Here is a 72,089-nt window from a genome sequence, read left to right as displayed (position 1 = left end):
AAGACAATTTGCAGAGCTTTGTTTCACAGAGCTTCACCGACGGAGGAGCAATTATGCTTAGCAAAACCGTCGGCCTTGTAGGCTGAGTAACATATTCAGACCGGTAACGCTACACGCACAATTATAGATTTTGCAGTGCCCTATTGTTTACATTGTATGTAATATTGTGTATGGTCTGTGTCGTGATTGTTAGATCAGCTGGTTACACGTTTTTTTCGCCTAGTTATGTGCCCATCGTCTGTCGTCGTTCGATTTTGACAATTACGCTGCATGGATCTTTGTGAAACGGATGCCAAATATCACTGTGTTGTGTTCCATTACTTACAGAGTGACATTACTTAGTAAATTCCGAAACGTGACTAATAACTAAACAGTAAGTGATGGTGTCATCTTTCTATTTAGAAATTAAATGTTCGTAATGTCGTTGCTTACGATTTCAGATGACTCTCAATTTTAAGTCTTTGGTGATTGTATACATCCTCTTTAACTTCTCAGATGGGATAGGAGTCACGAGAAATTTGAAAAATGTTATCGGAACACAAGATACGTAGTTTCGAATACCCTGGTAACGAAAGTTACACTTAAACTATTTAGACTATGTGAAGAAGAGCACACTTCCCTAATTTGGCGGTGGTAACGGACATTTCACTCTTTATGTTTTTAAATATTTTCTATGTTTTGAGATATTCTAAGCCCCAAATAATGACAAGTACCATTAATGTAAATTGTATTCATTCAAAGTGAATGGGTAAGATTATGCTTTGTTCTACACATGTACATGTCAGGATGAAAATTAGTTACGGACATTTCCTCAAAACATTTCCTCCAAATTCATTTATTTGAAAAGAATGCATTGTCTTAACAATTTGCAGAAAATGAAACTTTTGACCAATATCAATATCCTAATGTACTAATATCCAGGTATTTGTATACCAAACTGCATTAAGTTTAAATGCAAAATAAGGTTTTGTTACAGGCGACAGTAACGGACATTTCAAATTGACCGATGCTTTTGGGGTTATTGGACTGTTTATGCATGATGGATGTTGGCCAGATTGATATCATTATCCAACCATACTGTTAACAACATTTGCTAATTACGTTTAAGAGAAGCATGGCGACGACAGCATTTGCATCCCGTTATTGAGAATGAGTGATATATACGATTTTGCTTTGCACTATCTTCAATGTGGCGTTTTGTACAACTGTGTACCAGCCTGTAAGATGTTCCATCTGAATGTACATAATGATACACACTTGATAGTGAGTGAGTGAGTTAAGATTTAAAGTCACATCGGAAATATTTCAGCCATACCGTGACTAAAACGTTTTTCAAATTCATAAACCCTGTCAACGAAAGATAGTAAAACCACTAGATTATCACAGAATGAGTTAAAACTAGCTAGCATATATCTTTAAAAGTAGAAAATTATTTTTGGACACTACAATGTACAAACTGGCTACAGATCACCAACAACTGAAGATAGATCACCATACTAGGGATCATGGGGACTAACAGTGCCTTTGCTACCTGCATGGACGCTAGCTGGATTTACACCGTCCCCTCAGCCACTGTCGATTGTAGGAATATTTAGCAGAAAATCAAAAGAATAAAAATGCTGCGTTTAAAAAAATTGGTATGTTTAAATTTTACTTTGAAAGTTTTGGGTCTTATGTACCCTCTCAGGAAGACAATAATTTTACGCTACTTCAACCCCCTTTGAGGATACAGCCACTAACAAGTTAATAATCTGAACTACCAATTATAAAACTTTAGCTATTTACAAAACGTATATCAAAATTCATTTAACAAATCTATCTCTGTTAAAAAAACAATGATTAAATGATAATTAACTCTATTAAAAAGGTCCTTTACTGTTTTGATATTGAAGTATTTATCCCTTATGATGGAGAATTCACGCACAGTCAAGCAGGATATGCTTGACACTGACTCTCTCATCACAAGGGATACAAAACGGAGGATCCTCACCTTTCAATAGGTATGCATGAGTATATCTTGTGTGGCCAATACGACAATGTCGTATGATGACCTCTTCAAATCTGGACTGACAACCCAAGTAAGTGTAACCGATATAGGGTTTTATTTCATGTAATTTATTGATACCTACTTTGGTGTCCCACTTCTTCTGCATCAGATCACGGATTTAAGTTCTAATGCAAGATTTGTAGCACGATCAGCCATTGTGTTCCCAGAAATGCCAACATAGCTGGGTAACCAAAAAGACGATGTCGCATTAGCCAGTAGTAAGATCATTATACAATTCAAGAATTTCTATTAAAAGTGGATGTTTATAAGTAAGGTTTTTAATGGCCTGAAGGCACGAAAGAGAATCGGAAAAGATTATGTATTGTTTATATTTACGGTGTTTAATAATGTTTCTAAGAGCTGTTAATATGGCGTTAGCTTCTGCTGTGAAAATAGAGCTGTTATTTGGTAATCGGGAAAATATTGTTCTGGATCCAATGACAGTGGCACAAGCAGCCGCGCCACCATCCTTGGACCTATCTGTAAATAAGGATTTATATGTATCATATTTACTTTTTAATTGATTACATTCTTGTTTATATGGTAAGTCATTCGTTTCTGATTTGTTATAATTAGTGAGTGTAATGTCGACTTGTGGCCTAACCAATTGCCAAGGAGGCGAAGAAAGAAGACGGGAAGGAGATATATTTTCCAGCTCAATGCCGGCAGCAGTAATGAATGGCTTAATCCTGAGCCCAAGAGGCGGAACAAGAGAAGATTTCTTTTAGTACAAATGCTCATAAAGAGGATTAAAGATACAATGAAATGCAGGATTAGACGCGTTAGAATATAGTTTGGTAATATATTGTAATGATAATTTTATACGGTGTTGGGTAAGAGAAGGCTCATCTGCCTCGACGTAGAGTCTTGACAACTGGATTAGTTCTGAAAGACCCATGACAAAGTCTCAGACCTTGGTGATGGACAGAATCTAGTAGTTTTAGGTTGCTTTTAGGTTTGCAGGTTGCAGGCTCCTCCATATACGATGGAGCCATAATCATGTTTTGAACGGACCAATTGATCCCCTCCCCACTAAGAATTTGAAACAAGTTTCAACAAGTCAAGTGCCTTCAGGCATTTAGTTTTAAGGGATTTAATATGCGACAGAAACGTTAAATGAGAGTCAAAAATTAAACCCAAGAACTTGGCCTCTGTAACGACTTTGATGGGAGTGCCATTTAGAAACAGTTCAGGGTCTTTGTGCGGTTTATATTTTATACAAATATGTATACAATTAGTTTTGGATTTAGAAAATTTAACGCCGTTTTCAAGACACCATTTATTTATTTTGTTTAAACATAACTGCAGTTGCCGTTCAATAGTACCATTTTTACTACGACAAGAAATATTAAAATCATCTACAAAAAGTGATCCATCAATTGAATCATTTAAAACCTTGGATAAACTGTTGATCTTAATACTAAATAAAGTGACAGACAAATACTACGTTGTGTGACACCCTGATCCTGATTATAATGGTCAGACAGGGTTGAACCCACTCGGACTTGAAATTGCATGTCTGTAAAGAACTGTGAGATAAAAAGAGGTACACGACGCCTTAAACCAAATCATGTAAATCCTTCAAAATGCCATGCTTCCAGGTAGTATCGTATGCTTTCACGAGATCAATAAATATCGACACAGCATGTTGTTTATTTACTATTGCATTGTTAACAAAGGATTCTAAGCGTACCAAATGATCAATGGTACTGCGATTTTTCCTGAAACCACATTAAATATTGGTTATAAGGTTATTGGTTTCAAGATACCATGTTAATCTATTGTTTACCATTCGTTCCATGGTTTTACAGACACAACTCGTTAGAGAGATTGGTCTATGATTTGACGGATTAGTATGATCGCGACCAGGTTTTGGAATACGGACTACAATGGCACTACGCCACGAAGTTGGGAAATTCCCTGAAGTCCATATTGTATCAAAAAGAGTTCGAAGTGTTTCCAGACATGCTTCTGGTAAATGCTCCAAGAGCCTTTAGGGTATATTATCAGCTCCTGTTGCTGTGTCATGAGCTTGCTCAAGGGCAGTGTGGAGCTCATGTAATGAAAATAATTCATTATAATGAGTTAAAATGTATTCTTTTCTTCTCCTGTTGTGTCTGGTATTGTTGAAATTCAGGGACGTAATTTGACGAAGAAGAATGTTTGGCGAGTGTTTCACCAAGCTTATTGCCAATGTCAGACTTACCAGTTAATATATTGTCATTTGGATTTGGAACCTCTGCCCTTAATTCTTTGGTTCATGTTCCATACCTTCGAAATTGGTGTACGGGAATTTATCTTGGAAACATACTTCCTCCAAGACTGACGCTTATTCTGCTTAAATGCGCGTCGAGCCTTGGCATTTAAAATTTTAACTTTATCTAAATTATGGACTGTAGGATGTCGGCGAAAATATTTTTCTGCTTTCTTCCTACTCTTTCTGGCCTGTTTACAGTCATTATTAAACCGTGGTTTACGAATATGTAGAATTGCAGAGGACTTGGGTATACTTTAATCAGCAATGTCATTTATTATATCGGAAAACAACTGTATAGGATCTTCGCTGTTCGCAAAAACATCATGTTTTAAGTGATCATTACATAGTGTTTTATGTAATGACCAATCAGCCCTGGCAAAGTTCCTTCTGGATAAAGGTGGATCATCTCCAGGGCTTATTGTTTTTAGAATGGTGGAGAATTGATCACTCCCACATAGGTCAAATGGAGTCCGTATTTGGACGAAGAAGAATGTTTGGCGAGAGTTTCACCAAGCTTATTGGCAATATCAGCCTTATCCGTCTATAAATTGTCACCATCCTTCAAATGGTTGACAGTACATTTTGAGCCTTTGCCCTTTATTCGTTGAATCATGTTCCACACCTTTGACATCGGTGTGCGGGAATTAATTTTGGAAACATAGTTTCTGCCTTCTTTCTACTCTTTCTGGCCTGTTTACAGTCATTATTAAACCGTGGTTTACGAATATGTAGAATTGCAGAGGACTTAGGTATAGTTTTATCAGCAACATTCTCCAGTGTATCAGAGGATAACTGAATTGGATCTAGAGCATTGTAAAAGAATTCAGATTTCAAGTTGTTAGTACACAGTGTTTGAAATAATGGCCAGTTGGCCTTACTAAAATTCCACCTTGTTGCAGGTGGATCAACATTCGGGTTTATAGCTGAAAGTATTGTGTGGAAATGGTCACTTCCACACAGGTCATCATGGACTGACCATTCAAAATCGTTATAAATATTGGGATCTGTAAGAGACAGATCAAGTGCAGAATAAGTTAGTATCGGTACTTCCCCACAAAGGGTTGTGTCTGTTAAGATTACGCATGATAATACAGGGTTTGGAAAGCTGATCGAAGAGATCCTGAAGATCGGACTGCTGAAAAGCTGAAGATGGAGAAATGTATAGTGAACAAAGCGTGAATGTTATTTGTAAAGAAAGGCGGACAGCAACAGCCTGAAGATTGCTTTTAAGAGGGACAGGGTTATGAATCACACCCTGCCTCACCAAAATTGAAGTGCCACTGGCTTTCTCACCTGGAGGTGAGAACGAATGAAATGAATTGTACTGACGAAAATCAAATTTATCTGTACTTTTCAGGTATGTCTCCTGAAAACTAAAGGCTGATGGTTTAAAATCTTGTGATAATAATTGTAGATCATTCAAATTGGTTTTAAGGCCTCTGCAATTCCATTGTATTAGATTAGGATTCTGTCTCATGGTGATGCTATTGGTGATCTCTCACGAGAACGTGAGGAAGAACTCCTATTTTTGTTTTCTGAAGGTTGAGTCCAAAGGAGTTGTGAACCTCTATTGTTACAGGCGTCTCTACAGTAGAGAGAGTTTTAGATGTTTGTTTCTGATTGAAGCGTTTCCGGTGATTTTTGAACACTTCAACATTTTCCTCAACATTAACAGTTGTCTGAGCAATCGTTTGCTCTGATTGGCTGACAGTCTCAGAGGCTGATGCCACAGTGGTCTGGCTATTATAAGTAGTTTGCACGGAGATAGGTTGTTTGGATTTAGTCAAAGTCAAATCGGTTTGGCATGAAACCGACACTGATGTGGTTTTTCTGGAGACAGCAGCTGAATAACTAACTGTCAAAGATGGCTTCGACTGCATTTGATGTACTTGCTTTTTGGCCTCAAAAAAGGAAACATTATTTTCATATTTCAACTTCAGGATTTGTGATTGGATCTGCCATTCAGGGCAGGATTTTGAAGATGAAACATGATCACTGCCACAGTTACACATTTAGGATCTTTGCTGCAGTCAGCATCTTCATGATCTTCACTGCAACGATGACAACGATGAATATTTTGGCTGGATTTTGAGCCATGTCCAAACTTCTGACATGCATAACATCGGAGTTGAGTGGGGATATACACCTCCACTCCGATATTGAAAAAAACAGCTTTTATTGATTTAGGGACTATGCTCAATGAAAAAGTAACAGATAAATGTTGCTTGGAACAGTTCTTCCATCTTGTTTCTTGACTGTGAGGCACCCGTGAAGAGCCACCTCCTCGTGGTGGGTGCTGGGTAACGCAAAGCGCTCTTCGGCCCCCCGTTGTAGACCCGGGGGCATGTTTGGTCCACCAACCTGTTGGCCGTGGGTTGCGCCCCTGTGTCGGTGGAGGACGGGATTCTGGTGGTTGAGGGCACTGGTTCCAGGAACAGTGTTCCTTTGCCCAACACACCACTTCGGCCCTTACTTCACCTGGACGGGTGGTTGAATGGGCCCGGTTCAACCAATCGGCTGGTCACGCCAAGCCCTGAGCACACATTATGTAATGTTGCACAAAATTTTGAATATTGTAACTTCTATTTTTAAGTCTTGGCGAATTTTTAGAGCTTTGGAATTTCAACTACACAATTTCATATGTGTTTTTGCCTAGAGTCGTATGCCCAGAAGGCGGTGGCTCATGGGCCAATCAGGTGGAATATTTACTTTTGTATTATTCTGCTTGCGTATATCATCCGGGTATCCTTGGTGCTGCAGGCTGGAACCCCGCCTGTTTTAGCATTGTCCTTGTGATACTCCGTGGAGGGTGGGGAGCTCGGATGATGAACCATTCAACAATAACTATGGCTTACGAAACCCCCATTACAAAAAAGAAACGTCCACTTGACACTGATCCTGATGTTAACGACCAAAGACTGCCCGCATCCATTGACTACTGGCCACGTTTCATTGTGATTTAGACCGTTGACAAAACACCTTTAAAGCTGAACCCTTTTGCTGTATCAAAAGGCATACAAGGCATTGCAGGAGATGTTAAAAACATTAAACGTTTGCGGACAGGTGCACTTCTAGTTGAATGTAGTAGAAAACCACAGGCTACCAACCTCCTGTCAACTGACTCATTTGTCAGCATTCCTGTATCAGTCTCTGCCCACCGAACGCTTAACACCAGCAAGGGCATAGTAAGAGACCGGGATAGACTTTTTACTGACATGCTGGAAATAGATATTGTCTCCGAGATGAACGAACAAGGTGTTATATATGTTAAACGCTTCACAACCCGGAAAAATAATGAAACCCATCTAACCAACAGGTATCTGTTCTCTTTCTCGACTCCGACTGCTCCAAAGTCAATAAAGGCTGGTTACTGTCACATCAAAGTGGATACATACATACCAAATCCACTGAGATGCTTCAAGTGCCAGAAGTATGGTCATGGTGTCAATACCTGCACATTGTCAGTTGTGTGTGCTCACTGTGGTGAGAAAACACACACAGCAGAAGATTGTGACAGTACTTACAAAAAGTGCACCAATTGTTCAGGAGACCATCCCTCTTTCTCTAAAGAGTGTCCGATTTGGAGACATCAGATGGAAATAAACAGAATCAAATTTACTCAGAATATTAGTTTTGCCGAAGCGAAACAACTTGTACAAAGATGCTACCAACAAGAGACATATGCTTCAAAAACCAGAAAACCATCTGAGGCAACTCCTAAAATACCTAAATCATCTTCCAGCTGCCAAACAAATTTGACTTGGGTAAAAACCGATTCTCCTTAGATTTTTTCAAGTGCAATATCGACTCAAACAGCGGAGCCACTTTCTGGCATGTCTCAAACTCAATCAGAGCAAGTTCCTGATCCTGACGCATCCTCTCAGTCAACCACAAAGTCTCAATCGCTATCTAATGTCCATCAAATTGCTAAAGGCAAGACTAAACCTAAGCCTGATTATTAAAAAAAACAAAGTGGCAGAGCCCCAAAAGGGTCTGAAAATAAAATTAAACTTTACAACAAATATGGATCACTTGAGGACATGGACGTGTCCGAAAACGTCCAATATAGGGCACACAGCTTGTCGCCCTCCAAAACAGTGCGGGGTAGATCCCCAATAAATCCACCGAAAGATAGTTTATTCCAATAATGTTGTACAGTGGAATTGCAGAGGACTAAGGCATAATTATAATGAATTACTGTTATTAGTCCAGGATTGTATGCCGTCAGCATTTTGTCTGCAGGAGACTTATTTAAAGCAGACAGATCCTTTTGACCTACGTCATTTCAATGCTTATCATTATTTCTCACCTCCGGGTGACAGGGCCACTGGAGGTTCTTCAATCCTAGTCAAACAGAATGTTATCCATAGCCCTATTACACTTACTTCTAATCTTCAAGCAGTTGCAGTGCGACTCACTTTACACGTTGCATTTACATTATGCTCTTTGTATATCTCACCGTCTTCAACTCTTCGGAAGACTGACCTTCAAAATTTATATGACCAACTCCCAAAACCTTGTATCATTATGGGAGATTTAAATGGCCACAACCCGCTCTGGGGTGGTACCACTACTAATGCTAAAGGTAAACTATTAGAAGACTTTTGTTCAGATAATGATGTATGCATATATAATGACGGTTCTAGCACATATTTACATCCTGGCACAGGAACTTATTCAGCCCTTGATTTATCAATTACAGACTCAGACTTATTGAATGAATTTGAGTGGTCAGTCCACGACGACCTGTGTGGAAGTGACCATTTCCCAACAATTCTCAAACCCGTGAATCCATCTGATGTTCCTCCATCATCAAGATGGAACTTTAAGAAGGCTAACTGGCCTTTATATGAAACTTTCTGTGCTGACAAACTCAAACCTGAACTTTTTCATGATCTTCCTGATGCCATCAAATGTTTTTCAGATGAGCTCAGACACATAGCTGACAAGTGTATCCCCAAATCCTCTGCAGTTCCTCATGTACGTAAACCATGGTTTAACGCTGAATGCAAACAAGCTCGCAAGGCACGGAAGAAAGCTGAACATTATTTCCGTCGCCATCCTATGGTCCACAATTTAAACAAATTTAGAATTTTAAACGCCAAAGCACGGCGTACTTTCAAACAAAATAAACGCCAATCTTGGCGAAACTATGTCTCAAACATCAATTCGCGCACGCCAATATCAAAGGTGTGGAACATGATTCAGAAAATAAAAGGTAAGGGCTCTAAATCTAGCATTAAGCATCTAAAAAATGGAGATGAATTATTAACTGATAAATCTGACATAGCAAATAAACTTGGAGAAACTTTGGCGAAACATTCTTCCTCATCAAACTATGTACCTGAATTCCAGAAATATCAAAGACAGCAGGAAAAGAAATCTATTAATTTCAATTCAGACAATGGGGAAGACTACAATGAAACCTTTTCGATACATGAGCTTCATACTGCTCTTGACCAAGCTCACGATACTGCTTCAGGAGCTGATGGTATACATTATCAACTCCTGAAACACTTACCTGAATCATGTTTAGAGACGCTCTTATCTATTTTGATGTCATTTGGACATCTGGACAATTTCCTTCGTCGTGGCGCGATGCTATAATTGTGCCCATCCCTAAACCTGGACGTGATCATACTGATCCTTCCAATTATAGGCCAATTTCATTAACTAGCTGTGTTTGCAAGACCATGGAACGCATGATAAATAATCGACTTGTTTGGTACTTGGAAACCAATAACCTTATAACTAATATACAATGTGGTTTCCGTAAAAACCGTAGTACCATCGATCATTTAGTGCGCTTAGAATCTTTTGTGAAAAATGCCATAATTAATAAACAGCATGCAGTGTCGATCTTTTTCGATTTAGAAAAAGCATACGACACAACATGGAAACATGGGATTTTAAAAGATTTACATGACTTTGGATTACGAGGCCGTTTGCCTCACTTTATATCCAACTTTTTAAATGACAGGCAATTTCAAGTCCGAGTGGGTTCAACCCTGTCTGACCATTACATTCAGGATCAGGGAGTCCCACAAGGCAGTATTTTGTCTGTAACATTGTTTAGTATCAAGATTAACAGTTTATCACAGGTTTTAACTGATTCAATTGATGGATCACTTTTTGTGGATGATTTTAATATTTCTTGTCGCGGTAAGAATATGCATACTATTGAACGGCAAATGCAGCTGTGTTTAAATAAAATACATAAATGGTGTCTTGAAAACGGCTTTAAATTTTCTAAATCCAAAACTAATTGTATACATGTTTGTAGAAAATATAAACCGCATAAAGACCCGGAACTGTTCCTCAATGGCACTCCCATCAAAATTGTGAAGGAGGCCAGGTTCTTGTGCTTAATTTTTGACTCGCATCTAACTTTTCTTCCCCATATCAAGTCACTAAAAACTAAAGGCGCTTGACTTGTTGAAAGTCGTTTCCAATTCTAAGTGGGGAGGGGATCAAGCTACCCTCCTACAATTATATCGATCATTGGTACGTTCCAAACTTGATTATGGCTCCATCGTTTATGGTGGAGCCTGCAACAGTAATCTCAAACTTTTAGATTCTGTCCACCACCAAGGTCTAAGACTATGTCTTGGTTCCTTTAGAACTTCACCTGTTGACAGCCTTTACGTCGAGGCTGATGAGCCATCTCTTACACAACGCCGTATAAAATTAACTTTACAGTATATTACAAAACTTTATTCCAATGAGTTAAACCCTGCATATAACCGTGTCTTTAATCCACTATATGAAGATCTGTATAACAAGAAGCCTTCTCTTGTTCCGCCTCTTGGTATAAGAGTGAAACCTTTCCTTTCTGCTGCTGGCATTGAGCTAGAACATATAGCTCCTTCCCGTTTTCTTTCTTCTCCGCCTTGGCAATTGGTTAGGCCACAAGTTGACCTAACATTAACTACATTTAAAAAATCAAAAACAAATGAATTGCAGTATAAACAAGAATTTAGTCAATTAAGAAATAAATATAATACATACAAATCCTTATTTACAGATGGGTCCAAGGATGGTGGCGCAGTGGCATGTGCCACTGTCATTGGATCCCGAACAATATCTTCTAGAATACCGGATAACAGCTCTATATTTACAGCAGAAGCAAACGCCATCTTAACAGCTCTTAAATATATTAATAAACACCGTAAATATAAACAATATATCATCTTTTCAGATTCTCTTTCGTGTCTTCAGGCTATTAAAAATCTTTCTTGCAAACATCCACTTTTATTAGAAATTATTGAATTGTACAATGAACTTGCTACTGGCCAATGCGACATCGTCTTTTGTTGGTTGCCCAGCCACGTTGGCATTTCTGGGAACACGATGGCTGATATTGCTGCTAAGGCAGCCCTCAACAAATCTGTGACACCACTTCTTATCCCATACTCTGATTATAAAGCCAGCATTAGAACATACATCCGCGATCTGATGCAAAAGAAGTGGGACACCCAAGTAGGTATTAATAAATTACATGCAATAAAACCCTACATTGGTTACACCTACTTGGGTTGTCAGTCCAGATTTGAAGAGGTCATTATGCGACGATGTCGCATTGGCCATACCAGATATACTCATGAATATTTATTGAAAGGCGAAGATCCTCCGTTTTGTATCCCTTGTGATGAAAGGATCACAGTCAAGCATGTCTTGCTTGACTGCATTGAATATTCCATCACAAGGGATATCTATTTCAAATCCAAAACTCTGAAGGATCTTTTTAATAATGTCAGTTCTCATTTAATTATTGCATTTTTAAAACAATTAGATTTGTTGACTGATTTGTAAATAGCTAAATATTTTATTGTTGGTAGTTTATATGAGTAACTGAGATTGTTAGTGGCTGTACCCTCAAAGGGGGGTTGAAGTAGCGTAAAATTATTGTCCTCCTGAGGGGGTACGTAAGTCCCAAAACTTTCAAAGTCAATTTAAGTGTACCAGGTTTTTAATCTCAGAATATGTGTGCTTTTAATTTATGGCTAGATTTCTCTTCTGTCGCCAATGGCTGAAGGGATGGTGTAAATCCAACTAGGGTCCATGCAGGTAGCAAAAGTAATGTAAGTCCCCATGGTTCCTAGTATGGTCATCTACCTTCAGTTGTTGGCGATCTATAGCCCGATTTTATATTGTATTGTCTTCATAAATAAAATAGTCTTACATGTTCATGCTAGTTTTAGAATCCATCTGTGATACTCTAGTTATTTTACAGTCCTTCGATGACTGATTATTTAGCAACATTAATTTATTGTTTATATAAAACATTTCTCGTCACTATATGGCTGAAATATTGCCGATGTGACGTTAAATATTAACTCACTCACTCACTCACTTGACTGTGAAGCGCTTTACAGACGTGACATTTTGATCTTTTAGTTCGTCAACGATTTCCTCCACTGACATGTCCGACAAACAACGGTCTCTGTCCCGAACAATGCCTATACTCGAATTGACGTTTTGACTTCTCCACATATAGATTGGATAGTCTTGGAAATCAAAAAAGGATTTAATTTGAGGGGTTCACCATTTGTAGCCTCAACGACTATAAATTTTGACCAGTTGTCCTGTTGTTTTGGAACTGAAATATCGTCAGCCTCCAGACGCCTTTTCTTGTCATTTCTAGCGGAACCAGATGACTCATGATGGATCGAAGATGTTCAGCACCCCTGCTCCCCACCCGCCACCGAGTGTCAACAAGGATGGTGTCTGTCTGCAGCGTATATCCAGCATGCAAACACCAGGGATACAAGGGTGATATACTCCAGTAAATACGACATGAATAGCTATATTTGTCTACCAAATATAATGTCAGGCTGTTTCGGCTCTATCAAAAACTTGGAGAAATACAGAATTTAGAGGTCGACATCACCAGATTGGCCCAAGACTCTAGGCAGTTTAATATAGCATTTGTATATGCCAAATCAAAAATGACCAATACCAAATAATTTAATTGTGCAAAAATAATTTCTATGCACAGGGCATGGCGTGACCAGCCGATTGATAGAATTGGGCCGATTCTACCACCCGTCTAGGTGAAGTAAGGGCTAAAGTGGTGTGATGGGCAAAAGGAACACGGTTCCAGGCTCCTCCTGCCCTCAACCACTAGAATCCCGTCCTCCACCGACACAGGGGCGCAACCCACGGCAAACGGGTTGGTGGACCAAATATACCCCCGGGTCCACAACGGGGGATTGAGGAGCGCTTAGCGTTACCCAGCACCCACCACCACGAGGAGGTGGCTCATCACGGGTGCCCACTTGATAGTACACTATATTTTATCGATGGTAGGTTAAACTGACATATACGCTACACGCCAAAAGAAACGTTACCCTCCTACCTTCATGAATCACTGAAAAACTATCAAAGATATGTTAGAAGGTATGAGTTTAAAAGAAAGCTTAACAACACAGCTTTATGCAAATCATGAAACAAAATTCTCAAATGCATTCATATCTAGGTGAAATGCATCCTTTTCAGAAGAGTTGAAATGTGCTATTTTCGTCCATGCCGAAATAAACTAACAACAGTGATTTAGTTGTCCAAAAGAAAGGTTGAAATATAAGTCTGCTTTGAGACAAATATAAACCATTTAAAGTCACCATTTTTCAACTATTAAAACAAGAAACAACTGTTGTAGAGTGTGTAGATTTGTAAAATAATCATACCTATGATTCCAGTCTTTTAAAACATTTTCTGCTGATTTGCATTAGTGCAAACAAGTAAAACGTGTCATTGGTATTGTAAAAAAGTCTTTAGGAACACCAAATTATCTTTGTTAACCTTTTGCTTGCAAAGTAACGTTTTTCCTTTTTCTGTGTACACATAGCAATATCAATCGCCAAAACGCAGCAATATTCAATCAGAATTTGCATCCATTTGACACGTGGAATGATTCTATAGGGTGTAGAATGCTGTTGCAAACCCCCTCGGATGCCACCGTATCACGGTTATAAGACTTATTCAGGGCTTAAGTTAGACTGGGGTCACCGTTGACAGACCAAGAAGTGGACGGCCACGCATCACAACGCCAGCTGAAGATAGGTACCTCCGTCACTGATGCAGGAGGGTAACGTTTCTTTTGGCGTTTAGTGTTTAAGGTTTTGCTCTGAAATATCTGCTATCTGCCACATGATGAATGCTATCAGTTACCAGCTGCGGTGTTTGGGAGTTTGCAGGTACATAGTAGTTTGTAACTCAACCAAACCATGCATTCAAGTATATCCATGTGAAACTACTGTATCCGTGTCACTCATCCGTTTGAAATATACAAGTAAAAATAACAAAAAGCAGGTATGAGAATATTGCTGTCACATTAAATATGTTGAAACTAAAATCCGACAATCTGTTTGTGCTCTACAATACATATGGCTATAGTATCAAGTATACAAATGAAACATGGATGCACTTACTGTTATAACAAATACAATGTATATTTTCAAAGAGTTTTCATGTATGTAATGGGTATTCCCTTGGCATTTGGTGAACCCTAAAACGTAGCGCACGCTGCTTTCCCCGACCGGGTGTAGTAACTATGGCACTTCCAAGCATAATCATCTTCAGGTATTCTGGAACCGTTACGGGTCGTAGTGTTACTGGTTGGTCAGATGGAAAGGGGGTGATTGTGACCTTGTACTGACTTACTTCTGTCTGGTATGACTGCGATAGACGTAATGGCCAGGGTGTTTTATTTTATTTCCCTTGTTTCTAGTAATCAATGGGTAACCTTTCTCTCGGGAATGCCGTTTTTAGGTCAGGTATCTTTTCTTATTGTCGTGATTCAAACTTCACGATTGGCCAAGCACCTGGATGTTTAGAAATCCCTTCTTTCTATAAGACTTGGTTCATATAATCACATAATGACATTCACCCGTTCCCCCTATTGTTTTTCATTATAAACTCTACAATGACCTTGCGGAAATCGTTAGCGTTCCAAATTACTACTTTGTAGATCAGTCAACAGCAAGACATCCAGACCAAGATCAACCGGTCAGCTTTCTCCTACCTCCCGAGTAACGGGCCGTACCCTGTTTATCATATATTTACATTTATATTTGTTGATTTAATCGATTTGGACAAAATACAAATAAACAAAACATTTAATGGTTGTCATCATCCTTCTGTGTTAGTGTTGAATATGCAGTTGTTAATAAATATAATAATGTATGATATGTTCTGACTTTATAATGTGTAGTGTATAATATGCTGTATGCATATGGTGTTAACATAACCCGTATCAGCTTGTACACCAGTCCCTATTCAGTTATTAAATACAAATGTGTATCACTTGGTTCTTACGTCGCCATGTTCGCCAAATCATTTTAGGGAGATACTGTTAATTTGTCCATGTCAGATCAAACCGTGTTTACCCTCTGCATAAAAGGTGTCCTCCCATTTGTGAGAACTCCCAGTTGTGAGACACATTAATTAATGGTTCAGTGCACATAGGTGGTGTTTCCACATCCCTACAATGAAAGTGGGATCAGCCCAGCCCAGTACCCACAGGAGGCATAGTCCATTGATGAGTTGACTAATGAAATAGATTTTCAAAGATTATATTTACACAGAAGAAATAGTTCAATAAATATTTTATTGATTCAGAAGGATAACACATATTTATTGACTATTATGAAGTTTGAAAGTAATTTTAGTTTGAACATATTTTAGTATTATTTATGAAAATGAATTGGGATTGGTGAAGTATTACTGCTCATGTTAACACCGCTCCCATGCAACATAAAATACAAAACGAAATGGAGGATGTGACGTCATCGATATTGACTATTGCATAATATATTTTTAAATACATATAAATATATACAGATTACATCAAATGCAACTATTCTCTAAGTAGTCATAATTAGAGACTTACAGTTGTGTGTGTCTAACAAGCTGTTTTAGGAATATAAATCAATCACGAGAAAGTTGTTGAGTTAATTTAAGCATTTCCCTGAGAAAATTTGAAGCGCTGTGTCTTGATGACATAATCGTGGACGGATTCAAATATATTCTGGTTTACACAAGGAGTAAATTCTTTGTTTCCGTTCAAAATATTATCCAGGTTATAACTGGTACTAGTTAGTTGATATGCACAAGAGCAACGTGAACTGTCATTAAATGTCTGTTATACTTATCGGCGATTGGGTCGCTAGATCCGAGCCCGAGGCGGCAGTGAACGATTTGACAAAAACAAGAGCCATAATTAAGATCAATATAAATCTTTTTTCGGTTTTTGTAATTAAGTTTTAAAATTCTTTGAGACTGCATGACTCTTTGGAATTTGGCAGGGCATTCTATAAATTTATTGTGTCGGGTAGAAAGCGTTTGGCATGAGAGGCAGTTCGACTGGAAATTTCTTGTATTTCAGAGTTATTTCTTAAACTATAGCTCGTAGTTTCGGAGACGGAGTAAATCTGAGTAGGTAAATTAATTTCTCTTTGATCACAAAGTTACCTACACAAAGTGTTTAATTATTAAAGACATTTACATGAGTATGTTAATCAATTTATCTTATAAAGTTTCATTAAGTAACCTTCACAAGATTCAGTTACATAGCAAATCAGTAATTAGCTAGGGTGAAACCATTCTATCAGGCAGGGGAGTATGGTGTGTTTTCGTTGTTAATTACCTTCTCCACTGTCTCATAACTGAGAATCTCACAACTGGGAGTTCTCACAAATGGGAGTAGTAAAACATTGAGTTAGTTAACGCTCTAGTGATCACTGATAGTTGGTCTCCGTGACTTAATTGTCTTAATTAATTCAACCTCAGTTCCAGGATTCAATTAGACGACTTCAGATGACGATATCGTATTGCCTTCACTTTGTGGAATCATAATTTACAGAAACTACGAGACAGAAATGAACTTTTGTTATATTTTGTATGCTGTGGACATGAAGCTTTCAACCTTTGAGAAGGGGAGACAATTCCCAAGTTGGTATTCAGCCAAACTCACTGCTTTTCAATTTCCCAATAAAACAATAGAATTTTTACGGAAAATACCGTACACCATTGTTGTAATATTTGTATGCAGTGGACAGAAACATTTCTACCTTTAAGAAGGGGAATTCTCATGTTGTCATTAAAACCAACTGATAATTTTCATATTTCAAAAGAAAACGATAATCTTGTAACTTGTAAGGGAAGAGTGCCAACACACTAATCCAACTTTTCGAAAAGCGCATGTGAGTTTAATTGTGCGTTGTTTTTGATGTGGATGGTAAGAAACTAGCACCTCACGTAGTCATAACACATGACATTTCAGCAGACCTAGGTGGCTTGTAAACCTTACTTCGTCTAAATTAATTCAACATCAGTTCCAAGATTGAATTGAACGACTTTAGATGGCGATGTTGTATTACATTCACTTTGTTGAATCATAATTTACTGAAATTGCGAGACAGAAATTAACTTATGCTATATTTTGTATGCTGAGGACACAAAACTTTCTACCTTTGAGAAGGGGAGACAATTCTCATGTTGTCATTAAGACCAACTGATTATTTTCGCATTTCAAAATAAAACGATAATCCTGGAATTGTTGAGGAAAGAGTGCTAGTGCACGACTCCATTCATAAAAACCGCAAACGAATTTAATAATGAACATCTGTTTGGTTGGCCTCTATTTTACATTGAGACAAGCCATTTTTTCAGCTACATCTGCTTTCCATGTAGTTAATCCAGTTAAAAGATTGTGCTTGCTTGCTTTCGTAAATAAACAGCATGCAGCGAAGCATACATTGTGCCTGACAATTTCCTACTTTATTGAAACAGTCAGAAGTACATGCACTTTTACAAGACAATTATCGGAGTCAGTTACTTTTCTCAAAGAAATCTAAGTCAAACCATATTTATTATACGGAATAGGGCATATAAAAGAAAATGTCAGTTATAATTTGCGCGAAATTTTCGCTGTGACCTTGAACTTTTTCAGATTTAAGTTTTAGGAACAATAGGCATTTTATTCAAACATTTGTAGGCAGTGTTTAAATTCTTAAGTGAAAATTCTAACACCGTATGCTCCATAAACGGATCATACCAAGAAAGTAATACTAGTTCGGGACGTGGCCTTATTTGGCCAGCTGCAGCAGAATGCTTACACAAGCTGGTATTGAGACTGGGTTATGCAGGCAGCAAAATAACTGTGTACCCATGTAAGCACAGTAATATTTACCTTCAGTTTCTGTCGATCAAATCAATCTAAAAGTTTCATTAACACAATTGTATATTTTGCAAACCACAGCAATTTAGGAGTCGAAAATAACCACGAGATGGGATTCTTTCACATAAGGTTATTGGAAAATATTTCGTTACCTGTACAAAAGGAAAAACATCGCATAACGTACATCCAGCAGTCTTTATAATTAAAATAGACATTTGATTATCGTGATCACAATACTGTTGACTTAGAAAATCGTTCGATGTAACATGGTTTACCTCTAACATCATTCACAGTCCAACTACCCGTGAAGATCCGGGTTAGAATTGGTCGTCAGTTGGTTTGATGGTTTGTTCTTTAACGCCGCAATCAGCAATATTCCAGCTATATGACGGCGGTCTATAAATAAGACAATCCAGTGATCAACAACATGAGCGTCGATCTACGCAATTGGGATACGATGACATAAGAAGTGGGACACCGAAATAGATATGTATGAAATGCATGCAATATAACCTACTGAGGTTTCGCCGATAACATATCTTCTTACTATCATACGTTCTCATTTAATTCTGACTGTAAACATATCAAATGACGCAAATCGTGGTTGTGACCTCAGAGGGCTTGGAGAAGTGCAGAGCTATTTACCCCAAGAGACTTCGAAAGACCACGGCATTCAAGGATGTCCCAGCCTTGTATCCAGCACAGGTGTGATCGCAGTGTATTTGTTTAGTGACATATTTAGCATGTGTCGGATGAGATCGCCAGAGGAATAGTTAAAGTCCTGCTGGAGCGAGTGAGTGAGTTAAGATTTATAGTCACATCGGCAATATTTCAGCCAAAAAGTCATAAATTGATAATAAATGGAATAAAATTTAAAAATCATGTCGACGAAGGACAGTAAAATAACAAGATTATCAAAGATAGGAATGTAAAAGCAGTAATTAAATCAAAAAGATTTAAAAGGTCACATGCAACGTAAAACACAACTTTGCAGATTCTGATACCTTTCGGTATGGACTTACCGAAACAAATCATCAAAAATGCAAATACAACTTATAAAGTTGAAAAATAACGCGATGAAACAAACCGCGCAAAATCGGAGTTCAAACGATTCACTAATTTTACCCCAGAGCTTGGGGAAAGATGTGGTTTCAACTTCTATGCTGCGCTGCGCTCCTAACGCATGCGCACTGAATAGGTTCGCGGGGCTTGAAACACGATGCATGCCCGGATTATACGGTCGTGAGCAGGTTGTGTACCTTGTAAGGATCTAAATCTACTCATCTATGTGTCAACCGGTGAGGCGTTCGACATTTCAAGACGGAAAACCTTTCCTGGCGGCGAGTAGTCGGAGTCGGGAGGCTTTGATGTGAGCTATTGTTTTGTTGATATTTCTCAGGCGTGAGCTTTTTATAAGTTATTTCTCAGGCGCGAGCTTTTTATATGTGATGACAGTAGATTACCGATTTAACTGTTCATATAATTTCATTTGACTATTTCACCACACGTACTTCTTACCGAGTCATATTTTTCAGTTTGATACTTAAAAGCAATGTCATTATTTAGCGTTGACAGAATTTTTAACTGTGATATAGAGATGTCGTTGTCACAGACAAAACTCAATGTCTGTTTTATTGACACCTATGTGTCTGCCTGCCTGTCTGCTAATAACAATATTCAATACACAATACACAACTTCGATCACTGACCACATGCAATTTGATCTTAACACCAATCAGGCTACACACCATAAACAAAACGCATTGTCACATTTTGTAATTACACAGACAGGCAGGTGTGATACTTGTACACATGACATGTTATGATGTCTGTTGATTGCAAAATGTTATACACAAAAAAATGAGCATGTATTTACAAAATCCAACATCTGTATATACACACACACAAGGAGCCGTGAGGGCATCGGCAAATGAATCAGCCGTTACACTTGAGTGCACACCCACCCGCTCTGACTGGGTTCGGTATCCCGGGTGCTTCGTTTCGAGGGAAGTAAACCCAAGTACAAAATATTGCACTTTTGATTTGCGATTGTACGCTTATAATTTTGTTTATGTTTTTTTAATAATCAGCAATGTATACTATATGTCATGAATAAGTGATAATTGTGTTTTAATTATGTTTGATGTTTTGGTTGCATGTGACCTTTAACTATAGAGGACAATATAAGTTGTTCATTGGTCACGAAAGGCGAGGGGAACCGCAGGGGAACATCGAGGGTACATCAACCCATGGGTCCCGAGGGACCAGTGAACAACGTATTTATCTTACCGAACAACTTGATGTTAATTTTGAAGCGTTTGAAGCACGGGTACAGATGTTTTTGTAGCCATCGCTAGATTTTGCTGACAAGAAAAACAGATTTAGAGTTATCTCCCTTCCATCGATTTGCATTCGCAAAACATAGGTAAATTTCCGTACATCATACGTGATTTAATGTAATTCGAGATAAAGAATTACTACTACGAAGTACCAAATGAGCTGCCATTGACAGCGGGGTACATTGAAATGTTACTCGCTTGTTAGCGGGGTACATTGAAAATAATAGAAGAGCGCTCAGCCAATCAGAAAGCGACATGTATGTGTGAGGTAAGATAACACAATATAAAACCAGCCTGTAGATCGCCAACAACTGAAGGTTGATCACCGAACTAGGGATGTCCTGCTGGAGAACCACGACGCATAGTTCCCAGTCCCAAGTATTTTGAGTACCTTTGGTATAACCATATTTTATTTGTTGTAATGTCAATTTATAAGTGCACCTTTCCAATACATAGATACAAGCTATAGTACTGTCGGAAATAGAAAAAAAAACTGTATTTTCTCATTTATCTCTACAATTTATGTAGTTGATATGTGCAAGTGTGAAACATCTCTTAAACTAAGTTCGGCCTAACTACAGTCTCAATGGTAGGGACACAGGAAACATAGAAATAGGACTTTACTGAGGAGAAATTAGTGCAGAAATGAGCAATGCGATTTTTTTCTAAGTCCAAAGATATTGTATTATAAAGGACACTTTTCAAGTGACCAATTTGAAATTAGACGTAGCTTCATTATAAACGATGGCGTAAAAATAATAACTTTCATGCTGAAATTATTAAGGATGTAGCTACCATGGAGTCTCACTGTCACTATAAAAAGAAACAGATAGGAGGGTTCGTCTCAAAAGCAAAACCTGGACGGGTGTCGCAGACGATCGTTGGGGTCGGGCTTGGGGATAGAGATATCAGCTAAGATACGATAATCCTTTAGGGCAATTATACTGGGGAAGTACACGGCATGTCATAACAATTTACAAATAATATCCAGTCCTGTCGATCTTCGCGATCGGGTTGTCATGCCACCTATATATTTTGAGACATTTAATACGATGCATTTCTATGGTTATCAGGTATCAAACTCTTTTACATATCTCAACATAAACTTTATGAAAGAAAGACACTTAAGCTGTTAATCAATAGATGAGGCATAGTCAACACACATGAAAAAGCACAAAATATCTTTGAGATGACCCCTTGGGCGCCTGTAAGCAGCACATGCATTTCATGCCAGGTGAGTCGACGGTCCGTCGTCATACCTGGCTGAGCGACCTAATTATATAGTCTGATCTATTGTTTTCAGCAGCTATTCGTATTTTTTGCCCGATTTTACGAGTAAACATGCTTTTCTGGATACGCATCCCACTGAATGCCAAGTTAGGCCGAAGTGGGTTATTTCGACATATGCTATTTGCAGTTGTGTAAATTTTAGGGATACAGAGTAAGAGCCTAAAAACAGTTTTTTTCTATTTCCGACAGTACTTTAGAAATAAATCCTTGTCTAGTCATGTACGTCTACAGTCTATAGTCGTCAGGTTCAAGTATGTTCTTGTCTAATACACATTCTAATCATCACTGCTGTCAGTCATCAGAAATATACCCACAACTGTTACTGCCAAATAACACGAGGTAATGTGAGTATTTTTGTATATTCCACAATTATTGTTTGTTGTCTATCACGGCACTCGGCGATGTTCCGGCTATGTGATCGGCGATGTTCCGGCTATGTGATCGGCGATGTTCCGGCTATGTGACCCCAGTCTGTAAATAATCCGCAGTCCATGTGTTGACATCTGTACATCTGGGATACGAGAACATGCAGTCAACCATGTCAACGAATCTAACAATAGACTCCTCTTGCCTCAAGCATAGGTTGCTGGACACACATATGTTTCATGTGAAAGCGTGTTAAGATAGGTTTCATATGGAAGGCCAAGGCCGTTGTTTGAGTTGAGTACTTTGGTGCTGACAGACTATGTGTATTAATTAAAGTTTAATAAGTTTAAAAATTATGATCATGGGATACTGTTAGGATTCCACGCAATAAATCATCGCTTATGTAAGGGCCTATTATATTCAGTATATATGTCTATCCACTTTCTTTGTTGAAACCATTATGATTATTATTCATTGAAGTGGGAACGTAGAGGTATTGGTGAATAATTGACACGTGATGTCTGTTGTTCCCGCACTAAAACGTTTATAGACTGTAATGGTCTCTATAGCATGAACGCTGCCATGCGTTTCCGTGACCCAAATTGTTGAGCCGCGACGCTTGCGCCTTTGTACTAATGCACAGTGCGGATATGTTCAGTATGTGTGTTTGAACAGAATACTTGCATGATCACATCGAGTAGGCTGAAGGACTGGTGTGAATGTATATCGCTGTTGTCACATCACCTGTATCGTGTCTGTGTGAGCGTGCAAAAGACCATGAGTCTGCGTTTTTTCGAGGGCGCAAAACAAGCAAAGATCTATGCTGCGGTTCGACCTCGCTACTCTGACAAAGTGTTTGATCTCATCTTCAAATTCTGTCAAGGCGGCAGCGGAAAATTCAAGCTGGCAGTAGATGTGGCGTGCGGAACAGGACATCAGAGTACTCTCCCTTTGGTGGGCCGTTTTGAGAAAGTTATCGGTCTGGATGTCAGTGAGCAACAGTTGAAACAAGCGCCTAAAAATGTGGCAAATTTGGAATTCAGACAGTCGACGGCGGAACATTTGTCGTTCCTTGATCCAAATTCAGTAGATTTGGTTACTGCTGCCAGTAGCTTTCACTGGTTTAATATGCCGGAGTTTTTAACGGAAGTAGAGCGGGTGCTGTCGCCTGGTGGCTGTTTGGCTGTCTACACTTATGGTTGGCCGTCACTTCGGGAATCTGGTGCCAAGGAAATCCTCGAAAAGGTATTGAAAGAAATGAAAGAACCGGCACAATTTGTATATTGACATTCAGTCACGTATGAGTGATTTCCATCGTTCGTTATTAAACGCCGTAGTCACAAGCTAACTGACACAAAGTCACCCTGTCGATTTAATCGCATAAAGAATAGCATAGGTTGTAAGGGTTATAATTGTCATAGTAGCCGATCCGATACCAAATGTTAACGCATTTATTTACATTTTATAACACATTGGACGCTTTCCCATTCAGTTTATCTCGACATATTTGGCGGAGTTCTACCATGCCGGCAACCTGATGTCGATTGGCGGCTACAAAGATGTTAAACTTCCATTTAAGGATTCGCAGAGGTATTTTCTCATTTTACCCCTCTCTTTAAATGATGAAACAACACAATTTCACGACTTGCATATGTTAAGTCTCATTGTCTTTGGTGTGTCTGAGTGAGTGAGTTTAGTTTTACGCCGCACTCAGCAATATCCCAGCTATATGGCGGCGGTCTGTAAATAATCGAGTCTGGACCAGACAATCCAGTGATCAACAGCATGAGAATCGATCTGCGCAATAGGGAACCGATGACATGTGTCAACCAAGTCAGCGAAACTGACCACCCGATCCCGTTAGTCGCCTCTTACGACAAGCATAGTCGCCTTTTATGGCAAGCACATGGGTTGCTGAAGACCTATTCTACCCCGGATCTGGTGTGTCTGAATGAATGTTGTATGAAGTGTTGAACTGAATGAAGTTTGGCCAACAAGGGAATGCAGTTAACTATGCTTCAGAGTCGGCCCTCAGGTCGTTTCTGTCACGTCTGACGACCAACATTGGTCGCTGGGTACCGACTTATAGATTTATAGAACTAGTCAAAAATGCAAATGGCTATAATATTGAGATAATGCAAGTGTCTGGACCAGACATTCAAATTACTGATGTCGTGCCTTGCTGGTATGTTGGCATGACGTTTGGTACCCCTTATTGTGGTGAAGTGGCTTATATGACTTAGTGACCGTTGTACATTAGGCGGAAGTGTACCGTTAGTTCAACGTTGATTGTATAATGGTTGTTATTCCAGAGATACGGTGACGTTGGAGATGGACTGGACAGTTGAACAACTGTGTGATTTTTTTCAGTCCACGTCCGTTTGGCAGAAACGTCTGAAGGTGTTCCCGGACTGTGATAGTCTCAATGCTTTGGAGGCAAAGTAAGCAGAGTAATAACAAGTTCGATGAACATACAAGTTCGAATGTGTCCCTATGTATCTATGCTTGCCTTACAAAGAGACTTATTGGTTCGGCTGATCAGACACTGCCCATGACCGTACACATCCATAAGTACATATATGTATCCAAAGTTTAACTGTCTCCAAACGTTGATAGATCATGAAAGCTGACAATTTGGTTCCTCCTGTCCCTGTAGGGAATATAATACCATGTGGATAACGTTGCTGGCTCACTTTGATTTTCTGTATGATCATCACGATATACGACACCAAACAAAACATCTTTGTTTGTACGGGCTTTTTTTTGTCGCCAACCACATATACATTTAATGCCAGAATGAGTAAATATCGACTCACGCCGTGCGCCTACAAAATGCAATATGGACCATGTCACCGAGCCCAACCGCCCCTGTTGTTATTCATTTGTCGAAGCATTCAACATTTATATGTAGCTATGGACCTATTCTAATCAAAACGTCTATTGAATATTGTAAATATGTAAATATATATAGCTCCCATATGCTACATATAAATGCATAAACCCATTGTACGAGTGACGTGTTTTGTTTGCATTTTCAGCCTCAGAAGGTTTTACGGATGGTCTTCAGAAGATGAACACCCAAGACTAACAGCACTGTTTTCAGTAGCCATATTATTGGGGAGAAAACCGCTGGAGTAGGCGTCCTTAAAAGCACAAAGTGAAGAGTCAGCAGGAAGAGACGTATGATTCACAACCTGTCAACTTGTATATCAGTGATATTGTGTATATTATTAAATTTTCAACTCTAGTTTTCCTTTTATGACTACTGAAACCTGTTTGGCGTGGAAGTTCTATCGCTTACCTTGGTTCTCGGGGCGGTGGATGGCTTAGTGGTTAAAGCGTTCGCTCGTCACGCCGAAGACCCGGGTTCGATTCCCCACATGAGTAAAATGTGTGAAACCCATTTCTGGTGTCCCCCGCCGTGATATTGCTGGAATATTGCTAAAAGCGGCGTAAAACTAAACTCACTCACTCACTTTGGTTCTCGCTGCGAATAGCTGAAAAGGTAATGTTTCAACGTAAAGCAATATTCATTCTTTCATTCATTCTACATTTACCTCTGAGTTCGCTCTTTTCACAAACTCTGGAAATGGTTTCATGAGGTAAAGTGTTAGTTGTATTAATTGAAATAAAGTATTTATCGAAATCTATTTTCTGATTGATTTTTACCTGTTATATGTATTTATATATCTGTATATGCTACTCCGATTCGTCGTGATATGTCAAGCCCCAACTGAACGAACACGACCATCTCCTCGTAGGTGAAAGAGTGCTAGGGACAGCCATAGTCTGGGGTCGTTGTTTTTTGTAATAATTATTTTTATGTTTTATGTTTCTATTTTTATTTTATTGTATTTTTATTTAATTTATTTTATTTAATTTTCATTATCATTGACAATTATAACCACATCAATCACGATTGCATTTAAAAACGCCTGCCCATGGGCGGGATAGTTTAAATTTTTAGTTCCCGAATTTGTTTGTCCATTTTATCATCCTTATTTATCCATGATTGCTGAATTTCGTCAATGAATCAGTTGAATCTGGCCACAGTGCGGTGAGTTCCTGGGCTAGGTTTCCAGAATTAATTTCTGACACGTTATTTTCACATAAGTTCTCACACATGCTAATGCATTAGTGATCAGTGTTCACGAGACCTCATTAAACTCCAAGCTCCATGTGTGTGGCAAAGCAGACAGACATCAAGCCATTGCCTCTTTTTGATGTTAGCAGTTTATAGGCTTCAAGTCTTGCCTTTCATCTGATATTACGTCACAAGTTATAAGAAGACCAGCAACTGTATGTATGTCATGTTTACCCTGGATAACCTTTTTTAATAAATTGACCATCGTTGCAGTTATATTCTGTTAGCAGTGAAAACGTACCGATGAATTTCACTTTAAACAAAAAAGTAAATCAAATAAAGTGAAATTAAGATTGCGAATCCTCATAACTTTACCTTGCCAATTTAACATTTGAATCTCAGATTTAAAAGCTACATCGGGGGGTTTTGACAGGTAATACTCCGGTATATATTTCTTTCTAATGTCAGCATAAGATTTACAGATAAAGGTGAAGTGAATTTCGTTTTCTACTGCTTCTTTACATAATGGACAGATTCTTTGATTCCTCTCGATGGACATTTTTCTTCCTTCATTTACCATTAAATTTAGCAAACCTAGTCTGAATTGTAGAAATGTATACCTTAAATCGTTGCACCTAAGTACAGATAAATATTTTTCTGGTTGTAGTAAAGTTTTAAATGTCCTGTAACAATCATAGGGTGTGCTATTATTCAAACGTGATTGCCATTCCTGGTGATCCATATTAATAGCTCGATTGCGAAAATCATTAATAAAAACATCGATATGACCAACAGTTTGGTTTAACCAGACATACCCATAACCATGAGAAAATAATAAATATCTTAAACTTGAAGCCCACGTTACTTTGCCAATACTATCTAAATGAACCAACATATTATAGGACAGTTTTGGAATACGATGGTTAGGCATTTTAAGAATTTTAAACCAGTATTTTAAACATCTTATCTGTGAATTTATGTAAAGTGGGTATCTCCCGCACTCCCCATACACCATAATATTTGTTGTTGACGATCCAACTCCCAAAAATCTTTTACATGCTAATAAATGTATTTTTTTCTAAACAATCGAAACGTTGAAATCCCCATATTTCTGAACCATATAATAAAATTGGTTGTATTTGGGCATCAAAAAGTTTGAAAAATAGACCTGGTGTTAACATTCCAGTCTTATAAATAACCGGTATTAACTGGAAAAGAGCTTTCTTAGCACGTAGGGAGAGATCATAAACACTTTTTTTCATATTGAAGGTATGATAAAAACGAACACCGAGGTATGTGTAACAATCAACTGTTTTCACAAGTTGATTACCAAGAAACCATTTATCTTTCTGAGAAATGTGACCACCCTTCCGAAAAATAACTACATTGGTTTTGTCAAGATTTACTGAGAGTTTCCATTCCTTAGTGTAATTATCTAGAATGTTAAGTTGTCGTTGTAATCCCACCACCGTATCTGATAGTAAAATCACATCATCTGCGAAGAGAAGCATTAAAATTTCCAGGTAATCCGGGAACAGTTGAATACCATGTTTTCCATAACAAACAATATCATTATATAATTCACTGATAAAAAATGAAAATAGGATGGGACTGAGGATGCAACCTTGTCGCAAACCTAAAGGACAATCAAAATAGTCTGTTGTACCCGTCTCACAACGGACACAGGACTTTATGTTTGAGTACATTTCCTTCAGCATGGAATACATTTTGCCCCTGAGACCAGTATCTCTTAAGCAGTTCCAAAGTTTGAACCTATCAACTGTATCAAATGCTTTTTTGAAGTCTACAAATGCAGCATATAATTTATGTTTTCTACGTGATAGACATTTTTGAATAATTGCATAAAGTGAAGATATGATCAGTCGTGGAGTAGTTTTTTCTAAACCCTGCTTGTGTTTCTGGAATTTTATCGCGCATATTTGCCCATTGGGATATCCTATTGTTCAGTATTGTTGTAAGTATCTTCCCTAATAAACTCATTAGAGATATTCCCCTGTAATTATCTGGATTACTAGAGTCTCCCTTTTTATGCAGGGGAATAATGATAGAACGTGACCAGCTAGCTGGAAAAGTACCGCTGTTAAAAAGGTAATTGAAGCATTTTATAACAAAAGGCATTGTTTCATTTTGCGAACATTTTAACATTTCTATAATAACATTATCAGGCCCAGCTGCTTTCCCCCTCTTTAAATGTCTTATAGCTTCCCTTATTTCCGTTTCTGTTATTGGAGAATCTAAAACTTGTTCATCAACGCTATCATCGTAATCGGAGAATATGGTATCATCTTCAATTGTAGTGGCATTGTTGTTGAATATATCAGTATTTGCAAATATATTTTTGAAGTGTCCGAGCCATTCAGATTTAGAAATAGGAGAAGTTATATTTTCCCGATTCTGTAGCGATCGTATTGGTTTCCAAAATTTTGAAGGAGATTTTGAAGATTTACAAAGATTATCAAGTCGTACTTTAGCGAGGTCAGATTTATATTTTCTACAACAAGTCTTATATGCATTCCTCTGTCTACAATAAATTGCGCGGTGATAATCAGTGTGCTTAGTTCTAAACTGCCTCAGGGCTCTGCGCGCTGCTCGTTTTGCATTTATGCATTGTGGATTTGTTGACTGACGTTTCCTGTTAGTTCTGTTTAAATAAAACCTTTTTTTCATACAATCCGCGGAGTTTATTATAATCTTTACAAAGTCATCAATAGCATGATTCACGTTCACTTCGATTGTCTCGCTTAAACTCTCACCATAGGCCAACAACCGTTCCTGTAAATTATGAACATATATTTCAGAAAGAGAATCATTCCAAATGATCTTTTCATCAAACAGATTACCTGTGTCACTCACTATCGAGTCCAAGAAAGCACATGGTTTGGAAAAGCATGCAAATCAGTCTGTATCTGACCACCATGCTGGAAAGTTGCTTCACCTCACTGTCTGCGAATCACTGCATGTCAAGGAACAAATGTAAGTTACTTTCAACTCATATCATTTCTAACTTTATTGCATTATTATCATTTGTATTAATGATGAATTATTGGTAAACAATTTGTTCAACGAAGTGTTGTTCAAATGTTCAGTCAGCCATATGTCCTTGTACAATTTCAATATGCATTGTAGAGTGTATTAATACCAAAAGTAAATAAGTTTAAAGTGCATTAATGAGCGAAAATTATGGAATTGTTTTTGCTTATATTGTAGTTTTTTTAACCTCATCAGTTTTCATCGATGCTGATCAGCTGTGAAACCGTTCTCAGCCTGATTCGTTGTACAACCGTTCACCAGTCTATGTCAACGTTTGAAGGATATCATGTTCATGTTTCAAGGATAAATTGTAACCAGACACAGTCATAATAAACTCTGATTCGAGTATCGGATCTTTTTGTTCTTGCATCTACACTCTGTTATAGATGTTGTATGTCCTATTGTGCATGATCTGTGTCGTGAATGTGCCGTGCATGATCTGTGTCGATTTTGGCAGTTACAATGCATGGATCGTTGTGAGACTTGTGCCAAATAACACAAAATTGTTGTGTTTCATCATTGCGTTTGTCACCACGGCAAGATCCCTGACCACCAATGTGGTTTAACAGCATTTTCATTATCTCTGAACTGAAACATGTAACAGTTTGAGCATATAACTCCCTGCATGGCGTTTTGTACAACTGTGTACCAGCCTGTAAGATGGGCTTTCAGAATGTAGTTAATGCCTACTTGATAGTGCACTAGACTTTATGAATGGTAGGTTAAATTGACATATATATGATTTTGCTTTGAAACATCTGCAGTCTGTCACATGATGTATGTTATTTGTCACCAGCTGCAGTGTTTGGGAGTTTACAGTTACATTGTAGTTTGCAATTCAACAAAAGCATGCATTAAAAACTACTGTTTCCGTGTCACTCATCATTTGAAATATACAAGTTAAAATACAAGTATACAATCACAAACGGTAGGTATGTGAATATTGCTGTCACATTAAATATGTTGAAACTAAAATCCGACAAACTCGAGCGATCCCAGTCAATCAATAAATGTACATTTTGACAAGGGACTACCTATTGTATACATGATTTTAACTGTTTTAGCTTCGCTAGATATTTCCTGAAATCGAAACGTCTGGATATTATTACTTAATGGATCCTTTCTTATAGCATAACCATTTACGTCATCAATGCACATTTTACTCCATTTCATTTTAAAATTACTTTGCTGAAAGTGATTAAGATGTGTGTGGTTTAGTTCATGGAACACGCCATGATATACTTTATAATGGAACTAAATCCCAGCCCTAAGCGATAAAAGGTACTGTCATAAATTAACTTTTTTTCTTTAAAAAATGCTTATCTTATGTCCGCAAGTTATGTTTGTTTTCAGGAATCGAGTCTGAAACCACAAATTACAGTTCTGATTTAAAAGGCCTTTACTATAGGACAGCTGCTTGTGCCAAATCTTTCCTAGCCCAATACATCTACTGAAATGCTCTACCAAATAATTTTGAAGATTCCTGTACACGCTCAGAATTTCAAATGTCGAAAACAAGATCTGACAATAATATACATTTTGATCTAAATTTCGGATTTCGTCTTTTTCAAATCATATACCGAGGCTTTGTTGTAGTGACCTTGATGCTGATAGATATCGGACTAGCCGGACTGCTCCTGCGGATATCACACTAAATACGCTTCACACTATTTTTTCACAAGTGTGAAATATATACACACAAGTAACTGGTATTTTGTATTGCCATGGCTAAAATCTGAAAACCATTATGAATGGAAGCGGATAGTTGAGTACATCTTTAAATATGAACATTCTGGAATCAAACCACAATTTTATTACAGTCATCCGAAACCCTCCAAACTTTAAGTAACGAAGTAACTTGAATTTCCACAAGACACAGTATCACCATTAATCTGCACATCTTCCTTTATTCCATCAACTCTTCAGACACACCCAGCTGCACCTGACAAATTACATTTACTTTTGTTTATATTTAATCGATTTAGACATAATACAAATACACAGCACATTTATTGGCTTCATCATACTTGTGTTTCTGTTAAGCATGCAGTTGTTAACATGAATAATACGTCCTGACCTCCCCATGTATAATATGTTGTGTGGTGTTAACATAACCCGTAACAACTTGTACACCAATCCCTAGTATTCATTTATAAAATAATAATATGTTTAAGTCACTTGGTTCTTGTTTGTTCGCAAAGGCATCATTTTTAATTTGTCCATGTCTAACCAAGCCGTGCGTACTCTGTATAAAACTTTGAGATAGTAAACCCTTAGGTGATAACTGATAATTGGTCCCATCGACGTCATTGTCAATGCATCTTGTCCACTGCGAGTAGCTTGACAGTGAGTAGTTGCAGTTATCTTTGGCAATAGCGGTTTCGCCGTCGCTGAACTAACCAGGTGGTATATTTGCTCTTGGTTTGAATGAAAGACCATGTGTCATCGTTAAATGTGTTCTTGACCCCTTGTCTTTAGTTACATATAGCTATCAAAACTGATCAATGAGCACGTTTTCTATACTGAAAGCCATTAAAAACGCAATTGGTATTTGTTGTCCTGAAACTTACAAAAGTTCTATTGAAGATTTTTTCCTGCGATAGAGGATGTAGGGATAAAAGGCTGTTATTCTGGCACATTTCGAGTTCGAGTCCCGGAGCATTCCTCTCACATGAACTTTGATACTTAAAACTGAACCTTTGACATTTCTCGTAAACACAACCACATTCATGAAACACGTTGTGCACATGCATTACCTGCACCCAGGCCCTGTAAAAGCACAAGGAATTGTGAAACTCAATCACTTTGAGAAAATGCCACACTTGACACAAGACGAAAGGAATCAGGTTTTCGGTATGGTCAGCCAAAGTGCTTCAGATGTGATGATTGCCAGGCACTTTAATGTGCATCCATCCACTGTAAGTCGACTCAGACAACGTTTTCGGGCTACCGGAAGTGTTGCTGATCGTCCGCGACCTGGTGCACCACCTGTGATAACAGCTCGACAAAACCGCAATATCCGAGTTCCACACTTGCGAAATCGGTTCCAAACAGCTGATGATTAGGCAAGGAGGACAGTTGGGACAAGTCAATGTCATTTCAGCGCCCAAAAGGTGCAAGGACGCCTTGCTGCCTTCAACATCCGGTGTCGTCACCCGTACCGTGGTCCAACCTTATTGCATCGCCACAGACTTGCCAGACAGCGATGGGCAGCAAATGGGGCCAATCTTGGCAACAGGACATGGCCAGGTGTCATTTTTGCAGATGAATCCAGGTTTAACTTATCCTTTGCAGATGGACGTCAACAGATTTATCGACGTAAAGGAGAAAGACCTAGCTAAACTGTGTCCTTGAACATGATCGTTTTGGAAGGGGTGGTGTCATGATCAGACCACAGACCATCAGAAGCTGCAGACCATCCAACAGCTGTTCCTGAGAAATGTGTGTCTTTCAATGCCCCAAAGACTGCGAGCATGTCTTGCAGCGCACGGTGGACACACACGATATTGACTGCAAGTGACCCCTCCTTTGTATGATGTCGTTGTTGCGTCACTGATGTTGTTGTTGACTGGACATTTTCAGATCAAATTATTCACAGATGTACACTTAAAACATATCTGCCAGTTAGGTTTATATATGTTGAAATTAGTGTGAGTAAAGAAAGTATGAATGTCAAATTGCATTTCTTAATGGCTTTCAGTATAGTATTACTTTGTTCTCATTTAATGACACCCACATGCCACATTGTGACATCCATACCTACATTGCATTCAAACCCTGCATTTAGGTGTGTATTCAGCCCTCTCCATCACCACCTCATTTTTAATGCAACATCCGAAGGGCTGTTCATTATCATGTTGTCTGCGTAATTTGCAGTCAACTGACTGTACGTACCAACATCAGCCAAAACTGCACGTGTCATTGTTGTACCCGGAACGCTTGCCGATTTCCCTATTTCCGAGAGTCGGGAGAGATTTGGTCTTCTGCAATCCACGCTCGCCGTTGAGGGAGGCTGAAGGAACGTGTATTTGTAACGTTTGTTACTTTAAGGGTAAGTGCTTTTCTTTTAATGTATAGTTTTACTGTGTATAGCATGCGGACATTTGCATGATGATTTGTGAAACATTTTTATGAAAATCTATCATTACGTCAAATTTCACATGTGATTAGATACAGCGTATTATACACTTTTCAGCAATTTGTGTAAATTGTCAATTCTTTTGTGTCTTTTGTGCCCTACGAACTGACGTTTGGCTGTTGCATCTGCTCCGTCATTTCCAACGATTATAGTTTGACCGGGTACACATAACATAGTTTGTTTAGCGGTTTCAACTGTTGGGCTTGATGGATAACGTTGATGATTAGGTCAAATATTCTTTGTTTTGAAAGGGTCTCTGGAGTATGGAGGGAGGTGTCAGTGTAAGTTGGGTGTGGGATTTCCAGGTCTGTTTTATATGGATTTGGTTTGTCATATATATTTGGTTATTGTTGGTGGGATGTATGATGGCGGACGACTGACGACTCCCTGATGAGGATGACGATTTCTAGATTTAACGTGTGCGTTCCGACATAATGCGTATTTCGCCAATGGGGACTTCCGATCCAAAGTAGGCTTGTAGCCGGCAGGCGGACGGACCAATAAATGAGGAAGCTGGACACAACCAATGATCACGCATAGAAACAGGGGGAAAAAAACCAAAAAAAACCCATACATTCTGATTAAACTTCAAAATAGAGAAAGGCACATATGGGTAATGATTAACATGTGTGTAACGTTTGGTGAACCTAGCATGTAAACTGTAAGAGACATGCTCCGGACAAATTTTCTGGACAGACGGACAGAGTGAACGCAATATACCCCAGTTACTTCGTATAATGATGGATGCAGTTCCATTCGTACTTGATCATATGTTCCCGTGTTGTTGATTTTCTAAGGCCCACCTTTTGCGAATACCCGGTATCATCACCACGGGTTCATAATGGAGACGGAATCGTACAGTAGACTCTGCTTCTACTGGTAGTGATTTCGTATGGAAGGTCTTTGTCGCTTCTGAAACATGAATATAGAAGTGTAAGAAGATACTAGCTATTTTTCAGAAATACAGCATTTCTCAACTCATTGTTCCATATGAATAGTAATGGACTTGTTGAATGAATAAATTTCGTAATCGGCTGAAATGCATTAATACTGCGCAACATGCATGCACTACAGGTAATTTCCTAAACATCTGGTGTTGACACTGTTTGTCCGCGATCATTAGTGACACATGGTTTCATGTAAATGACTTGCACTCGTGATAGAAATGCTATGGCATGCTGTGTTCTAGGTAAAACGTGTCGCAGTGGTTAGCATTCTTCACTAAATTATTTTTCTCACGAGGAAGTGCAGCACAGACCCAGTTTGGCAAGCTAGCTATTCGATAGTAGAATATTACAAAATAAACAACTGTTAGTGTATGAAAAGATAAATCTAAATAAGGTTACAGCAACTGACTAAAGAAGATAAAACTGACGAGTACAACCAAGAACATTCCAAACAAATGTCATCAGGTGACAAATCCCCACACACACACACACGCACCACTCCCACCCTTCCCCGCCCCCACTAAAGTAAAGGAACAAATTATCTGACAGTTTCTCAAAGTCTTATTTAAATGAGAATAATTGGTGGGGTGGGGTTTACAAATGAATTATGAATTAGTATTTAGTATTGCTTGTATTTTAGTCGAGTGTGTAATATGGAACAATGACAGTTGAAACTTATTATTATGGTCGTATAACACTGCGATACAAGCATTATTTTCTTTGTTATTCTCTTACTATTTGGAAATAGTTTTTAATATATATTATTACATGTCACGGAATAGCCATAGAGCGTCATCATCATCACAACAAAACGCAGTATGAATATTAACAACATTAGTTTATTCAAAAGTTATTACAACACACACACATTTTCACACATGAAACATCCATCTTCACACTCACCGTACACACCTTGTATGCCCCTACAAGTAAACCCTATTCACTCACACACAGTACATTCTAAGTTTCACCCGACTCTCAATAACACCTTCCCAACATCATAACACATCATCCCACAAGGACAACCAATTACTTTACATGCCCACACTTCTATTTGTACACAAACACACAAGTTACTTAATATAATAAACTAAACAAATATATCTACACTTTTAATTACATGTACTTATTATTCACTTCTATGACAACAGATCATACATGAATTATATGATTCGTACAACCATATTCACAGTATCTGTGCCAACACATGAATATCAAACTGATTAAAATGTTCAGTAAAAGATGGTACTGTTAAATGTCCGTTCATGTCACACACATGAAGGTCACACAAGAGTCAGAGATGCGTCGTCATCTATGCCTTTGTCGCTGGATTCTCTCAGGGTTTGGCACACACTCAAGGGAAAGAAGGGTATTCGACTCAGGCGGCAATCAGCTTGAACATCCCAGGGTTACGAACACACGACCTGGCCAAGGTCAAGACTCGCATGGGATATCATCTTCACACCGTAACGAAGCTCCCTCTACTTGTTCACGTCGCCATCATGCACCCATTACAGGCTAGGTCTGCTCACGTACGAAGCTCCCACTACTTGTTCACGTCGCCATCATGCACCCATTACAGGCTAGGTCTGCTCACGTACGAAGCTCCCACTACTTGTTCACGTCGCCATCATGCACCCATTACAGGCTAGGTCTGCTCACGTACGAAGCTCCCTCTACTGAGTCGTTGTGACGAGATCATTATATTCATAGTTTTATGAGGACTGGGTTCTGTGCTGCTGTCTGTTAAAGTCCTTTGAGGATTGTTCGTCGCCTCGTGTCTAGTACGAGCTAAGCAACTGACTAAAATGGCTATCGGCAGCTGTCTGATGGGACAATATTTCACATTTCCATAATCTTAATTGAACAGAGCCACAATGAAGTTTGACGACTTACTGAAAGAACTTGGTGAGTTTGGAACCTATCAGAAGAGGCTTTACGTCCTTCTCTGTATTCCGATGGTGTCCCTGGGAATACAGATTATGGTAACCGTCTTCACACTCGGCGTCCCGGATCACAGGTATACATGAGTTCATTTGTAAATCAATATCAATATGGACATCTTGTGGATTCGAACACAGAGTTGCTTGATGTTATGACAATCGTAGACAACAACCGAGACCAATGACGTGAAAATATTTAATTTTTTTACAGTGTACATCACTATCCCACAACACAAACCTGAAGAAGAAACGTAATTCTTTGTTCCATCGGGAATTTGTTATAAACATGGTGACCATGGATAACCGCTTGTCCTTGCCCGCCATTCCACCATAGGTGTTTCCCAGGCTAGTCCTTGAGACCATCCGCTGGTACTCACCATTGGGGACATGTCGGGGACGTTTATGTTTACCATATGAAATTCCAATGGATAACAGGAGCCAATTCTATGGCGTTGTGCAATTATTGTAACGAGACGATATTTTGTAGGGTCGGTATTTTATGCATACCAAACCTCTATGCAACCCAACCCATTTAACGGCACTGGTCCAAAAACCCAACAATATTTGCCAATCATCAACAGACTTTGAAATAATACTGTTCCGCTTAATCGTACGCACGTGTCGCCATGTTGTCAAGTCAATTCACGTCCGTCAAGTTGTTTCTTTGTATGAAGGCCATTGGCCCATATACGCATAGTATAATACGTTTAATTGAACATGAATTACATACAATGTACATTGATGTTTTATATATGCTATATTTCAAACATATTGCTCTCTTATTATTAAGCTTTGACAGACATCTACAAAAATCATTTAATACATCACTACACTTTGAGTTCATTAGCTGTCTAAATTTGTGAATATTAACATTGTGGTGGTACATATATGGTAGATGACGCTGTCTTAAATTCCTGTAGTATTTACATACAAGGATAAAATGATACTCATCTTCAATTCCGTTGTTACACAATTGATATACTCGCTGACGTAATTCAATGCCCAACCTTCCTTACCTTTTAATTTCAAAATTCCACATCTAAGTCTTATCATTATATTTCGTTGAGTTTTATTTGTTAATAGAGTGAGATACTTTTCTGGATCTAGTAGGCTTTTATATTGTCTAAATACACTATGTTGAGAACTATCTTGTATAATACCATTCCATGACTGTAAATATATATCAACAGTATCCTTCTTAAACATTTGAAGAAAAACTGAAATTTCACCAACACCCTGAGACAACCAAACTGTGTTGTCTGTACACTGTCACAGAGGCGATTGTGAGCTTGTGTTAAGTTCGGCTGAAATTGATTCCCCAATAGGCGTAAAGGATCTGTCTTCTGTGCGAACTTGGGTCACATGCATTTCATGTGTTCATTGTGATCAGATGTTGCGTTTTTATTACGACGCATCGGTATTGTAAATGTACACCTCAACGATGGCTACATTCCATTTATAAGCTCCCTTATTTTGTGTCGGTAGTATATATGTGTTGTTTTTGTAGGTGTGCAGTTCCTGGTTTAGATAATGATACCTACGCCATTCAAGGGGAACAACATGCACTTGCAGTAAACGCCGCTATCCCTATGGCCAATGAAGGAAGACAACCTTATTCGTCCTGTCTCATATATGTGGCTATCAATTCAACAAATTCGGGTGCTGTAAAATATACCAACGCAACCCGCTCTTGTAATCGATGGGTTTACGATCAAGAGACGTTTGGCTCGAACATCGTGACAACGGCATGTATCTAGGTTTTCCTTATGTAAAGCATTACGATGTTTTGACAAGGCATAATTTGCAATCCAAATCAAAATGAAAACGTACTGACGAGTTAACGTGTTGGGTAGTTTGAAATAATTCCAAGAGTATGCCCGGTTTTCATAACTACTATATATATATATATTTATATATACATATTTATATATATATATATATATATATATATATATATATATATATATATATATATATAATATATGTATGTGCATTTCTCAATCATGGAGGTATATACGAGGGTCGATCAAAAAGTACGTAGCCTAACTATATTCTCGATGACCACTGTTTGAAAAGCTTTCATTTTATTTTGGATGAATCGTTAGCAAAGACTTATCCAAAATTTCACATGTGTGGGTAATGTTGTTAACCAGATACTTGTCATCACAACACCGTGGGGTATAACATATCTAACAAATTTGCAGAAAACTCTTGGATAATGGTATGACCTCAGATAATGTCATATGAAATATGTTCAGTATAGTATTGAATGACTTCCCGTCATGATCAATAGTCAAAGATTTGGATAGCCTGATTTATATTTAGTCGGGGGCTATTTTTTAAGGACACCCCCATTTTAATCTTTCAAAAACATTGTGTCCAGATATCAAAGCTGGTACTGTTTACAATATATTGTGAGCTGACACTTGTGTGACCATTCAGTGTTTAGTTTGAACCCCTGGCATCATGTATGAATAAGTGAAAACATTAGAATAAGTTATGTCCTTATGATTACGTCATCTGAAAGGGGATGGGTAGTTTCTCCAAAACCAGCTCTTTCAGTCAACATGAAGGGGGGAGTCACTTTAACAAGCGATTGTAATTTCAAATTGCTTTTTTATGAACTTTAATATCTAAGTGTGATTCTAGGGGACTTCTATCAATCTCAAACACAAAAGGCACCCATGAAGGGCCACCTCCTCGTGGTGGGTGCTGGGTCACGCTAAGCGCCCTTCGACCCCCCGTTGTGGACCCGAGGGGATATTTGGTCCACCAACCCGTTTGCCGTGGGTTGCGCCCCTGTGTCGGTGGAGGACGGGAGCCTGGTGGTTGAGGGCACTGGTTCCAGGAACAGTGTTCCTTTGCCCAACACACCACTTCGCCCCTGACTTCACCTAGACCGGTTCTATCAATCGGCTGGTCACGCCAAGCCCTGTGTATAGACTATATCTATCTATGTCTTTGCACACATTTGATTTGGAATTGTTTTAATTTCGGGCTTACTTGTTTATCTAAAACGTTTGTGACTTTGAAATATGATGTTATGAACTTTGCCTAGAGTCTTATGCCCAGAAGGCGGTGGCTCATGGGCCAATCTGGTGGAATTATTAATCTTTTAATTCTTCTGCTTGAGTATATCATCCGGGTATCCTTGGTGCTGCAAGTTGGAAATCCACTTGTTTTTAGCATTGTCCTTGTGATACTCCGTGGTGGGTGGGGAGCTCGGATGATGAAATCTAACAAAATAACCATGGCTTATCAAACTCCAAACAAAAAAACCAAACGTCCTCTTGACAATGACCCTGTTGACAACGACCTTAGACTGCCCAAACCAACTGATTACTGGCGACGTTTTGTTGTAATTCAGACAAAAGATGATACACCATTAAAATTAAATCCTTTTGCTGTGTCTAAATGTATCCAAGGCATTGCTGGCGATGTGAAGAACGTTAAAAGATTACGTTCTGGTGCGTTGTTAATTGAGTGTGGCAAGAGGCACCAATCAAACAACCTACTGAACACTGAAACTTTTGTCGGCATTCCCGTCACCGTCACGGCTCACAAGACCCTTAACACGAGCAAGGGAATCGTTAGAGATCGTGAGCGATTGCTGGCTGACATGTCGGAACTAGATATCGTTTCCGAAATGAAGGATCAGGGTGTACTCTACGTTAAACGTTTTTCTACACGTAAAAACGATACAACCATCAAAACCAATACTTACCTGTTTTCTTTTTCTTTACCTATTGCTCCAAAATCTCTCAAGGCAGGTTATTGTAATCTCAATGTGGAGACGTACATTCCAAACCCTCTGAGGTGCTTTAAATGTCAGAAGTTTCATTACGGCGTAAATACTTTGTACATTGTCTGTTGTGTGTGCTTACTGTGGTGAAAAGACACACACAACAGAAGATTGTAACAGTACTGTCAAAAAGTGCATCAACTGCGCGGGGAACCACCCAGCTTACTCTAAGGACTGTCCCGTGTTGAAACAGCAAATGGCAATCAATCAAATAAAATTCACGCAAAACATTAGTTTTGCAGATGCCAAGAAACTAGTCCACGGCTCAGAACAGACAGACAGTTATGCTTCCATTGCCAGAACAACGGCTGAGGCAACATCTAGAGTAACTAAAGTATCTGCTAGTTGTCAGACAGATTTAACCTGGGTCAAAACAGAATCTCCTAAACCTGTCTCGCCTGCTACATCTACACAAACTGTAAACTCACTTCCCGGTACATCTCGAATCCAATCAGAGACATCCCCTGATCATGAACCATCTTCTCAGTTGTCCACAAAGTCTCAGCAAGGTCTCGTTAAAACCAAAACTAAAAAGCCAGATGTTTCCAAAAAAACTCAGTGGCAGAGCCCCAAAGGGATCAGAAAATCAAATTCATTTATTCAACAAATATGGATCTCTTGAGGATATAGACGTGTCTGAAAACGTCATTAGTAGGGTACATAGCTTGTCGCCCACCAAACAAGTGCGGGGTAGATCCCCAATAAATCCCCCCTAAAAGATAGGTTATCAGCATAATATCCTACAGTGGAATTGCAGAGGACTAAGGACTAATTTCAATGAATTGCAGCTTTTAGTCCAGGATTTAACACCATCAGCGTTCTGTCTGCAGGAGACCTATTTAAAACAGACAGATGATTTTGTCCTGCGTTCTTTCAATGCATATCATTGTTTTTCACCTCCAGGTGACAGGGCCACTGGCGGATCTTCCATCTTAGTCAAACAGAATGTTATCCATAGCCCAGTTTCACTAACTACTCATCTGCAGGCTGTTGCAGTGCGAATTACTTTACATGTTGCGTTTACATTGTGTTCTGTATATATCTCTCCGTCTTCAACGTTTCACAAAACTGATCTTCAAGCTCTATATGACCAACTCCCGAAGCCCTGTATTATTATGGGAGATTTAAATGGGCACAACCCACTCTGGGGTAGTGTCAATACAAACACTAAAGGTAAACTACTGGAGGAGTTTTGTTCAGACAATGATTTATGTATTTATAATGATGGTTCCAACACGTATTTACACCCTGGTACAGGAACCTATTCTGCTCTCGACTTATCAATCACGAATTCAGAATTACTAAATGAATTTGAATGGTCAGTCCATGATGACCTCTGTGGAAGTGACCATTTTCCTACTATACTAAAACCTGTAAATCCAACTGATATTACTCCATATTCGAGATGGAACTTTAAAAAAGCTAACTGGCCGTTGTATCAAGCTCTGTGTTGTAGCAGACTTAAACCCGAACTCTTTATAGAATGTACTGATCCTATAAAGGATTTCTCTGATGAACTAATTAATATTGCTGATGAGTGTATCCCCAAATCCTCTGCAATTCCACACATACGAAAACCATGGTTCAACGAGTTCAATGAGTGCAAACAGGCTAGGAAGGCACGGAAGAAAGCTGAGAATTATTTCCGTCGCCATCCTATGGTCCATAATTTGAATACATTTAAAATTTTAAATGCTAAGGCACGGCGTACCTTCAAGCAAAATAAACGTCAATCCTGGCGAAATTATGTATCACAAATAAATTCACGAACGCCGATATCAAAAGTATGGAATATGATCCAGAAAATAAAAGGTAAGGGTTCTAAATCTAGCATTAAGCATCTTAAAGATGGAGACGAATTATTAACTAGTCAATCTGATATTGCAAATAAACTTGGAGAAACTTTGGCCAAACACTCTTCCTCATCGAATTATTTACCTCAATTCCAAAACTATAAAAAACAACAGGAAAAGAAAACTATTAATTTCATTTCAGATAATGGGGAAGATTACAATGAACTATTTTCTATTCATGAGCTTCATACTGCTCTTGATCAAGCTCATGATACGGCTACAGGTGCTGATAACATACATTATCAGCTCCTGAAACACTTACCGGATTCTTGCTTAGAAACCCTTTTAAACATTTTTGATGATATTTGGACTTCTGGACAATTTCCTTCTTCATGGCACGATGCTATTATTGTACCCATCCCTAAACCTAGGACGTGATCATACTGATCCTTCGAATTATCGACCAATCTCATTAACTAGCTGCGTTTGCAAGACCATGGAGCGCATGATAAATAATCGACTTGTGTGGTACTTGGAAACTAATAACCTTATAACAGACATTCAATGTGGTTTCCGTAAAAACAGAAGTACTATCGATCATTTAGTGCGTTTAGAATCTTTTATTAAAAATGCCATTATTAAAAAACAACATGCAGTGTCGATCTTTTTCGATTTAGAAAAAGCATATGACACCACATGGAAACATGGTATTTTAAGAGATTTACACGATTTTGGATTGAGAGGCCGTTTGCCTCTTTTTATATCACAGTTTTTAACGGACAGGCAATTTCAAGTTCGCGTGGGTTCTACCCTGTCTGATCATTACAATCAGGATCAGGGTGTCCCACAAGGCAGTATTTTATCTGTCACACTCTTTAGTATTAAAATAAATAGTCTGTCAAAGGTTTTAAGTGATTCAATCGATGGATCTCTTTTCGTGGATGATTTTAATATTTCTTGCCGTGGTAAAAACATGCGAACTATTGAGAGACAATTACAAATTTGTCTCAACAAAATTCATAAATGGTGTCTTGAAAACGGGTTTAAATTTTCGAAATCCAAAACCAACTGTCTACATTTTTGTAGGAAATACAAACCCCATAAAGATCCTGAATTATCATTAAATGGCACACCCATCAAAGTTGTCAAGGAAGCTAAATTCCTTGGTCTCATCTTTGATTCGCATTTAACCTTTCTGCCACATATCAAAAAATCTAAAAGCCAAATGCCTGAAGGCACTCGACTTGTTGAAAGTCGTTTCCAGTTCAAAGTGGGGAGGGGACCAAACCACCCTCCTTCATTTGTATAGATCACTGGTCCGATCGAAACTTGATTACGGCTCTATCGTATATGGTGGGGCCTGTAAAAGCAACCTCAAACTACTTGATTCTATCCATCACCAGGGTCTAAGACTTTGTCTTGGGTCTTTCAGAACCTCTCCCATTGACAGTCTCTATGTTGAGGCCGATGAGCCATCTTTAAAACTTCGCCGTATCAAATTGTCCCTACAATATATCACAAAGTTATATTCTAATGAATCCAATCCTGCTCACACTTGCGTTTTTAATCCTCTTTATGAGGACTTGTATAATAAAAAACCTTCACTTGTTCCACCTCTTGGGATAAGAATCCAACAATATATTTCTGCTGCTGGCATTGAGTTGGAGAATATATCTCCTTCCCGTCTTCTTTCTTCTCCTCCTTGGCAATTAGTGAGGCCACAAGTTGACCTAACACTGACAAAGTTTAAAAAAATCCGAAACTAACGAATTACAGTATAAACAAGAATATAATCAATTAAAGAATAACTATAATACATACAAATCCTTATTTACAGATGGGTCCAAGGATGGTGGCGCAGTGGCATGTGCCACTGTCATTGGATCCAGAACAATATCTTCTAGAATACCGGATAACAGCTCTATATTTACAGCAGAAGCAAACGCCATCTTAACAGCTCTTAAATATATTGAAAGACATCCCAAACATAAACAATATATAATATTTTCTGACTCTCTTTCTTGCCTTCAGGCTATTAAAAATCTCTCTTGCAAACATCCACTTTTAATTGAAATAATCGAATTATATAATGATCTTGCTACTGGCCAATGCGACATCGTCTTTTGTTGGTTACCCAGCCACGTTGGCATTTCTGGGAACACAATGGCTGATCTTGCTGCCAAGGCAGCACTCAACAAATCTGTGACACCACTTCTTATTCCATATTCTGATTATAAAGCTGGCATTAGAACTTACATCCGTGATCTGATGCAAAAGAAGTGGGACAACCAAGTAGGTATCAATAAATTACATGAAATAAAACCCTATATCGGTTATACCTACTTGGGTTGTCAGTCCAGATTTGAAGAGGTCATCATGCGACGATGTCGTATTGGCCACACTAGATACACTCATGCATACCTATTGAAAGGTGAGGATCCTCCGTTTTGTATCCCTTGTGATGAGAGAACCACGGTCAAGCATGTCCTGCTTGACTGTGTTGAATTCTCCATCATAAGGGGTAAATACTTCAATGTGAAAACAGTTAAGGATCTTTTTAACACTGTTAATTTTCATTTAATTATTGGCTTTTAAAAGAAATTGATTTAATGAATGAATTTTGATTAATATGTTCTGTACATATATGTATTTTAATTATTGGTAGATTTGATTAGTAACTTAGATTGTGAGTGGCAGTGCCCTCAAAGGGGGTTGAAGTAGCATAAAATTATTGTCCTCCTGAGAGGGTACGTAAGTCCCAAAACATTCAAAGTAAATTTAAACCTACTACTCTTTTAATCGTAGAATATATGTTCGTTTAATTTATGGCTAGATTATCTAACATTGCTAATAGCTGAGGGGATGGTGTAAATCCAGCTAGGGTCCATGCAGGAAGCCAATGTACTGTAAGTCCCCATGGTCCCTAGTATGGTGATCTACCTTCAGTTGTTGGCAATATATAGCCGGTTTTTACCTTGTATTGTCCTATAGTTAGACTGTTTTAGATTTGATTGCTAGTTTTAAATTCCAATCTGTGATAATCTAGTTATTTTACTGTCCTTCGTTGACAGGTTTTTATAGTTTGCCATTGCTTATTATGCATAAAATTAATGGTTCTCGTCACGATATGGCTGAAATATTGCCGATGTGACGTTAAATTTTAACTCACTCACTCAAACACACAAAATGTTTCTTGCATATTTTCTTTCCTGATTTGTTTTTTCATTTATTGTAGAAGGGCCACCTCCTCGTGGTGGGTGCTGGGTAACGCCAAGCGCCCTTCAACCCCCGTTGTGGACCCGGGGAATATTTGGTCCACCAACCTGTTGGCCGTGGGTTGCGCCCCTGTGTCGGTGGAGGACGGTAGCCTGGTGGTTGAGGGCAATAGGTTCCTGGAACCGTGTTCCTTTTGCCCAACACACCACTTTGGCCCCTACTTCACCTAGACGGGTGGTAGAATCGGCCCGATTCTATCAATCGGCTGGTCACGCCATGCCCTGTGCATAGAAATTGTTTTTTGCACATTTCATTGTTGGGTATTGGTCATTTTTGATTTGGCTTTTACAAATGATTGCTATATTAAATTGCCTAGAGTTCTATGCCAGAAGGCGGTGGCTCATGGGCCAATCTGGTGATTATGACCTCTAAATTCTGTATGTCTCCAAGTTTCTGTTAGAGCCGAACCAGCCTGACATTATATTTGGTAGACAAATATAGCTATTTATGTCGTATTTACTGGAGTATATCACCCTTTGTATCCCTGGTGTTTGCATGCTGGATATCCGCTGCAGTTAGACACTGTCCTTGTTGACACTCGGTGGCGGGTGGGGAGCAGGGTGCTGAAAATTTTCGATACATCATGAGTCAATTACATTCTGGTTCCGCTAGAAATGACAAGAAAAAGGCGTCTCGAGGCTGAAGATATTTCAGCTCCACAACAACAGGACAACTGGTCAAAATTTATAGTCGTTGAGGCTACAAATGGTGAACCCCTCAAATTAAATCCTTTTTTGATTTCTAAGACTATCCAATCTATATGTGGAGAAGTCAAAAACGTTTCGTGTCTCCGAGGTGGTCAGCTCCTTGTAGAATGTGCAAGGAAACAACAATCAATTAATTTGTTACAACAACAACAATTTGCAAATGTCAGCGTTAAGGTCTCTGAACATAAAACACTCAATTCTAGCAGAGGCATTGTTCGGGACAGAGCCCGTTGTTTGTCGGACATGTCAGTGGAGGAAATCGTTGACGAGCTTAAAGATCAACCTGTCACGTCTGTAAAGCGCTTCACAGTCAAGAAACAAGATGGTAGAACTGTTCCAAGCAACACGTATCTGTTTACGTTTTCATTGAGCATAGTCCCTAAATCAATAAAAGCTGGTTATTTCAATATCGGAGTGGAGGTGTATATCCCCACTCCACTCCGATGTTATACATGTCAGAAGTTTGGACATGGCTCCAAATCCTGCCGAAATATTCATCGTTGTCATCGTTGCAGTGAGGATCATGAAGATGCTGACTGCAGCAAAGATCCTAAATGTGTAAACTGCGGCAGTGATCATGTTTCATCTTCAAAAGCCTGCCCTGAATGGCAGGTTCAATCAAAAATTCTGAAGTTGAAATATGAAAACAATATTTCCTTTTGAGGCCAAAAACAAGTACATCAAATGCAGTCGAAGCCATCTTCGACAGTTAGTTATTCAGCTGCTGTCTCCAGAAAAACCACATCAGTGTCGGTTTCATGCCAAACCGATTTGACTTGGACTAAATCCAAAACATCCTATCTCTGTGCAAACTACTTGTAATAGCCAGACCACTGTGACATCAGCCTCTCAGACTGTCAGCCAACCAGAGCAAACGATTGCTCAGACAACTGTTAATGTTGAGGAAAATGTTGCTGTGTCGAAAACTCATCGGAACCGCTTCAATCGGATGCAAACATCAAAAACTCCCTCTACTGTAGAGACGCCTGTAACAATAGAGGTTCACAACTCCTTTGAACCCCTGGATATGGAGGTATCTCCACCTTCAAAACACAAACATAGAAGTTCTTCCTCACGTTCTCGTGAGAGGTCACCAATAGAACCACCATGAGACAGAATCCTAATCTAATCCAGTGGAATTGCAGAAGCCTAAATACCAATTTTAATGATCTACAATTATTATCACAAGATTTTAAACCATCAGCCTTTAGTTTACAGGAGACATACCTGAAAAGTACCGATAAATTTGATTTTCGTCAGTACAATTCCTTTCATTCGTTTTCACCCCCAGGTGAGAAAGCCACTGGTGGCACTTCAATTTTGGTGAGGCAGGGCGTGATTCATAGCCCTGTCCCTCTTAAAAGCAATCTTCAGGCTGTTGCTGTCCGCCTTTCTTTACAAATAACATTCACGCTTTGCTCACTATACATTTCTCCATCTTCGGCTCTTCAGCAGTCCGATCTTCAGGATCTCTTCGATCAGCTTCCCAAACCCTGTATTATCATGGGTGATCTTAACGGACACAACCCTTTGTGAGGAAGTACCGATACTAACAATAAAGGAAAATCCTCGAAGACTTCATTTCTAATAATAATTTATGCATATTTAACGATGGATCAGCCACTTATTTGCATCCTGGATTTGGAACTTATTCTGCACTTGATCTGTCTCTTACAGATCCCAATATTTATAACGAATTTGAATGGTCAGTCCACGATGACCTGTGTGGCAGTGACCATTTCCCAACATTACTTTCAGCTATAAACCCGAATGTTGATCCACCTGCCACAAGGTGGAATTTTAGTAAGGCCAACTGGCCATTATTTCAAACACTGTGTACTGACAACTTGAAATCTGAATTCTTTTACAATACTCTAGATCCAATTCAGTTATTCTCTGATACACTGAAGACTATTGCTGATGAAACTATACCTAAGTCCTCTGCAATTCCACATATTCGTAAACCATGGTTTAATAATGACTGTAAACAGGCCAGAAAGAATAGGAAGAAGGCAGAAAAGTATTTTCGCCGACATCCTGCAGTCCATAATTTAGATAAAGTTAAAATTTTAAATGCCAAGGCTCGACGCGCATTTAAACAAAATAAGCGTCAGTCTTGGCGAAACTATGTTTCCAAAATTAATTCTCGCACACCAATGTCAAAGGTGTGGAACATGATTCAACGAATAAAAGGCAAAGGCTCAAAATCTACTGTCCACCATTTGAAGGATGGTGACAATTTATTGACAGATAAGGCTGATATTGCCAATCAGCTTGGTGAAACTCTCGCCAAACATTCTTCTTCGTCCAATTACGTCCCTGAATTTCAAACCTACCAGAAACAACAGGAGAAGAAGCGACTTAATTTTACGTCGGATAATGGCGAAGACTATAATGAATTATTTTCATTAAATGAGCTCCACACTGCCCTTGAGCAAGCTCATGATACAGCAACAGGGGCTGATGATATCCATTATCAGCTCTTGAAGCATTTACCAGAATCATGTCTGGAAACGCTGCTACATGTTTTTGATGCAATATGGACTTCAGGGAATTTCCCGACTTCCTGGCGTAATGCCATTGTAGTCCCCATTCCAAAACCTGGCAAGGATCATACTGATCCGTCTAATTACAGACCAATCTCTTTAACGAGTTGCGTCTGTAAAACCATGAAACGAATAGTAAATAATAGATTAACATGGTATCTTGAAACCAATAATCTCATAACAAATATTCAATGTGGTTTCAGGAAAAATCGTAGTACCATTGATCATTTGGTACGTTTAGAATCCTTTGTTAAAAATGCTATAATAAATAAACAACATGCTGTATCGATATTCTTTGATCTCGAGAAAGCGTACGATACCACCTGGAAGCATGGCATTCTCAAGGATTTACATGATTTTGGTTTAAGGGGTCGTTTACCCTTTTTATATCACAGTTTTTAAAAGACAGGCAATTTCAAGTCCGAGTGGGTTCAACCCTGTCTGACCATTACAATCAGGATCAGGGTGTCCCACAAGGCAGTGTTTTGTCTGTCACCCTGTTTAGTATTAAGATCAACAGTTTATCCAAGGTTTTAACTGATTCAATCGATGGATCATTATTTGTGGATGATTTTAATATTTCTTGTCGTGGGAAAAATATGCATACTATTGAACGGCAACTGCAGTTGTGTTTAAACAAAATACATAAATGGTGTCTTGAAAACGGATTTAAATTTTCTAAATCCAAAACTAATTGTATTCATTTCTGCCGTAAATACAAACCCTCATAAAGACCCAGAACTATCTTTAAATGGCACTCCTATCAAAGTTGTTAAGGAGGCCAAGTTCTTGGGTCTAATTTTGACTCCCATCTAACATTTCTGCCACATATTAAATCCCTAAAACTAAATGCCTGAAGGCACTTGACTTGATGAAAGTCGTTTCAAATTCTAAGTGGGGAGGGGATCAAGCTACCCTCTTACATCTGTATCGATCATTGGTCCGTTCCAAACTTGATTATGGCTCCATCGTATATGGTGGAGCCTGCAAAAGCAACCTACAACTTTTAGATTCTGTCCACCACCAAGGCCTGAGACTTTGTCTTGGGTCCTTTCGAACTTCTCCTGTTGACAGTCTCTACGTCGAGGCAGATGAGCCATCTCTTGCACAACGCCGTATAAAATTATCTTTACAATATATTACTAAACTATTTTCTAATGAGTGTAACCCTGCATATAACTGTGTCTTTCATCCCCTCTATGAGGATTTATACAACAACAAACCTTCTCTTATTCCGCCTCTTGGGCACAGAATTAAGCCTTTCATTTCTGCTGCCGGCATTGAGCTGGAAAATATAGCTCCTTCCCGTCTTCTTTCTTCTCCTCCTTGGCAACTGGTGAGGCCTGAAGTTGACCTAACTCTGACAAAGTTTAAGAAATCTGTAACTAATGACTTACAATATAAACAAGAATATAATCAATTAAAAATAAATATAATACATATAAATCCTTATTTACAGATGGGTCCAAGGATGGTGGCGCGGTGGCTTGTGCCACGGTCATTGGATCCAGAACAATCTCTTCTCGTTTACCAGATAACAGCTCTATTTTTACAGCAGAAGCTAACGCCATATTAACAGCTCTTCAATATATTAATAAACACCGTAAATATGAGCAATACATCATCTTTTCCGATTCTCTTTCTTGTCTTCAGGCTATTAAAAATCTCTCTTGTAAACATCCACTTTTATTAGAAATTATTGAATTGTATAATGAGCTTGCTACTGGCCAATGCAACATCGTCTTTTGTTGCTTACCCAGCCACGTTGGCATTTCTGGGAACACAATGGCTGATATTGCTGCTAAGGCAGCACTCAACAAGTCTGTGACCCCACTTCTGATCCCATTCTCTGATTACAAAGCTGCTATAAGATCTTATATCCGCGATCTGATGCAAAAGAAGTGGGACACCCAAGTAGGTATTAATAAATTACATGCAATAAAACCCTACATTGGTTACACTTACTTGGGTTGTCAGTCCAGATTTGAAGAGGTCATTATGCGACGATGTCGCATTGGCCACACTAGATATACTCACCAATATTTACTGAAAGGCGAAGATCCTCCGTTTTGCATCCCTTGTGATGAAAGAATCACTGTCAAGCATGTCTTGCTTGACTGCATTGAATATTCCATCACAAGGGATAAGTATTTTAATGTCAAGACATTGAAGGATCTTTTTTATAATGTTAATTATCATTTAATAGTTGAATTTTTAAAAGAATTAGATTTGTGGACTGATCTGTAAATAGTTAAATATTATATTGATGGTAGTTTCTATTAGTAACTGAGATTGTTAGTGGCTGTACCCTTAAAGGGGGTTGACGTAGCGTAAAATTATTGTCCTCCTGAGAGGGTACGTAAGTCCCAAAACTTTCAAAGTCAATTTAAACTTGCCAGGATTTTTAAACGTAGTATTCTTGTTCTTTAATTTTGGCTAACATTTCTTCCAATCGCCAGCAGCTGAAGGGATGGTGTAAATCCAGCTAGGGTCCATGCAGGTAGCAAAAGTAATGTAAGTCCCCATGGTCCCTAGTATGGTGATCTACCTTCAGTTGTTGGCGATCTATTGCCTATTTTTATATTGTGCTGTCCCCTAAAGTTAAAATGTTTTAGATTTAATTGCTAGTTTTACATGTATATCTGTGATATTCTAGTTGTTTTACTGTCCTTCGTCGGCAGGTTTGTATAATATCTGTATATATATTCTATTTAAATGTTCTCGTCACGATATGGCTGAAATATTGCCGATGTGACGTTAAATATTAACTCACTCACTCACTCAATCTTGTTTGTACAAAAAGTAAGTAAATGTTCCATTGCCATTTTTTTAGTTTGACTGGGTGTGCGACCGGAAGTTGTACAAGTCCCACATACAGATGATGTTCATGCTGGGATCTCTTGTCTCCTGTGCAGTACTGGTTCCTCTCTCAGACATGTGAGCATAATCTCAGTTCATTATTGCACCACGCACAAATTGTGAAGTTAAAGGGAACGTATGTCATTGTCCATCAAATGCTTTTAAGATATCTCCAAACCTCTAATATCATAGGAAATATAAGTGAGTGTGGTGGGTTTTCAAACCGTTTTCAACATTATTTCAGTAATAGCATGGCGTGCCTGCTTAAAACGGGTTGAAAGCCCGCAGTGATGTTGGTGTCACTTTAGTGAAACGCACGAGCTCGGGTTCTGAAATATAAACATACACGGAGGCGGACCGTTGTTACACCCTATAGCTTTCTGGCCACGGAAGCAAGATAAGCAACTTTACACAGTAATATCGGAGCCTGACACAAATGGGCCGCCCACGCCCTAAGACGTATGAAGTCGGACCTTTTAATATAATTTGATCGAGGGGCGGTGCAGGAACCAAACGTACCGTAAGACCCCGTGGTCTTTTGCATGGTGATCTACCTTCAGTTGTTGACGATTTGTAGCTTGTTATATATGTTATATTGTCTAGGGTTCTCGATTTACATTGTGGGTTTACATCTATATCTGAGTTTTTCAGGTTGTTCTTCTACATGCGTTGATGTGTAATGAATGTAGAACTTGTTTTGGTCACTATATGACCAGAAATCATAACTCAATCAAAACAACGGTGGAGTAGCCTAGTGGTTGAAGCGTTCGCTCCTCACGCCGAAGACCCGGGTTCGATTCCTCACATGGGTACAATGTGCGAATCCCATTTCCGGTGTCCATCCCTCGTGATATTTTGCTGGAATACATGGGTATTGCTAAAAGCGGCGTAAAACTAAAGTCACTCAATTTAAATGATATTGTTATCAGAACAGCCATAATAACATTGAATGCAAGTCATTACTGCCAAGTTTATCATTCATTCCTGTTCAACTTAATTAAATTCTCAACATGTACCTGGACTTTAGACACAATATATAATTAGAGACTTGGGCACGTACGCTTATCTTGTCAAAAACTTCTTAAACTCTTCGCGACTTTAACATTTTAACAGGTCATGTTAATACTGTACTTGGCATTATATAACCCATGTGGACATAACCCACTGACCTCATTACACATCTAAACACCAACTGGTTTCAGATATTCTCCATTGTGTTAATTACAAAATGTTTTGTACGAATGAGTGAGTTTAGTTTTACGCTGCACTCAGCTATGATTCCAGCTATATGGCGGCGGTCTGTAAATAATAGATTCTGGCCGGACAATCCAGTGATGAACGTCATGATCATCGATCTACACAATTGGGATACGATGACATGTGTCAAACAAGTCTGAGAGCCTGACCACCCGACCCCGTTAGTCGCCTCTTACGACAAGCATGGGTTACAGAAGATCATATCTAATCGTGATCTTCACGGGAGTACGAGGTCGAATTAGTTGTCAATTTACAAACTGTCAATTGTCTTCAAATCCAGGAAGATCTACTACTTAGTTTTGATGGTTTGGCAATAGTGCTGTGAAAGCTAACAACGCATCTGTGATATTATTGCAGTTCTATTGTGATGTACTTGTAGTATAGGACAAATAGGATGCCTGATAGCAGGATATATATTGATTGCCCTGAACTTCCTATAGTATGTGCTGTACTTATAAATAACACGTAGGATGCCTGATACACCATGAACACCATGAACTTCTCATAATGCCGTCAATATTTTGATTTCCAGAATAGGAAGAAAAAAGATATTTATGTTGGGTGTAATTCTTCACTGCGTCGCATCACTTACAGTCTCATTCTCAACGGGATTTGCCATGCTGGCTTTTCTTACCTTCTTCAACGGCCTTGCATGCGCAGCCATATGGATGAGCGGTTTTGTTCTTGGTAATAGATGTTTTTTTATATCTCGTTTACATTTGCCTAGTGCATGTTATCCAGGGACCCTTTGGAAAACTACGACGCAGAGTATATCCCCAACAGCGCATTCTGGTATTCGAGACCTGCTAAAGGGGGTTGGGTGCGTGGAATCGAATCTTGTGGTTGTTGATAATTTGAACAGGGACTAAAAACATCACAACATTATCATGTTATTTCTTTAATGTTTACACACACTGATTTGCATGACATTAAATGTACGTTATATACACCCTTTAGAATGAGACGAATTTCAGTCGATTCATGGCGCCTAAATCAGCCTGACAAGGTAGCGTCCACATTCTTGAAACACGGGTTCGAATCCAGGATTCGCCCTGATTATGTTTCGAGGAAACCCTACATCTAAACAGGCATGTATCATGTTTGGGGTCTTTCTCAAGCTGACACGACGTAACTTGAAATGCAGACATAACTTAATAATAAGGGCATATTAGGATGTATCAGATCCACCATATTATGTAATGTGAATTATGAATTTAGGAATGATTACGTTTCAGGTGTGGAACTGGTTGGACCATGTAAGCGTCGATTGACAGGCATCATTGTTGAATTCTTCTGGTCCTCCGCGAACTTTTTCGTTGTTACCGCTTACTTCATCCGAGACTGGCAACATCTTCAGCTGGTTCTGTCAGCGCCAGCAATTCTCTTCCTAACATACTACTGGTAAGTGCAGAGTTTATTACATACGCTTAAGTTTAAAGTAAAGTCGGACAAAGAGACTGTATGAGAGAACATGAGTTTGAAACCGTGGTTTTAGCTATATTGTTTGAGTTAGAAGGCGCAGATGATTGACTAATAAGGACGGAATCTTGCACAGAAGGAGATGCACAACAGTGAAATCTTTTGTTTTAACAATATGTTACATAGTCATATCAACAAAAGACTAAAGTCAACAGAGCAAATCACAAACAGCAGGTTAACGTGTTCGCTCGTAACCTAAAGAGAATGTTCAGTTCAGTAATATATATCTCCCCATTGATGACAAAACTACAATCTGCGTAACATCCATTTCCAAGGTATGATATAACCTTCTTAAAATGCTCTGATCGGTTAAATGTGGCCCAATGTTCTGGACGTGCTGTTATTCACTGTGCAGAGTTACATCCATTATGCATGCAAGGAATATGTGACCGAAGTTTCGAATCCTATTTTGCCCTGGCTATGTTTCTGGGTTTACAAGCATTATACACGTGCAGGTGGATCGTTGCATCTATAAAATGGAATACTTCTAGTCCTGCATCTCTTCGAGAAATCCTCCCATGTCGAGATGAAAAACGTGGAATAATTAACATACTGTTCAACTGGACGCATTCCACATTCCCTCACTAATTAATAATGGTTTTATGCCACATACAGGTTGATACCAGAATCTCCCCGCTGGCTTATCAGCAAGAAGAGATATGTAATGGCGGATGCTGTGATACGCCATGCTGCAAAGGTCAACAAAGTAACATTGACCTCTGACCAGTTCATTGGAAATATTCTGGTCAGCGACAGATCAGAACCTTTGTGGAGCATACTAACAAGCCCCTCCCTGGTAACAAGAAGCATCATTATATTCCTAAATTGGTACGTTTTCCATCATCCGTCACTATTACTCACGTGAAACGACTTTTCTGGCATGTCATGTATGTATAATGGTATCTGTCATACAAATAGCTTAAAAATATTATGTTCCTGTCAATAGACCCTTTGATAATTTCTTAGGTTGTGAAATCATGGTTAATGTATTTGCTACCAACATATCTTCTACTGATGGAATATCTCGTGTTTTCTCAACTGAACCTTCATGCAGAGCTATTTGTTGGTTTCATTCATATAAACTGTTATCGCATGATATTACCTTATAAAACATTGTAAATGTATTGAACAATGCCAGATATGATTTTCAAGAATCTCTTACAGGGGGACAAAACTAGGGGCACTGTTGTCCCTTTATGGACTAAATGGGCAAATGCCATCATACCGCTCTTAATAACTATTCGCTCATCTAAATCAATCGGCGTTTTCCGGAAAAAATAATCATTAACTGATTATACTGAGGCTAATGTATGAGGATCTCTTCCTTATTATGGTCATATTAGTATTTTGCTGATGAACGTTATGACATTGTCAAATTGTATGTACACTATTTTGGATGTGGTCAACTGTCAAATTATGTTGGCATAACCCTTTACACAATTGTTTCAGTGAAGTGTTTGTGTATAGTTCGATAATACCTGGCAATATTCGTTCAGGTTTGTGTGCAGTCTCGGGTATTTTGGTCTTGGTCTCAATGTGGCAAGTCTAGGGGGCAGCGTCTACGTCAACAGCCTCATCGCAGGAACGACTGAATTCGTCTCCTTCATCGCCTGCCTTCTCCTCCTCGACCGCACTGGCAGAAAGTCCTTACATTGTGTGTGCATGATCCTTGGCGGTATCTGCTGTACAGCCACAATCCTTCCTGTCCTGTATGGAGCTGGGGGTATGGAGTTCACAGCTGGTTCTTGACCCTTAGCTTATGACCCTTTGCTTAGGCAACATGAGCAAGAGATTACCGAGTTGACAAAGGCTACGTTGCATCTTCTTGCACAGCCACAATCATTCCTGTCCTGTATGGAGCCGGGGGTAAGGAGTTCACAGCTGGCTCTAGATCCTTAGCTTATGAATGGCAACATGAACAAGAGGTTACTGCTCTGTAAGGAGTTTACTTACTTTGCTTCTTTTGCCACCGCTACAATCTTTCCGTCCTGTATGGAGCTGGGGGTAAGGCGTAATGGGAGGAGGAAAATGTTGATTGTTTTGCGCTTTGGCATCTGTTGATATTTAAGATCAACGACCGTAAATGTTGAAATTAATGCAAGAGTGAATTAAATGCGACAACTTTGCAATCGTGATCCAAAAATGACTGTTAAGATTATGGCAATATAGAAACAAACAGTTCTCTTGTATGTCAGTGGCAATATGTTATTCAATCTCTAGAAGATTCATGTGGATTTCCCGTGAGTTGCCTTATCTGTGGTCATTTCTTCTACTCACTCGTTGCAAACTATAATCATCAGTCATCTGAATTATAATTTGTCAAGAGAAAACAACCTTACCTATCAGGCCAAATTCCCATTGCTTCTGACACGTATTTCAATTGATTTGTTTATAAGGGGGAACTGTGTTTCAAAATAGGAACAATACATGCCGGAATTGTTGGTTTTAGCTTTGTATTATGGCCGTGAGTTTTCTTGGGAAATATTACGTTTATTAAGTTTTAGGTAATGTCGCTTTGGCGATGTTGGTAACAAATTTGAACTGATTGATGTGCACATCTAAGAGCACATGTGTCACAAATGCATACAGGTCTATAAATAGGTCTATAATTACGATATTGGACTTATGGCCTGTGTAAACATGAAACATGAAAAAAGATGGTGCGGGATTTATTCATCCGAGAAATGTCATGATGGGAGTGTTTCGAAAGGCTGTTTGTACCTGTATCTCGTTGTTCAAAAAAGTTTTTACTGGTCTTAAACCGATGATGCTTGTATTTTAGTGATTCCCCTTACCTAGTTCTGTATGGCCTGCTTTCCGATGTTGTTTAAAATCACTGTCAACAATATTCGAGTTATATTAAGGCGTCTGTTAGCAGAAAATTCAGTGATGATTTTGGAAAGTCTTTGTCTGTGTATGTTGACACAGCTCTTTTCTCTAGTTCGACTGGCATGAACAGTGATTTTGAGTTTTGACGAAACAAGAAAGAAATGTATTTTACGTTTTTCTGGCAGATCTCAACTGGCTGACCATACTGCTTGCACTTCTGGGACGGGGTTTCGTATCTGCAAGCTTTGCAATAGTCATACTTTACACTTCTGAGCTGTTTCCAACGGTCCTCAGGAACTCAGTAATGGCGTCCGCAAGTATATGTTCCAGAATTGGAGGAGTCATATCCCCTTATATCGCCAACCTGGTAATTTAACTTTGGTTTCTATTTTATTACAACTAAAAGATGCCAAACTCTTATAGTTATTTCTCAGAGACATCTATCCCGAGTATTTTCTTCGTTTGAAAATGTATTTGAAGTTTTGTCAATCTGTTCACGTTACTTGGGCGTGGAAATGAATAGTGGACCATATACACACATTTTGGGTATAGATGATGGAATTATTTCATGGATCAGAGAGAATGTTCTCATTTGGCAGACGCTACTACTGTTGACTACAGTGTTACCCTGATCTGATGGGACGTTGGAATTGCCCTTACCCACATCGTTGTTAGTTGCTCCTTCCCTGAGCCTGAGTTTACTGTTGTGCAGTCACCCAACAGACAAAATGCATGGAAACCTTGCACTTATGTAATACAGAACGTCAGAGCCAAATAACACCCAGTTGTCACCACCTCAGAATTTCCGTCTAGTGCAAAGGGCAAAAAAGCTGCGAATATTACATGAATGGATCACTGAGAATAAGTGATGGCACCAGGTGTTCCCACAGGGTCCACAACACACACATTTGGCCCAAAATGGAAGCACCCTGTGCCCAACGCCTCACAGCTGTACTCCTGCCACGCGGCGAAGGCCTGGTAACCAACCAGACAATCCAGCGACATATGAACTTGAAAATCCAGACAGATAATTTCTAAGTACGACTTCAGTAGCACAGAGACTCCTAATAGAATCTTTTATAAACAGTGTTTATATTGCATGTACTGACGTGGAAGAGGCACTTTGGCAACAGTGCATGATATTAAGCTCGACTCTGCTGAGATTTGGCAACTGTAACAATGGTGATATACTTGACAACCGAAGTATGTACCCGTTGTGTAATTGTCGAAATATCATTACTTTTACGTTGAGTATAGTTGGAAATAAAATGAATGATACTATTGGTGGAAGCCCTGGTGCTAATGCAGCATAGATGTTTGTTAAGCACTGCAGCATTGATTCAAACTACAAATTCGTTCTTCCCGAGAACGATTTAACTCCAGTAAATCTTAACGTACACAATACACAGACATGAGCATTATTTTATCACCACCTGAATCCAAGGGCAACGTGTACACTGTGGTTGAAACAGGCAATCATGAATAGTGCAGCATAATGGAATGCACATGAAAAACTATGAGTATCATTGTCACGTGCTGCGAAGGTGCCAAGCAAATTGTTATATCATATTTGTAGTATGAGCACAGCATTTTTCTGAACTGATATGAAAGATGACAGTAATAAAAAGTAACGGTTCTTGACAAAGCAAGACGTAGACGTAGACACATTGTCAAGTGCTTGGTATACATCACGCAAGGATGTCTTGTCGAAACATCGATGCTACTTTGACCACATTAACCACAAGGTTTATAGTCGACTTGTCAGGAAGCATGTAGTCACCAATCAGGTAAAGGATCGTCCATGACCTGGGAGACCACTGACCGTGATGACCGAGTTCTAAGTCCACTGACAAGTTGCAAGCCTGTGACCCATGCCTAAAGAATGCGCCGACCATATAGAGTGGGAGTCCGACCATAAGAAAGGGACTTCGGGCTGCTGGTCTTCGGCACAGGCGGGAAAGTCTGGCTTCAAGAAAACTGAAAGTTTAGGACATGGCAAAGGATGCATTGGTCTCTATCTTCAGCACGTTACCGACGTATTGAGACGTCATAGGGAGGCATATTAGCAAAAGGTGATCCATGCAGTCCTTTGGTGGTGGCTCAGTGGTGCAAGAACTTGGTACCAAATTGCAATTTCAGCATATGTTTTGTTTTGTTTTGATTTGTTTAAAATATGTTACAGTTTCCAATAAGAGTTAAATCTGGAGCTTTGTAATACGCTGGATTTGGTTTGCAATTCATATACAACATGATATGTGTGGTGCTTCAAACTGCGCATGTGTACTGCTAATAAACAAAGGCATTTCCATTCCATCAAAGGCACTCGTGTTACCTGGCGACTTGGGTCGAGCAGTTCCACTGATTATATTCGGGCTATCGATGGTTGGGGCTGGTTCGTTGGCATTACTTCTACCGGAGACCCTAAACAGAAACCTCCCAGAGTCCATTGATGACGCCAAGAAGATGAGGAGGTAGCTCTCATACACTTTGAAGTTTTGGTTTCTGGCCTACCACAGTACACTGCTTTGCTCAATGATCCACAGCAGTACACAAAACATGTTTCTAGCGTACTTTCTAGAATGTAAATCCAACTAGGGCCCATGTAGGTAGCAAAGGTACTGTAAGTCCCCATGGTCCCTAGTATGGTGATCTACCTTCTGTTTTTGGCGATCTATTGTATATTGTATTGTCCAAATTGTGCTATTAGTTTTAACTTTCCACACTAGTTTTAATTCTAATTGTGATATTCTAGTCGTTTTACTGTCCTTTGATGACAGGTTTTTATAATATATACAATTTCCATCTCAATGTCAAATATGTTCTCGTCAAGATATGGCTGAAATATTGCCGATGAGACGTTAAATATTAACTCACTCACTCACTGTATTACTTACAAGTCATCCGAACGCGTGTCAAATTTGACACTCATAATGACTGACTGAGTTTGGTTTTACGTCAGCATCATCACGGCGGGGACACCAAAAATGGGCTTCACACATTTGTACCCATGTGGGGATTCGAACGTGACAAGCCAACGCTTTAACCACTTGGCTATACTCATCATAATATTACACACAAACTTTCTTTCAGGATCAATCCCAAGTTAGATGAATCCCAGGATAATGGATACGACGAGGAAGTGATCCACTGAACGTCGAACTAACTGGAGGAAGGCATCTTCTTGGACCACATTTAGGTTGACATTTGACGATTGATTCCTATTTTACCTATGTCGTACACCGTCCGCTAGTAAAATGTCAAAAGTGTCGGCATGTTGAAACCAAACTGGACGCCAATTCGCTGTAAGTTCTAAAAGCCACCAGAAGCCGTTTCGAATCAACATTACTCACTTATTCTGTTAATTAATATGCCTCCCATACTGCCCATAATTCGTGTATACGGCCGCCTTTTCTTTAAAATAATTATACTTCATTCCTATTGTACTTTTTTCTAAGCCATGCAAATAAAATTAACTTTTGTTTGCTCTGGGATTCTATATGGAGACTAGCAACTTTGTTCAGCTACATCTGCAACCCATGTATTTGTTCCAGTTGAAATGCTGCGCTCACTAAATTTTGTAAATAAACAGCTTGCAACAAAACATACCTTGTGCCTGACAATTTTCTGTTTTATTTAAACAGTCAGAAGTACATGCATTTTACAAGACATTATCGGAGATCATTACTCTTCTCAAGATAATCGCTCGTCACTATATGGCGGACATATTGCCAAGGTGACGGCAAATTTTAACTCACTCACGCACTCACTCACTCACTAACATATTTATTGTGTGGAAAATGGCATATAAAAGAAGGTGGCAATAATAATACCCGCTTGTTTTTGTTATTAAGATTCAAGAATAATAGGCATGTGACGTAAAATGTTAACTCACTCACTCAAGGAAATCTAAGTCATAACATATTTATTGTGTGGAAAATGGCATATAAAAGAAATAGGCAATTATAATACGCATCGCTGTGACTGAACTTTTCGAATGTCGTAACGTTTTGGTTTTTTCATTAAGATTCGGGAATAATAGGCATGTTATTCTTTCATTCGCAGACAGTATTTAAACGCCCTTGTGAAAATGCCGTTTCTCAGTATTTCTTTGTAAACTTGTCAAAGTAATTTTGTCCCATGTATGTTACATACTACATTGCAATTTTGATGTCATGTTCATTGATAGGACATAGGTTTAGTTTCCGATATATAACGTGAGTATTGACACGAAAATACTAATGAGTGCGTCATTTTTGGCTCAAGTTACTGAGGACGGTTACCATATACCATGGCCACCTGTTTCATACAGAAGGTAAGTGAAGTATTAGTCACCATAATCCATCCATCAACTCAGTGACAGTTGACAGTTTGCACAAAAAAGTATTAATATAATCATTTTAAAAATTGCTATCCGTGTTTTTCGACAGTAATCTCATTTCCCTCATCTCTGACTGTCACGCTTTAAGGAAGACGCATGTAACGTACACGGTTGATGTAGCAATAGACGACGCTAGAGTATGCTGCAGGCCAGAGGACATTGCAAGCACATTTGTGCAGTATTACTGTATTTGCTTTGTTAAGTGGTGAAACCTGTACACAAAGATTGCAATCAATTCACATGGGCAAACCCAATACAGGCAGCTGATCTTGTGCACCGGTGAACTAGGGTTATATCTGACCCAAGACAAGTTACATGTCGCAGACTGACACATTATCCTGACTATTTCCGTATTTCGTGGTTACACCACCCTTGAGCTAATAATACATGACAAGTTACTCAAATATTTCCTCCAGCAAATCCGTTTGCTGTTAATCATGATTATCTTCAGTTGACCAATACTTAATATGTTCGAATATATCAGAAATATCTGATATAAGAAATAAACTGACGCACTTATTGGTATTTTCTTGTCAATACTCGTCTCGCAACCCGTGCAGATCCGGGTTCGACTTGGTCTTCAGCAACCCATGCTTGTCGTAAGAGACGACGAACGGGATCGGTTGCCACGTCATCAAATGTTAATTAGGTAGATTGATGTTCATGTTGTTGATCACTGGGTTGTCTGGTCCAGACTGGAATATTTACAGACCACCGCCATATAGCCTGAATATTGCTAAGTGCGGCGTTTAACAACAAACAAACCAAGCCATTCCATTCCGCGCACTTTCACCAGATTCAGCTCTTGGAAACGATACCACTGTTGAAGCTATATGTCCCTTTGCATCTAATCTCTGAGACAACTGTTCCATATTTGAAAGTATTTGAGGGCAAACTGACGTCAACAACAGCAAGCCAAGGGTAGCTCTAATGCACTGGCAGAAAAAAGAACATACTTATTATATTCACACTGAAGTATTTCTCTATAATTCAGGATGATCGTTTCATTGAATCTATTGTGTCATTTTTGACAAGTTTTTCAAAAAGACATTTCTTAATAGAGATTTTGACAGATATCCATGTTAAGTTACAAAATACTGACATACATAATATTGCCAATGTAAAATACACTTGACAATACTCAAGAACAATCAGTCAAAATAAATTAAGACAGACTGGATTGTAGTTTCGTTTTTTAATGCTGAACTTATTTTATGCTGCATGTTTGGACATTCGTGTAAAGAGATGAATGTGGTAAATGAAACAGCAGGGCTGGATTTCTGTAACTTGATTTAACTACCGCAAAAGAATGGTGCCATAATCAGACGTCACTCTGGATCCAAACATAGATGCTATCACTAGGCTAAATATACGCATAGGTGTTTCGTATTTTTTAAAATCTATTAATTACCTATTGTGTTCAAACAATCGTCAAAATGTGTAACAAAAGTGTTGATAACATGATTTTACACAATTGCACAAGTGAAACATCGTCTGTACCTGAAAAAATGTTGATTTTGATGAGATTTCTTACAAGAATTAAAAAGGCATCGCCACAATGCAACAGAAATCACCTTCCAGTTGAAATTGTGCAGCAAGAGTATGCTCTGTCTGGCTTTAATAATCCAGATTGCTTTCGGAAATCGGCGTTCTTTTTGAAGGAATTTCAAGGTCAAATCACTACGCCACGGCTTGACGTTGCGACACGGAACGTCGCCATTGAAAGAATGTACGCTGTTGTTAGTCAAAGCACGATTTCACTGCTTGCAGCTCGTTACAACCAAACAGGTATAACAAATGACCGTCCCCGTACAAGCAGACCTCCAGTCACCACTGCAGCCCAAGATCGGTACATCCGGGTACTACTTTTGCGTGATCGTACTGTCACGGGTGAGAGCACAGCAGTCAGGGTGCCTGGACTTCGGAGGATATCCGGTCAAACTGTACGGAACAGGTTGACAGAGATTGGACTGAAAGCTAGGAGACCCGACGTCGACGACCATTCTAGGTGTTCACCATCGCTCTCAACGTCTCCGTCATCTAATATTATCCACTTGGTTGTATAGACATTACCTTCTTCTAAACTGAGGTAAACATTTATGTACTAAAGTCTATTTGTGGACGAGTTATACATGTTTGAAAATACAACATTTTCACAACAGATTTCTGGGTTATGCGTTTATTGTTTTTAATAGTATACATACAGTTTCTGTAACATGTAATAGTGAGCACATATTATAGAGTTACCCACTGTTTGAAGATGGCTAGCAAATAAAAACATGACAGAATACACATACCAATGGGTTTAGTAATACAACTAACAGGCATTCAGAATCTTCAAAGGTCAATGTTTCGTGGGCATGTATGCCTCAGGAATGGTCTCTTCCTTTACAGACTGACTTACGATTAACTACTGCGTTAGTTTCAACTTGGAATCAACACGTTACGATCTACATATTACTATTTCAGCTCTTACGTGATATGTATCGCACCTGTATTTAAGCTAAATAGTAAAATGTAACACATTTACAATGTGTGGAATAAATATTCCTCTACGTAACTTTCCATAAACAATTTTCCAATAAAACGATAATTTGCACAGCTTGCTTTACGCAGCTTCACCGACGGAGTCATGGTGATTAGCAAAACCATAGGCCTTGTTGTAGTCTGAGTAACCATGTTTAGACCTATAACGACACACGTACATTTATAGTTTTTGCAGTGGCCTATTTTATATGTCGTATGTCCTATTGTGTATGTGTCGTGTGCCATAAGAATGTAGTTAATGCCAACTTGATAGTGCACTATAGTTTATCAATGGTAGGTTAAACTGACAAATATATGGTTTTGCTTTGAAATATCTGCTATCTGTCACATGATGTATGTTATCTGTCACTAGCTGCGGTGTTTGGGAGTTTACAGTTATCTAGTAGTTTGCAATTCAACAACAGCATGCATTCAATTACATTCATGTGAAACTACTGTATCCGTGTCACTCATTATTTGAAATATACAAGTAAAAATACAAACACACAATCACAAACGGGAGGTATGTGAATATTGCTGTCACATTAAATGTGTTGAAACTAAAATCCGACAAACTTGAGCGGTTCCAGTCAATCAATAAATGTAAATTTAACAATGGACTACCTATTGCATACATGATTTTAAACTGTTTCAGCTTCGATGATATTTCGGTCGAAAACGTCTGGTTGTTATTAGTTAATGTACGCTTTCTTATAGTATAAAGCTGTACGTCATTAAGCAGATTACAAGATGCACATTTTACTACATCTCATTTCTAAATGTTACCTTGCTGAAAGTGATTAGAATGTGAGTGGGAACATAAAGCAATTTGGTTTCTAAAATACATAAAGTTACAGTATCAAACATAAAACTAAAACACTAACTATTATACTAACTGTTATAACGAATTACTATCTTCTGACATGTCACCAGTGGAAGCACCATGAATCCACAAAACATGATTCAATGGAATTGCAGAGAACTTAAGAATAATTATATCGAATTACAGTTATTGATGCAAGACTTCAAACCATCCGCGTTTTGTCTCCAAGAAACCTACCTTAAAAGGTATGATTAATTTGACATCCGTCGGTACAGTTCCTACCACTCCTTTTCTTCTCCCGGTGTAAAAGCTAAAGGAGGCACTTCTATCCTGGTGAGGCAGGGCATCCTCCATAGCCTTGTTCCACTTAACACCAACCTACAAACTGTTGCTGTCCGCATGACTCTGAACATAGGGTTTACAATATGTTCACTCTATATTCCTCCCACCTCAACTGTCCACCTATCAGATCTTCAGAACTTGTATGATCAACTCCTAAAGCCCTGCATAATCATGGGCGACCGGAACGGCCATAACCCTCTATGGGGGAGTACTGATACAAATAATAAGGGAAAGGTCCTTAAAGACTTTCTCTCCAATAATGATCTATGCATCTTCAACGAGAAGGATACTACATGATGATCAGACATTAGTGTGTCTTGGACAGATAGACCGGACACAAAGTCATCGCGAGCAGACCGTGTCAGAACCCAGTCTAACGTATGTCCAGAACGATGTGTAGGTCCAGATACATGCTGGAGAAAATCGTGAGATTCAAGAAGTTTGACACACTTCTTGACTGCAGCATCTTCTGTATGCTCAAAGTGTACATTGAAATCTCCAAGCAGCAAAACATGCTTCATTTTCAAATTGATGAGAAGTGTTGACAGTTCAGAGATAAACAGGTTATAGGTCAGTCCGTTTTTCTTAGACGGTGGTGGCCTATAAATGTAGATACATCGTAAGCATATGCTATTGATGGTCAGCAACAGATTCATGAGTTCAAAAGGGGCGGTGGAGTAGCCTAGTGGTTAAAGCGTTGGCTTGTCACGCCGAAGACCCGGGTTCGAATCCCCACATGGGTACAATGTGTGAAGCCCATTTCTGGTGTCCCCCGCCGTGATGTTGCTGGAATATTGCTAAAAGCGGCGTAAAACCAAACTCAGTCAGTCAGTCATCAGTTCAAAAGACTGGAATATGTAAAGGGGATCAGAACAAACTTTCACATTTAAGTTGGATCTATATAGGACGCCTATTCCACCACCCTTTCTATGCTGTCTAGGTATATGCATAAATGAATAAGCTGGTGGAACCATTTCTTCAATGGTAGCCTCGTCACCAGTCGAGTATAACCACGTTTCTGTGATGAAGAAAATGTCAATATTCTTTTCCATGACCAGATCTGAAATATCTATTCCCTGTTCTAACCATTTTGGTGTTAACATAACCCGTAACATCCTCGATAATCTCCAGATTTATCGGAACGTATACCCTGGAGATTATCGAGGATGAACCCGTAACAGCTTGTACACCAATCGTATTATTCATTTATTAAACAGAAATATGTTTAAGTCACTTGGTTCTTGGTTTAGGATTGTTCGCCAAGGCCCCATTAACAATTTGTCTACATCTAATCAAGCCGTACTTACTCTCTGTATATATACTATGCACATAAAGAAACTGTGCATACAAAAATTTAAAATCTAAAGGATTTAAACTCAGAGATTAGTGACATGTATCCAACATGCATGCACGTGCCACGTTCCGTGACGTCAGTGGGTTCGTCCTTGAGACGTGCAATACGTTGTTGCACGTACATTCCGGGAAAGAGAAACAGAGCAAATGAATGCCACACAATACTGTCACTTTGGAAAGCTCAACCCCTGCAGCGGCTATTGAAACGCATAGCATGCCAAGGCTCACGTCTGCACAACGTCATGAGGTCATTGGGATGGTCCGTGGGGGGATGTTTCAACAACAAGTGGCTGCACATTTCCACTGCCACCGGAACACGATTTCTGCACTGGTGAACACTACCAGAACACAAATGGCGTCATCGATCGGCCACGTTCTGGACGTCCACGTGTAACAACGCCTAGACAGGACAGATGGATAAGGGTGACCCATCTTCGCCACTGGTTTCAGACTGCAGTGATGCCTGCCCGAACCATCCCAGGACTTCGCCGTATCCACCCCAACACAGTTCGACAATGTTTACGTCATCACAGGATCAGACCACGACGTCCCGCTATACGGCCTATCCTGACACAACGTCATCGACAAGCTCGCCGAATTTGGTGCCGAAATCATGTCCGCAGACCTTGTTTTGGTGGAGAAATGTTGTTTTTAAAGATGAGTCCAGGTTTAACATTTCCCATAGTGATGGACGTCAACGTGCCTATAGACGCGTGGGAGAACGTTATGCACAGGCCTGTGTCTTGGAGAGGAATCGCTTTGGTGGCGGTTCCGTGATGATTTGGGGTGGAATAACAGCACGCCAAAGAACTCCTTTGGTGATTGTTCAGGGCAACTTAACTGGTGTGGGCTACAGGGATCAGATTCTTCGACCTGTGGCAATTCCTTTTCTGCAACGTCATGGCCCTGGGTTAACATTCCAACATGACAATGCCCGCCCTCATACTGCAAGAGTTGCTATGGATTTCTTGCAACACCACAACGTTGACTTACTGCCTTGACCTGCAAATTCACCGGATCTCTCCCCGATAGAGCATGTTTGGGACGAGATGGATCGCCGTCTACGCCGTCTTCCTCATCCGCCAGATAACGTCCTTGACCTTGCCACAGAACTTGACAGAATCTGGCGTGACATCCCACACGCCTTCCTTGCACGTTTGATAGGCTCTATGCGTAGTCGATGCACTGCTGTTCTCAATGCCGATGGTGGACATACCCGTTATTGAGCTTGTGACATGGTCGTTTGACCCCTGTCCCGCTTGTGGACTCGTGACGTCATTGTGATTGACTTTTCAATTGAAATTCTCCTGACTTGTTATGGTCTCATAATCCCTCCATTAAAGTTTATATGTACCTTTGACATTGTTATCGTACTTATCAACTGGGATAATATTTTGACAATGCACAGTTTCTTTATGTGGCTAGTATACTTACAAATCCTTACTTGGGTTGTCAGTCCAGATTTGAGGAGGTCAGTATGCGACGATGTCACATTGGCCATACTAGATATCCTCATGAATATTTGTTAAAAGGTGAGGATCCTCCGTTTTGTATCCCTTGTGATGAAGGAATCACGGTCAAGCTTGTCCTGCTTGACTATTGATTTTTCCATCACAAGGGATAAATATTGCAGTATCAAAACAATTAAGGATCTTTTTATAATGTAAATTGTCATTTAATAATTGTTATTTTACAAGAAATAGAATTATTGGATAAATTTTGAACACTATATTTAGTAAATAGATAAATATTTTCTTATTAACGTTAGTATATATTAGCAACTGCGATTGTTAGTGGCTTTATCCTCTAAGGGGGTTAAAGAATCGTAAAATTAGTGTCCTCCTGAGAGGGTATGTGAGTCCCAAAAACTTTCAAAGTCAATTTCGCTCAACCATACTTTTTAATCGTAGTATTTTTGTTATTTTAATTTCAGCTAAATCTTCCTACCATCGCCAGCAGCTGAATGGATGGTGTAAATCCAGCTAGGGTCCATGCAAGTAGCAAAATTAATGTAAGTCCCCATGGTTCCTAGTATGGTGATCTACCTTCAGTTGTTGGCGATCTATAGACCGTGGGTTTTTTTAAAATTAAAATCTGTTCGTTTTGCATGCTAGTTTTATGTTCATATATTTGATACTCTAGTATCTTTACGATATGGCTGAGATATTGCCGATGTGACGTTAAATATTAACTCACTTACTCACTCACTAATCTCTGTATAAAACATTGAGTTAATTAACGCTCAGGTGATAACTGATAATTGGTCCCGTCGACGTAAGTGTCTATGCAGCTTGTCCACTGTGAGTAGTTTGACAGTGAGTATTTTCATTTATTTTTGGTAATAGCGGTTTCACGGTTGCTGAGCTAATCAGGTGGTAATTTTGCTCTTGGGTTTGTGAATAAACGACCCTGTGTCATCGTTAAATGTGGTCTTGAAGCCTTCTCTATAGCTGTCACAACTGTAAACAATTACTACGTTTTCTGGTATTATTTTTTTTCTTATTTAATGACACTCACATGTCATTGTGACATCCATACCTACATTGCATTCAAACTCAACATTTATATTGGTTGAGGTTTTAGTCCTCTCCGTCACCGCCTCATTTCCAATGCAACAAACGTGAAGGACTGTTCATAAACAGGGCTGGTTGCATAAATTGCAATCAACTGACTGTACGTACCGAGCTTAGCACAAACTGCATTGTGTCATTGTTGCACGCGGAACGCTTGCGTTTTCCCATGAGAATCGGGAGAGATTTGGCCTTCTGCAATCCACACTGGCCGTTGAGGGAGTCTGAAGGAACGTTTATTTGTAAAGTTTGTTATGCAAGGGTAAGTGCTTTTCTTTTAATATATGGTTTTACTGTGTATAGCATACGACCATTTGCATGAAAATTTGTGAAACATTTTTATGAAAATCTATCATAACATCAAATTTCATGGCATACCCTGTCTGATAGTATAAAGTACGCGGGTGTTCTTCTCCAAAGTAATTTTTCTTTTGAACTATATATTGAGGAGAGCTGTACTAAAGCAAGGCGCACCGTTAATTCCCTCCTCTCTATTGGTCTAAACAGTAGGGATTTACATCAATATTCAAGTATTAAGATATGGAAAAGAATGATATTAACAACGAGTTTTTATGGCTGTGAATTACTACCCACTCTCCATGGTAAAGACCTTGAACTAACTGAAAGCACTCAGCGCTACTTTGCCAGGATTGTACAAGGTTTTGATAAACGCTCTCCTACTGATGCCACCATTGCTGGTCTAGGACTCTGGAGCATGGTTGGCTATATATATAAAGGCAGACTACAGCTGCTTGGGCGTCTCTGTAACATATCATGTGTCCCAATCTGTAAAACAATCTTTTGTGCATCTACGTCACTCTATTGTTCTCATACCAAGAACTTAGACTGTTTATGTGGAGTTCTGCTTTCAACAGCTAAGAAATATACCTTACTTCATTTTGTATTTCACTACATCTGCACAGGAGAATTCCCGGAGAAACATAAGTGGAGAAAGATTGTAGTAAATGAAATAAGTAACCACGAGGAAGAAGTATGGAAATATACACTATCATGCAGAGCTGACTTGTCTCGATGTTCTAAAATCCATACAGCACTTTCACCTCAAGTGTTATACAGCATGGCATTGTTATTTCCAGAACTGAGAGAAGAATTGCAATATGTAATAAGGATTGGATCCGGAAGCAAAATATCAATAGAATGTAAAAAATGTAATACCTTTGCTAATGATTACTATCACCATGGTATCCTAAACTGTTGATATCTACTTTCAGAGAGAGATGTATTTTTCTCAACTCTAATAGATAATCTTGATGTTGACATGTATATCAAAATAGAGATGATGGAAGAGCATGACATGCTGGCATTCTTTCTTGCGGCCAATAACAATGATATTGATGAAATAACATGGTATTTTACTATTATAGAATTCTCAAAGTATTTGTATAAACTAAAAGATATCCTCAATCACCTGTTGTAATAATCTAACCAATACTTGACTGTAAATGACCTGTGTATATTTGGGAAAACGTTCCAATATTTTATGTATGTACAATATATGTGTGTGTATGTTTGTTGAGTATTCTGTTAATTATTTAATTATTCATGATGTTTTGTGCTTTGTCGTTTCTGAAACATGAATATAAAATTCTAGGACGACACCAGCTACATTTCAGATATATTAAAGTATTTTTCAACTCATTGTTCCATATGAATAGTAATGAACTTGTTGAATGAATAAATTTCGCAATCGGATCAAATGCATTGATACTGCGCAAAACGCATGAACCACATGTAATTTCCTAAACATCTGGTGTCACCATTGTTATTCTGCGATCATAAGTGACACATGGTTAATGCGCCATTTTATATGGCTTACATTTCCCTTACTCGTGATAGAAATGCTATGGCATGCCGTGTTTTTTTAATGTAAAAAGTGTATAAAATAAAATATGATAAATAGTCTGCCAAGCAGTGGTTAGCCTTCTACACTAAATTGTTTTTCTCTCAAGGAAGTGCAGGACAGACCCAGTTTGGCAAACTATTCGATAGTAGAACATTACGAAAAGACAAGTGTTAAAGTATGAATAGATAAATATATGTGAGGATACAACATCTGTCTGAAGAAGATAAAAGTGATGAGTACAAACAAGGAAAATTCTAAACAAGAGTCATCAGAAAGTGACAAATCTCCCCCTACATCCACACGTACACGCACGCACGCACGCATGCACGCACACACACACACACACGCACACACACACACACACACACACACACTTCCCGGCCTCCACAAAGTGGAAGGAACGAATCATCTGACAGTTACATAAAGTCCAACCTGATTGGACATTGGTGGAATGGTAAAAAAATGAATTACTGAATTAACATATATACATTTAGTCCAGGAGGAGAATCTCAAAAGGGTCCTAGAAATAGGATTTCGTAGCCTCCCCAGTACTGATTTTGTTTGACACTATTTTCAGTTAGTATGATGTCTTGGGCTCATGAAAAGGCCTGCAATGCTCTCAGATTGTGGTATCAGGTTTTTCTTACTGGCCATTATATGTGGTGGGGGTCTGCGAGCATTTTCGTCACATTTGGTTTGCTGCCCGACAACACCTCAAAGTTAATCATTAATAGTTTTACTACTATCAATCTGATCACTTTCATTTTGACTTCTGTGTACTGCTAAAGGATGTCGAAATTATTTGACATAATTTTGTTTTGAAAAAAAAAAATGGCAGCCATTTTCTTTCGTCGTGTTTTGCCTTCTCAGCGCTTAAATCTACATAAAAATGAACACCGAATGTTTCCATTTACATCCAAAGTTGATACTTTTGATGTGTTTTGACACTTATTTCTCCTAGAGTGATGGCTTGGGCACAAAACAAGTCATTTGGTTGGTCATATCGTGGTAATTTAATGTTTTACAGCTTATTCTTTGAGACAG

At 38.9% G+C, this 72,089-nt stretch overlaps 2 protein-coding genes across 2 annotated transcripts; both read left to right on the top strand.

The window, feature by feature from the left end:
• Positions 1 to 23,139: 23,139 nt before the first annotated feature.
• On the top strand, positions 23,140 to 25,868 carry LOC124289952 (putative methyltransferase DDB_G0268948). Its single transcript, XM_046726620.1, has 4 exons — positions 23,140 to 23,723; positions 23,971 to 24,068; positions 24,791 to 24,919; positions 25,517 to 25,868. The coding sequence occupies exons 1-4, from the start codon at positions 23,163 to 23,165 to the stop codon at positions 25,614 to 25,616; spliced, it is 888 nt and encodes a 295-aa protein (XP_046582576.1). The 5' UTR covers positions 23,140 to 23,162; the 3' UTR covers positions 25,617 to 25,868.
• Positions 25,869 to 36,575: 10,707 nt separating this feature from the next.
• LOC124289944 (organic cation transporter protein-like) lies at positions 36,576 to 60,773 on the top strand. Its single transcript, XM_046726613.1, has 9 exons — positions 36,576 to 36,718; positions 38,149 to 38,212; positions 51,599 to 51,702; positions 54,100 to 54,282; positions 54,976 to 55,188; positions 55,857 to 56,083; positions 57,375 to 57,556; positions 59,509 to 59,660; positions 60,280 to 60,773. The coding sequence occupies exons 1-9, from the start codon at positions 36,576 to 36,578 to the stop codon at positions 60,338 to 60,340; spliced, it is 1,329 nt and encodes a 442-aa protein (XP_046582569.1). The 3' UTR covers positions 60,341 to 60,773.
• The last annotated feature ends 11,316 nt before the right edge of the window (positions 60,774 to 72,089 follow it).

This window comes from Haliotis rubra, unplaced genomic scaffold (genome assembly GCF_003918875.1).
Source record: "Haliotis rubra isolate DU_JTF1 unplaced genomic scaffold, ASM391887v1 Scf452, whole genome shotgun sequence".
NCBI classification, from domain to species: Eukaryota; Metazoa; Mollusca; class Gastropoda; order Lepetellida; family Haliotidae; genus Haliotis; species Haliotis rubra.
Note: the sequence above shows the minus strand (reverse complement) of the source record. Positions and strands in the feature narration are given on the sequence as shown.

Coding starts and splice junctions, on each gene's coding strand:
- LOC124289952 (XM_046726620.1), top strand. CDS start 23,163: ATGATCACATCGAGTAGGCTGAAGGACTGGTGTGAATGTATATCGCTG. Junction 23,724..23,970: donor CCAAGGAAATCCTCGAAAAG/GTATTGAAAGAA, acceptor TTTCCCATTCAG/TTTATCTCGACATATTTGGC. Junction 24,920..25,516: donor CTCAATGCTTTGGAGGCAAA/GTAAGCAGAGTA, acceptor TTGCATTTTCAG/CCTCAGAAGGTTTTACGGAT.
- LOC124289944 (XM_046726613.1), top strand. CDS start 36,576: ATGAAGTTTGACGACTTACTGAAAGAACTTGGTGAGTTTGGAACCTAT. Junction 57,557..59,508: donor CCCCTTATATCGCCAACCTG/GTAATTTAACTT, acceptor ATTCCATCAAAG/GCACTCGTGTTACCTGGCGA. Junction 59,661..60,279: donor GACGCCAAGAAGATGAGGAG/GTAGCTCTCATA, acceptor ACTTTCTTTCAG/GATCAATCCCAAGTTAGATG.